Raw genomic sequence first — 72,089 nt, 5'->3', positions numbered from 1 at the left:
TCAGTTATATCCTATGAATTAACAAATTATTTAGCAAATTTACACACATTTGATTAGTATATGATGTTTTATGATATAAATTAAGTAGAATTAATTACATACAATTCCAAGCATTTTAATAGAAATTAATAAACAACAACAACAAAAAAAGCCAGGTGTGGTAGTGCACACCTGTAATTCCAGCACTTGTGAGGCAGAGGCAGGCAGATTTCTGAGTTTGAGTTTGAGGCCAGCCTGGTCTACAGAGTGAGTTCCAGGACAGCCAGGACTACAGAGAGAAACCCTGTCTTGAAAAAAACCAACCCCCCCAAAAAAGAACAAAAAAAAGAAATTAATGAGAATTACTTATTAAATTGCTTTTGAATTAGATTTTTACCTTCTGAACTCTCTACAAGCCAAGTGGCTTCTTGAAAAATTTTCTTGTCTGTGGAAGGCTTTTTCAATACTTAATTTTTCCCATTTAATTGTCCACTAGTTATAAAAATAATGATTATTTAGGGCTAGTAACTGTTTAATTCAACAATTAAGGAATATAGATAAAACACAGATTTAAACTACTTATAAGTTGTTAGTCTGGTTGACTTTTTTCCCTGGCTTCAATAGTATTTTATCCAAACATGTGCTGTCTGCAGAGAATATATCAATACAAAGTTTAATAAGATGATATTTCTAATATGTATTTTTGTCAGTTAATGATCTAGATCAATATTTTGAATACTATTTACTACAAATATTTACTACAAATGAATAAGTCTTAAACATATCAAACAACAGATTTGCATTACAAAAGGTTTTATGTGAATTCTGCTCCTTATGTACAGCAGCACTTTAATACTGAACAGTGGCTTAGCTTCTTAAATATCCATTTTCTTACTTAAAACCACGATTAAAAGAAATACAAAACTGCATGGTATTGGCACAGTGACAGGCAAGTGGACCAATGGAATAGAATTGAAGATCCAGAAATGAATCCACACACCTATGGTCACTTGATCTTTGACAAAGGAGCCAAAAACATCCAGTGGAAAAAAGATAGCCTTTTCAACAAATGGTGCTGGTTCAACTGGTGGCTAGCATGCAGAAGAATGCGAATTGATCCATTCTTATCTCCATGTACTAAACTTCACTCCAAGTGGATCAAGGACCTCCAATGTAAAACCAGACACACTGAAACTAATAGAAAAGAAACTGGGGAAGACCCTTGAGGACATGGGCACAGGGGAAAAGTTCCTGAACAGATCACCAATAGCTTATGCTCTAAGATCAAGAATTGACAAATGGGACCTCATAAAATTGCAAAGTTTCTGTAAAGCAAAGGACACTGTTAAAAGGACAAAACGGCAACCATCAAATTGGGAAAGGATATTCACCAACCCTACATCTGATAGAGGGCTAATATTCAATATATACAAAGAACTGAAGAAGTTAGACTCCAGGGAACCAAATAACCCTATTAAAATGGGGTACAGATCTAAACAAAGAATTTTCACTTGAAGAAATTTGGATGGCTGTGAGGCACCTTAAGAAGTGCTCAACATCATTAGTCATTAGGGAAATGCAAATCAAAACAACCCTGAGATTTCACCTTACACCAGTCAGAATGGCTAAGGTCAAAAACTCATTTGACAGCAGGTGTTAGCTAGGATGTGGAGAAAGAGGAACACTCCTCCACTGCTGGTAGGGCTGTAAGATGGTACAGCCACTTTGGAAATCAGTCTGGTGGTTCCTCAGAAAACTGGACATGACACTTCTGGAGGACCCTGATTACCTCTCCTGGGCATATACCCAAAGGATTCCCCGGCATGCAATAAAGACACATGCTCCATTACGTTCATAGAAGGCTTATTTATAATTGTCAGAAGCCAGAACGAACCCAGATGTCCCTCAAAGGAGGAATGGATACAGAAAATGTGGTATATTTACACAATGGAATACTACTCCGCAATTAGAAACAATGAATTCACAAAAATTTTAGGGAAATGGTTTGATTTGGAAAATATCATCCTAAGTGAGATAACCCAATCACAAAAGAATACACATGGAATGTGATCTCTGATAAGTGGATATTAATTAGTCCAGAAGCTCTGAATACCCAAGGCACAAATCACATAACAAATGACTCCTATGAAGAAGTATGGAGAGGGTCCTGACTCTGGAAAGGATTGATATAGCATTGGAAGGGATTACAAGGACAGAGAAAAAGGAGAGAGGTGATTGGAGAATTTGTGGAGAGAAGAAGGTTTATGGGACATATAGGGAGGGGGGGGACTGGGAAAAGGGAAATCATTTGGAATGTAAACAAAGACTATAGAAAATAAAAATATTAAAAAAAAAAGAAATACAAATAGTATTGTTATTTCCTGAGCATCTGAAACTTGAAGATGTGACAATGATGTTATAAACCATTTTGTATGATGTTTTGGGGGATACACAAAACACTTTTTTAGGGGAAAGCATGCTTTATTGGTTAAATAATATAGTAACATTAATATAACACTATTTTTTAATTATCTTTCAAATTTTGACAGTTAAATGTGAATTCTCTGTGTCAAGTGCTTTCCTCAATGTCTTGTGTTTGCTGCCATGCTCCCAACAGTGGTTGATGTCTAGCCTGTGGAACTTTAAGCAAAATATTCGTGTCCCTCTATCAGTTAGCTTGATAATGGTGTTTTATCAACACAGCAAAAAGTGACTTATACCGTGCTTCATTTAATTTTTTCACCTCAACCTTAATCATAATTGTAACTCACTGCTTCGTTCTGCCCTTATGTTTATGTTCTTAATGATGTTCATTCTTATTTCCTGCCCAGGCTCACTCCACATAAATAGACTAATTTGTAGTCTTTTCCAATAATTAAAAAATTAAAAAAAGTGCATACTGGTTTTGCAGAGGACCCTAATTCAGTTCCAAAGAGCCATGTTGGGCATCTCACAACCTACTGTAATCCTGCTCCAGAATGATCAGTACCCTAAAATCTCTGGCCTCCATGGACATGGATAATCAAATGTGCATGCCCTCACCTGCATGCACATAAACTTAAATCTAAAATTAATCTTTAAATAAAATTAACTTATTAAGAGCAAGTAAATAATAATTTGAAATTTAATACCTGACATAATTATTCTAAAATATTTACATTTCTTAAAACTTCATTTTTGTTGCCTAATAATTTATTGAATAAATATTATAAGTGTACACTCTATTTAATTTTCGACAGCACTTCTAAAAAATGAACAAAGTCATAATGGAACAGAGCATGTGAGAATCCCATATGTCACAAAGACCTGAACACAGAGAAGACTACCCTCAAATATTACCAATAAAAATAATAAATTAACAATAAGCAAAGATTTTTGCACACATATGGTAGTCAATGTTGATTGTTATATTAATTGGATTAATTAATATATTTCTATATATTCAACATATGTCTTGAAACAACAAAAAGGATATTTGCAAACAGAATTAACTGTAAAGGGAAGAGCCACATTGAACGTTTGAATCCCTTATGGGCTAAAAGTGATGAAGGACAGGAGTGTAGTGGTTGGCTTTCTTCTTCTATTTTCCTGACCCACCATAGCTTTCATATCACAACCACACATTGCCCTCTGCTATGGATTAAATGCTGGGAACCTGTAATCTAAAATGGATGTTCTGGGATACAAGCTTTTTGCATTTTGCATTTTCTTTGACTGTTGAGTCAATGGTTTCTATGGTATCTTCGGCATCTGAGATTCTTTCTTCCATCTCTTGTATTCTGTTGTTGATATTTGCATCTATGGCCCCTGATTTCTTCTCAAGGTTTTCTATCTCCAAAGTTGTCTCCCTTTGTGATTTCTTAGTTGTTTCTACTTCTGATTTTGGATCCTGGATGGTTTTGCTTAGCTCCTTCACTTGCTTGTTTGTGTTTTCCTGTAATTCTTTAAGAGACTTTTGTGTTTCCTCTTTCATGACTTCTGCTGTTTGACTCACTTTCTCCTGCATTTCTTTAAGTTTTTTTTCTTTTTCATGTGTTTCTTCTTTATTGGCTTCTATCTCTTGAGCCTTATTCTCCTGAATTTCTTTAAGTGATTTTTGGGTTTCCATTAATTGGGTTTCTAGTTTATTCATGTTCCCCTGTATTTCTTTAAGAGATTCATTTATGTCCTTTTTGTGTTCTTCTAGCAGCATCATGAACAGTGATTTTAAATCCAAATCTTGTTTTTCTGGTGTGTTTGCATAATCAGGACTTGCTGATATTGGAGAGTTTGGTTCAGATGCTGCTATATTGCCTAGGTTTCTGTTAGTAGGGTTGCTGCGTTTGCCCTTTGCCATCTTTTTATTCCTGGTGTTAGTTGGTCTTGTTTCTGGCTGGTATTTGTGCCTCTTGTGGCTATTTCTGCAACACTGGATGGCTGGGTTTCCCCTGTGACAGATTGCTAATGCGCTGCCCTCCTCTTGGGTGTCCTTGCAGCCCTAGCGTGCCTTGCCCCAGGTTGTCTGTGTGAACCAGGCAGAGCCCGTTTGTTCCTTCAGTGAGTGCTGATGGTGTATGCTGCTGCAGGACCTTTTCTGAGTGCTGGTAACTAGACAGGGCTGCCCCCTTTCTCCTTATCTTTTCAATATTGTACTTGAGGTACTAGCTTGGGCAATTAGACAACATAAGGAGGTCAAAGGAATACAAATTGGAAATGAAGTCAAACTATCATTATTTGTAGATGATATGATAGTCTACCTAAGTGACCCAAAAAACTCCACTAGAGAACTCCTACAGCTGATTAACAACTTCAGCAAAGTGGAAGGTTATAAAATCAACTCAAGCAAATCAGTAGCCTTCTTATACTCAAAGGATAAGCAAGCTGAGAAAGAAATTAGGGGAATGACTCCCTTCACAATAGCCACAAACAGTATAAAGTACCTTGGAGTGACTCTTACCAAACATGTGAAAGATCTGTATGACAAGAACTTCAAGACTCTGAAGAAGTAAATAGAGGAAGATCTCAAAAATTGGAGAAACCTCCCATGCTCATGGATCGGCAGGATTAATATAGTTAAAATGGTCATTTTGCCAAAAGCAATATACAGATTCAATGCAAAACCCATCAAAATCCCAACTCAATTCTTCATAGAGTTAGAAAGAGCAATTCTCAAAATCATCTGGAATAACAAAAAACCAAAGATAGCTAAAACTATTCTCAACAACAAAAGAAAGTCTGGGGGAATCAGTATCCCTGACCTCAAGCAACATTACTGAGCAATAGTGTTAAAAACTGCATGGTATTGGTACAGTGACAGGCAGGCAGATCAATGGAACAGGATTGAAGATCTAGAAATGAACCCACACACCTATGGCCACTTAATCCTCAACAAAGGGGCTAAAATAAACCTTTGTTCTTTTAATTTGTCTGTGTAAGATAGTTTTAGTATAATTATGAGAGTAATTAACATAAACATCGTTACCCCAAGAAGTGAGGCCAGTGTTCTGGTTTGATCATGATAATGTGATCCATAAGCATTTTACAGTGGTTTGAGGGACAAGATTTAGAGTTTAGAGAAATAGAATAAATAACTCACCGAAATGCAAGCAGAGTTTAAAAGGAAATGCCGATGGAGATTTAGGATACTTGGATGCTGATAGAAATATATGCAGATGAGACTGGACTCATGAGGTTTTACAGAACAAAGATTGCATCGGGACCTGGACTAGGGGCTTTGAGAGTTCAGCCTTTATGTAAGGTTGAGTTTCACTGTGATGGACTTCTTTTTTTTTTTCTCTTTTTCTTTTTTTCCCATTTCTTTATTAATCATTCCATTTTCTTAATTTGGCATAGTGTTTAATACCTTAGGACACTCAGAATATGAAAATGATTAATTTTTATTTAGCATAGATTTTAGTTGAGGTCACGAGCTAAGAGTAGAGCAAAGACATTTAAAAATTTTTGATCTGATCAGAAAATAAGAGATTGAATATTGTGGACAATGACCATATGGTTGTTATAAGATTAGTGCCATTAAGAAGCAGGCCAATTGGTACTGGAATGCTACATGGCCAGATATCACTCATCATATACCCCAAGAGTAAAATTGTAAGCTTACTCAAAGGGCTTTTCCTTGAGAAAAAGAGCACTGTCTCAGAATCATATTCACATACAATAATGCAAAGTGTTCTTTGGATTCAGCCTTTTAAGTACACAAGAGACTAATGCAACTACGGTCTAAAGAGGTTTGCCTGTTGTTTAAATTGGTGACAGAACTTGTCAATGTCCCCTTATTGTTGTTTTTGAAAATCTTCAAAATATAAGAAGCTATATTGTGCTCAAAGGGATGGTCAAGTACATATAAGAAGGTCAAGAATTGACAAATGGGACCTCATAAAATTACAAAGTTTTGGTAAGGCAAAGGACACTGTCAAAAGGACAAAATGGCAACCAACAAATTGAGAAAAGATCTTCACCAACCCGACATCCGACAGAGGGCTAATATCCAATATATACAAAGAACTCAAGAAGTTAGACTCCAGAGAGCCAAATAAGCCTATTAAAAATGGGGTACAGAGCTAAACAAAGAATTTTCATCTGAAGAACTTTGAATGACTGAGAAGCACCTTAAGAAATGTTCAGCATCATTAGTCATTTGATTTGCAGAAATGCAAATCAAAACAACCATGAGATTTCACCTTAACACTAGTCAGAATGGCTAAGGTTAAAACCTCAGGAGACAGCAGGTGTTGGCTAGGATGTAGAGAAAGGGTATACTCCTCCACTGCTGGTGGTATTGCAAGTTGGTAAAACCACTCTGGAAATCTTTCTGGCAGTTCCTCAGAAAATTGGCCATGGCACTTCCGGAGGACCTGGCTATACCACTATTGGCCATAAACCCAGAAGATACTCCAACATGTAATGACACATGCTCTAAAATGGTTACAATAAATGCTGTATTTAATAGTTTTATATATGCTGTCTTTATTTTATATCAGATGAGCATTCGTTAGTCTGAGATTTACCTAAAGCTGATTGCATTGCTCTGGTGTTGTTAATTAACTGATTTCTTCCCTTAGGGCAAAATAAATATTCTGGTAAGGATAAATTATAGGAACTTCAATGACCTCTCCACCCCTCATATTTAGGAAATAATTAAAGCTCTATAATAAAAACCTACACTCTACTGCAGTTCAAGATGATGATTGCAGTTCAAACATTATCCTAATCTCCTGGGATCACTCTATGAAGTACTAACTACTAAGTTAATTAAGGATGCAGCAAGAATTTATAGTCTGACTTATTGGCATCAGACATTTAAAGAAGACAAATAACAGAAGCTGTTGTTTGTTTAATACTTATTGTATGAAATCAACTACCAAATGTACTTTCTAAATATATGTACTTTCATTTTTAGTTCACTATGTAGGAAAACATGTTTGTTTTTAAATTACAGATGCCAACACTGTTGGTGAAGGAACATTGGGAAAATATAAGCTCCAGACTCACACTTTTATCACAACTTTAAAAAACCCTTTTATGATTCGCAAGTTTATTCTTCCCATTTGTGCATCATAAATATTAACATATAGGAAGTATTTAGACCATGAATCTTGAGAAGGCAGATGTCATTTATGCCATAGTTCATGTAGAGGACAGTCATATGAGGTCATATTTGTAAATGCAATAGGAACATGGTGTATGAAAACTAATGCTGCAAATTCATGGGTGCTTTGCTTCACTATGAATAACAAGAGAAACCAGCATCAGAAATAGCGTGTGGAAGATGAATAATTGTATATTAGGTAGGCAAAGGGGAATAGGAGAAGGTCAGATAAAAATAGGTAAAGATGTTAAAAATCTTTATGTAGAAGTTCATGCTAGAGGAAGCCATGGGCCTCACTTTGTCTGGATCATAGCAAAAATAAAATAATAACATAAAATAGATTAAAATAAAATAAAAGGAAAGGAAAGGAAAAGCAAAAAAAGGAAAGACAAGGGGAAAAGAAAAAGGAAAGGAAAGAAGAAAAGAAAAGAAGAAAAGAAAAGAAGATTATGGCTGATGTGGCAAGATAGGGCTAGAGTGTATGCTGTGATACTCATGGTATTCAGCATTTAAAATTTTGTTATAAGAAAAAAAGAACATGGAACACTACTCAAAGATCAATGAATTAACATTAAACATATGACAAATATGGCTGTATTGTAAAGAACTTTTAAAGGCAGAAGAGTTAAATAATGTTTCAGTGTTATAAATGAGAGATTATGGGTCCTGTGACTAGAAAGAAGAAAATGGGGTATGAGAGAATAAAAATTGAATAAAGATATATTTAAGGTATAAACGTTGAAAAATGAAGTTTATTAGACTAGTATAATGAAAATATGTGTTACTGATGATATCTGGCAGATTTTGCAGAAGTCCAAAGAAAGGTGGTATCATTTACATAACTAAAGAACATAATGAGAGAGATGAACTTTGTCTTACTTCAAGATAAGGTTTGGACATGTTAAGTTTAAGGCATGTTTGACACGTTCATAATGCAATGTCAAGGTGGCAATTTGGAAACTATGAATCAAATGATATATATTGAACTAGAGATATCCATATTCTTGGATGCGTATTACCATGTCTATGAAAAATAGCAAGTTCAATTTTTAAATATAAAAGTAATAGATTTTTTTTACATTCATCTTGACACTTAATAGATGGTCTTATGAGACTGAGCATGAAAACTAAAAGAAATGTGTTAAAGCAACCAAGACTTTATAGTATGTAGAGGGAGAGAGTTCTTCATAAGCTCTGCCTCAGAACTTTAAATTGCAGCTCACTTTCATAAATGTCACCCCATCATTTACCAGATGCTTGCTGCAAAACTATGCTCATATTTATAATGAAACTCTTAATTTTGTTTGAATTTGGATTTTATCCCCAAAAGGTGAAAGCTTAAATCACTATACTTCTTTTTTGTACTTTGCTGTCATCAAAGATCTTTAATTAGAATTTTTCTACATTTTTATAATAAATACTTATTTAGCTATTGGAAAGCACTTATTCATTTATTGTGTTTATGTGTGTGAATAGATACATGCACACGCATGCCTGAGCATGTGTGCATGTACCTAAGAATTGAGAGCTGCTTCTCTGCTTCCACTCTTTGGGTCCTAGTTATCAAACTCAGATTCTTAGGGTTTACTCCACAAAAAATTATCTTTTAGCTTCTAGTTTCACTGTTTATTTGTTGTGTTCATTGTCAGTTTTCTTTGCTTCATGTATTATTGTGTTTATAACTTTCACTCACAGCCATAGTCCTTATACATATAGCCTAGCACATATTATATCCCCCAAGGAAGAATAAATATTATGAATGGTGACAGATGAACAAATGGAGTGAAAGTTTGCTTCTTAGAGAATGCAAGTAGTTAAGTGAGAAAAAATACTAGTTGATGAGATTAGTGATGTTGGTGACAGTAGTAGACAAGTGGGTAAGAAGAAGAGGAGGAGGCAAGCAGATGGCTATTATGAGAATAGGGAATTCCTCTTAGAAGCACCGCTATTGATATAGAAGACATGAAGATAGTAGTAACTGGACATCGCAAAAATTTTTCTTCCATTATTTTAAAGGTGGGCAGACATTAAATGTGAATAAATGGTTATGGGCAGATGTAATTGAGGATGAGTAGTTAATTAAGAGAGTGGTATCCAAAAATAGACAGTGGAGGATGAGAAGGGGTGATTCTCCAACCAGTATTTACAGAAGTTGAGGAGGATCCAGGAAGAAGTGCTCTTCTGAAGACAAGGGTACCATAGTCTCTTCTGAGATGATGAGTGATGAGAAAACAAACCAAATAAAGTTGAAAGGGATTAGAGAGCAAAATAAGATTTGCAACAGACATAAGGCAAGGGATACTCCCTGTAGGTCTAAAAATGTCTGGGTGGAGAAAGGAAGATTTGTAAAGATCAGCTTTGGATACTGCAGAATGGGGTGAAAGATGTGCAGTGTGCACTCCTCTGCTTTGCATACCAGTATGAATACATCTGAATACACATTGCAATCAATGAATACAAGAGGGTTCCTAATAGAAAATCTAATTACAAAACAAATGATAATTGTGAAATGGAATAAAAATAGTCTCTCTCACACACAACATGAAGGTAAGTGCCTCATTTCAAATTCAAAATGATCAATTGTGATGTGTATCTGAATGTCTATACTTTTCTTCCAAGAGGAGTCCCATAATTTTCTTGTAAAGTATATATACATACATACATACATACACGCACACACGCATACACACACACACACACACACACACACACACACACACACATATATGATGTTAAATTTCAAGGATTAAATTTCTCTTTGTACTCTAGTATAGACTTGTATATTTTTAAAGGCCAATGATGCATTGATAATTTGTAATCCAATTTTGGACTGCAGTTTTGAAAATTGCATGCTTTAGCATCTTTTCCAAATTGTCTTGTGTTTGTCATTTAAATAAGCTGCTTCATCACTGGAATTTGCCTGCCATCTTTCTCTCAGATTTGATCTGTTGTTTTCCAATTAGCAAAGCCCTGCAGCTTCGCTATGGAATGGCTTTGTAATATATCTTGAGCTTTAACAGGGAACTTTTTGATGTATTTCAATTATGATGTACAAAGCAACATCTTAATTAAGGAAACATTCCATTTTGAGGCTCTTTAAAGTGCGATTAAAGTTTATGGTTGAAAGGCTCCTGTTAAGATGGGTCTCCCCTCTGTATTTAGTAGAAGTGATGTGGGTAGCTTATGCTGAAGCTTAGAGAAACAGCTCAGATGGATGCTTTGGGCTATTGCAACTGAAGACTGCAAGGAGTCCCAACTCCACCACAGTTGATACTTAAGCATGTTTCCATCAGCAATAATTTTTTAACAACAAAAACGACAACAAAAACCTGACAAGGAAAGAACATTTATTCAATTGAGGGAATTTAATGAGTGGAATTTGATGTGATATGGAAACCCTGTCAGTATGCACAAGGGAAAACTAATTCTACATAGAGCATGCAGATCTATAAAGATTTAAACATTAGTTGACATGTATTTATAAGAAATGCACATGTGTGAAATCCCCAAAGGATGCGCCATAAAGTCCACATACATTTCTAATTTAAATGAATATCATTCTATTTCCCCAAATTACTTCAATGTGTTTTGAATAAAGCTTTGTTTTTTATTCTTTGTGTTGCTATTAATATTTATTTCATACCAAAGTTAAATGTATGAAAATGACTTGGGCTAAAAAGAAAACAGTTTGCTCTGAAATTAAAAAACACCATTCTGTGGAGTTGGGCTTAGTGTTTCTTTTCTCTCAAACACTTTATCATTCTCATTCTAGTCATGTGCTATACACCCTTCAAATGATATCATAATCACAAAGTCAGCTGTGGAAAAATCCTTTTTATTGAATGGCATTCATTTAGTGCCCTTATGATAAGAACCTTAGAAATTAAAAGTGGAGATTACTCCATGTAGACATGTTTTTTTTTATTTTATATTATTTTTATTGGATATTTTCTTTATTTACATTTCAAATTTTATCCCCTTTCCTGGTTTCCCCTCTGAAAACACCCTATCCCATCCCCAACTCCCCCTGCTCACCAACCCACCCACTCCTGCTTCCCTGTCCTGGCATTCCCCTATACTGGGGCATTGAGCCTTCTCAGGACCAAGGACCTCTCCTCCATTTGATGTCCAACAAGGCCATCCTCTGCTACATGTGTGTCTGGAGCCATGGGTCCCTCTGTGTGTATGCTTTGGTTGGTAGTTTAGTCCCTGGGAGCTCTGGGGGTACTGGTTGGTTCATATTGTTGTTCCTCCTATGGGGCTGCAAACCCCTTCAGCTCCTTGGGTCCTTTCTCTAGCTTCTCTATTGGGGACCCTGTGCTTAGTCTAATGGTTGGCTGAGAGTATCCCCCTCTGTATTTGTCAGGTACTGGCAAAACCTCCCAGGTGACTGCTATATCAGGCTCCAGTCAGCAAGCACTTGTTGGCATCCACAATAGTGTCTGGGTTTTATAACTGTCTATGGGATGTAACCCCAGGTGGGTCAGGCTCTGGATGGTCTTTCCTTTTGTCTCTGCTCCACATTTTGTCTCTGTATCTCCTCCCATCGGTATTTTGTTCCCCCTTCTAAGAAGGACCAAAGTATCCATATTTTGGTCTTCCTTCTTCTTGAGCTTCCTTTGGTCTGTGATTGTATCTTGGGTATTCCAAGCTTCTGGGCTAATATCTACTTATCAGTGAGTGCATTACTGTGGGTGTTCTTTTGTGATTAGGTTACCTCACTCAGGATGATATTTTCTATTTCCATCCATTTGCCTAAAATTTCATGAATTCATTGTTTTTAATAGCTGAGTAGTATTCCATTGTGTAAATATACCACAGTTTCTGTATCCATTCCTCTGTTGAGGGACATCTGGGTTCTTTCCAGCTTCTGGCTATTATAAATAAGGCTGCTATGAACATAGTGGAGCATGTGTCCTTATTACATGTTGGAGTATCTTCTGGGTATATGCCCAGTAGTGATATAGCTCGCTCTTATAATAATGCTATGTCCAGTTTTCTGATGTTCTGCCAAACTGATTTCCTGAGAAGTTTTACCAGCTTGCAATCTCACTAGCAATGGAGAAGTGTTCCTCTTTCTCCACATCCTCTTCAGCATCTGTTGTCACATGAGTTTTTGATTTTAGCCATTCTGACTGGTATGAGTTGGAATTTCAGGGATGTTTTGATTTTCATTTCCCTGATGATTAAGGATGTTGAACATTTCTTTAGGTGCTTCTCAGCCATTCAGTATTCCTCAGTTGAGAATTCTTTGTTCTTCACAGAGTTAGAAAGAGCAATTATCAAATTCATCTGGAACAACAAAAAACCCAGGATAGCTAAAACTATTCTCAGCAACAAAAGAAAGTCTGGGAGAATCAGTATCCCTGACCTCAAGCAATACTACAGAGCAATAGTGTTAAAAACTGCATGGTATTGGTACAGTGACAGGCAGGAGGATCAATGGAACAGGATTGAAGATCCAGAAATGAACCCACACACCTATGGCCACTTGATCCTTGACAAAGAGGCTGAAAACATCCAATGGAAAAAAGATAGCCTTTTCCACAAATGGTGCTGGTTCAACTGGAAGTCAGCATGCAGAAGAATGCGAATTGATCCATCCTTGTTTCCTTGTACTAAGCTCAAATCCAAATGGATCAAGGACCTCCACATAAACCCAGACACTCTGAAGCTCATAGAAAAGAAACTTGGGAAGACCCTTGAGGACATCGGTAGAGGGAGAAAGTTTATGAACAGAACACCAATAGCATATGCTCTAAGATCAAGAATTGACAAATGGGACCTCATAAAATTACAAAGTTTCTGTAAGGCAAAGGACACCATCAAGAAGACAAATCAGCAACCAAAAAATTGGGAAAAGATCTTCACCAATCCTACATCAGATAGAGGGCTAATATCCAATATATATAAAGAACTCAAGAAGTTAGACTCCAGAAAACCAAACAACCCTATTAAAAAATGGGGTACAGAGTTAAACAAAGAATTCTCACCTGAAGAACTTCGGATGGTGGAGAAGCATCTTAAAAAATGCTCAACTTCATTAGTCATTAGGGAAATGCAAATGAAAAAAACCCTGAGATTTCACCTTACACCAGTCAGAATGGCTAAGATTAAAAAGTCAGGAGACAGCAGGTGTTGGAGAGGATGTGGAGAAAGAGGAACACTCCTCCACTGCTGGTGGGGTTGCAAATTGGTACAACCACTCTGGAAATCAGTCTGGCTGTTCCTCCGAAAACTGGGCACCTCACTTCCAGAAGATCCTGCTATACTACTCCTGGGCATATACCCAGAGGATTCCCCACCATGTAATAAGGATACATGCTCTACTATGTTCATAGCAGCCCTATTTATAATTGCCAGATGCTGGAAAGAACCCAGGTATCCCTCAACAGAAGAGTGGATGCAAAAAATGTGGTATATCTACACAATGGAGTACTATTCAGCCATTAGAAACAATGAATTCATGAAATTCTTAGGCAAATGGATGGAGCTAGAGAACATCATACTAAGTGAGGTAACCCAGACTCAAAAGGTGAATCATGGTATGCACTCACTAATAAGTGGATATTAACCTAGAAAACTGGAATACCCAAAACATAACCCACACATCAAATGAGGTACAAGAAGAAAGGAGGAGTGGCCCCTTGTTCTGGAAAGACTAAGTGAAGCAGTATTCGGCAAAACCAGAACGGGGAAGTGGGAAGGGGTGGGTGGGAGGACAGGGGAAGAGAAAGGGGCTTATGGGACTTTCGGGGATTGGGGGGCTAGAAAAGGGGAAATCATTTGAAATGTAAATAAAAAATTATATCGAATAAAAAAAAAGAGCAAGTTGCAAATTTATCTGGAATAACAAAAAACCCAGGATAGCGAAAACTATTCTCAACAATAAAAGAACTTCTCGAGGAATCACCATCCCTAACCTCAAGCAGTACTACAGAGCAATAGCAATAAAAACTGCATGGTATTGGTACAGAGACAGACAAGTAGATCAATGGAATAGGATTGAAGACCCAGAAATGAACCCACACACCTATGGTCACTTGACCTTTGACAAAGGAGCTGAAAATATCCAGTGGAAATAAAGAGTCTTTTCAATAAATGTGCTGGTTCAACTGGAGGTCAGCATGCAGAAGAATGAAAATCAATCCATTCTTATCTCCTTGTACTAAGCTCAACTACAGGTGGATCAAGGACCTCCACATAAAACCAGATACACTGTAACTAACAGAAAAGAAACTGGGGAACAGCCTCCAATGCATGGGCACAGGGAAAAGCTCCTGAACAGAACACCAGTAGCTTATGCTCTAAGATCAAGAAGTGACAAAATGGACCTCAAAAAATTGCTAAGCTTCTGTAAGGAAAAGGACACTGTCAATAGGACAAAACAGCAACCAACAGACTGGGAATCGATCTTTACCAACCCTACATCTGATAGCGGGCTAATATCCATTATGTACAAAGAACTCAAAGGAAGTTAGACTCCAGAGAACCAAATAACCCTATTAAAAATGGGGTACAGAACCATGCAGACATGTTGTGGTAATAGTCCAAGACTATTACCATATTCATTTCTTCATTTTTTTCAGATTATTAGTATCCTTAAAAATAAAACAAATGTGGTATAAGAAATATAAAAGTTTTAAGTAATCTCTGATGATTGATTGAAAAGTATGATCAAGTTTGATATTAGTAAGGGACAAAAAGTAACTATTCAATATGCATAAAGTAATTAATATGCAGAAGATAAACAAATATATGTGACACAATTTATATATTTCATATTTAATAGCTCTTAATTTGATATTTATTGCTGATATGTAATTTAGAATGTGTATTCTACTGAATTTTAAATAAGCAACTCAACAGCTACAGCAGTTTGTTAGATATCACCATCTTTGTTAGAGCAAGCTTGCATTTGCTAGATAAAGGACATTTGTCTTACAAATCAGTTATTCATTCACAACTCTGGTTCTTATAATTGTAACATTGTTGTATAAGGATAGAGTGTAAACAATCTGAAGTAATTTAGTCCTTCACCCTATGTTCCATAAGTTAAGTATATTAACATCATCAAACCGTACAACTGCTTCTTACATTGTTAATCCAAGTGATTGGGGTATTTTAATTCATGAGAAAATTTATCCTAAGACTAACAATGTTCAACATTAATTCTTGTGATAATGTACTTCAATGTTGGCTCAAGTGAATTTTTTTACTGTTACTAAATATATTTATGAAGAAAGTCAATATTTGTACAAACTTTCCTTCAAGCAGTTGAATTTTATGATTTATTGTCTACCAAGACATTGTTAACCAGCCAAAATTTTATTTTGTGTTTGCAATTTAACTATTGGTATGATATTAGACTTAACATTATTTTTAAATACAAATTTTTCCTATACAATTTTGTATAAAGGTCATTTGAAAGAAAAGGAAAGGAAAGGAAAGGAAAGGAAAGGAAAGGAAAGGAAAGGAAAGGAAAGGAAAGGAAAGGAAAGGAAAGGAAAGGAAAGGAAAGGAAAGGAAAGGAAAGGAAAGGAAAGGAAAGGAAAGGACAGTTTCTGAAAATGTCCAGGGTATCAGGAGCCTTTGCAAGGGCTTAATCTAAAAGCAAGGCACCTTCTGTGACTTGGAGAGGGCCCAGTGAACAATAGCCAACATTGCCATGGTTCTTTTCTTCAGTAAACTATTGGTCTGATTAGACAAGCCATTATTCTGAGGTATTTAATAATACTGGTAGTATACTAGTCAGCTTTCTGAAACATTAATAAGATACTGAAAATAATTAAGCTATAAGGAGAAAAGGTGACATTTTGATTATGGTTCTGGCAGATTCAATTATGTCCAAGTGGCCAATTATTTTGGAGCTATGATGATCTGTTAGGAGCATGTGGTGGTGTACCAGCAGCTATGAAGCAGAGAAGTGAAACATGCTTGAATCACTGAATCTATTTAAGGCTCTAATCACAATGACCTAAAGCCTTTAACAGTTGGGGACACCAAGGATCTCATAAAGTTGAAATGTATTTATACTTCTAAGACTCTTTGGTGACACAATGGCAGAACAATTTTTTTTTTTTAGTCATTAGAGACCTTATCAATAAGAGATGTGACACTGAACAAATAATTTAGCTAGTTCCTTGTATCTGTCTGAAGGAATTGGGATAAGTAGAAATTGATATTTTTATGTTGATGACCTTTATTAAATATCTAAGAATGTTAAATTATTACTATACTGTACCCTCTGCTAGGCAAACTTCTTGATATAAGAATTAATGTGAATGTTTTATACCTAAGGCATAGAGATCATCTCTATATAACTATGTTAGATATTCTACCATAGTTAATTTTGTCAAATGCCTCCAATTGGTAAAGGGTAATACAGGTGAAAGTTTACTAAGTTCCCTCATTATACATTTATAAACATATTGCAATGTTAGGAATGAAATGAGCAATTATATTTGATCAAATTTTAGATCTAAGGAAACATACCATATGTTCCTATGCCATTCTCTCTCTCCTCTCTCTCTCTCTCTGCCACACACACACACACACATACACACACACACACACACACACACACACACACACACACACACACACACACACATACCACCACCACCACAACCTGCTAGAATGCAAAGGTCATGTCTTCAGTCTTCAAGTTGATGTACTTCATGTTCATCTTATGCCTAGAATGTTGCAACTCACACACTTTTTTCCTTTCCTTTCTCTCTCCTCCCTTCTTTATCTTTCCATTTCTTAGACCTAAAAAATTGGCATGTCCTTGGCTTTCAGGCACTTTAAACTCTACTATAATTACTATCATTATGAAAAATTACTTGCTCCCCAAAGTTTATGTAACAGTCTATTATGGAAAAAGAAAGATACAAAAAAAGTCATTCTACATTGGTATTAGCCTGACTGTGCTCAAGGATAATCTCTGAACATTTAAAAAAAAACTACATTTAGACATTTTGAATTTGATATTTTTAACCCTCAATGCATCTTAATAATGTAGTGCAATGTATTCTTTTATGTAATACCCATCGATAAAATAAAAGAATTTTGGGAGAACGATTAACCTTTTTGTTGTTTCAGAAGCATGGTCTTCACTTACTCAGATGCTCAGCTATATCAGTTAAACACTGAAACTAATTTCTTTTCATTAGATATGCAAAGGAAATTTGAGACTCATATGCATAGACACCACTGTTTTTTGAAACTTTTACTATTTAATGCCTGTCTGTACTATTTTTGATAAAGCACATAAACTAAATATATTTATTTTATTTTCAGGTTCAGAGTTTCTATATTTCTTTCTTTAATTGTATATTTTATTTACATTTTAAATGTTTTCTCTTTTCCAGGTCTCCATGTCGGAAACCCCTTTCCCATCCCCCCTCGCCCTGCCTCTATGAGGGTGCTACCCCACCCACTCACCCACTTCTGTCTAACTACTCTGGCATTCGCCTATACTGAGGCATCGAATCCCCACAGGCCAAAGGACCACTCCTCCCACCAATGTCGAACAAGGCAATCCTCTGCCACATATTCTGCAGAGCCGTGGGTATTGTTTGGTTGGTGGTCTAGTCCATGGGAGCTCTGGGGATTGTGAGCAGTTGACACTGTTGCTCCCCTATGGAGTGGGGAACCCCCTCAGTTCCTTCAGTAACTTCTCCAACTCCTCCAACAGGGAGCCCGCACTGAGTCTAATGACTGGCTGCGAGCATCCACATTTGTAATTGTCAGGCTCTGGCAGAGCCTTTCAGTATACAGCCATATCAGGCTCCCTTCAGCAAGCACTTCCTGGTGTCTATAATAGTTGTCCGGGTTTGGTGACTGAATATGGGCTGGAACCCCAGGTGGGGCAGTCTGAATCGCCTTTCCTTCAGTCTCTGCTCCACATTCTGTCTCCATATTTCCTTCTGTGAGTATTTTGTTCCCCTGTCTAAGAAGCACTGATGCATCCACTCTTTGGTCTTCCTTCTTCTTAGGCTTTCATATGGTCTGTGAATTGTATCGTAGGTATTCTGAATTTTTGGGCTAATATCCGTTTATCAGTGAGTGTATACTGTGTGCATACTTTTGTGACTGAGTTACCTCACTCAGGAAGATATTTTCAAGTTCCATCCACTTGTGTGAGAATTTCATGAAGTCATTATTTTTAATAGCTGGATAGTAGTCCATTTAAATTTACCACATTTTCTGTATCCACTCTCCTGTTGAGGGACATCTTGGTTCTTTCCAGCTTTTGGCTAGTATAAATATGGCTGCTATGAACACAGTGGAGCATGTACTCTCCTTATTACGTGCTGGAACATCTTTTGGGTATATGGCCAGGAGTGATACGGCTGGGTCCTCAGGTATTGCTATGTCCAATTTTCCGAGGAATAACCAGACTGATTTCCAGAGGGGTTGTACCAGCTTGCAATATCAGCAGCAATGGAGGAGTGCTCCTCTTTCTCCATATCCTCACCAGCATCTTCTTTCACCTGAGATTTGATTTTAGCCATTCTGACTGATGTGAGGTGGAATCTCAGGGCCATTTTGATTTTCATTTCCCTGATGACTAAAAGTGTTGAACATTTCTTTAGGTGCTTCTCATCCATTCAAGTTTCCTCTATTCTTTATGTTCCTATTGAAAACCAGTCCTTGTCAATGATGATCTGATAGGATATATGGGATTACTTCTATCTTCTTGTGTCTGTTGAGACCTGTTGTGTGACCAATTACATCATCAGATTTGGAGAAGGTAGCATGAGGTGTCAAGAAGAAGACATATTCTTTTGTTTTAGGACAAAATATTCTACAGATATCTGTTAAATCTATTTGCTCTATAACTTCTGTTAGCTTCATTTTCTTCCTATTTAGTTGATTTTTCCATGATCTGTCCATTGATGAGAGTCAGGTGTTGAAATCTCCCACCATTATTGTATGAGGTATAATGTGTACTATGAAGTTTAGCAAAGATTCTTTTATGAATGTGGATGCCCTTGCATTTGGAGCATAGACTTTCAGAATTGAGAGTTCTTCTTGATAGATTTTCCCTTTGATGAGTATGAAGTGTCTTTCATTACCATTTCTCATAAATTTTGGCTGAAAGTTGATTTTATTCAATATTAGAATGGCTACTCAAGCTTGTTTCTTGGGACCATTTGCTTAGAAAATTGTTTTCCAGCCCTTTACTCTGAGGTAGTGTCTGTCTTTCTCACTGAGGTGCATTTCTTGTATGCAACACAAATCTGAGACCTGTTTATGTATCCAGTCAATCAGTCTATGTCTTTTTCCTAGGGATTTGTGTCATTTGATGTTAAGAGATATTGAGGAATAGTGATTGTTACTTTCTGTTAGTTTACTTGTTAGAGGTGGAATTATGTTTGTGTGGCTATCTCCTTTTTGGTTTGTTGAGAGATTACTTTTTTGCTTTTTCTAAGTTTTAGATTTCCTCCTTGTATTGGAGCTTTCCATCTTTCATCCTTTGTAGGGCTGGATTTGTGAAAATATATTGTGTAAATTTGGTTTTGTAATAGAATATCTTGGTTTCTCCTTCTTTGCTAATTGAGAGTTTTGGTGGGCATAGTAGTCTAAACTGGCATTTTTGTTCCTTTAGGGTCTGTATTACATATATATTCTAAGTTTATTTAGCTTAAGTAAAATTTTTGCAGCTATGTCAATAACTAGATTGAAAAATGCCAAGTAGTATTGGCAATATGCTATCGACAATTTTTATTTTGACAACTTCAGATTCTTCTAGCTTAGTTTTAGAATTTCTCACGTTATTGTGACTAATCCTTGTTATGAAGATTTCATAAATTTTGGGATCTTACAACTTATAATCTAAATATGTGTGCTTACCATATCATAAAATACCTCTAAAGCACCTGAAATTCCATGATGTATAGAAAATATTGTGCAATCTATGTCATATAGTAAAAGTATTAAAGAATCGAGCAAGCAAATGATGTTATAGATACTTGGAATATGCAGAGTTAGGTACATACAAATTCATTGTCTTTCTTGTCAATTGAAAAACTCTAAAACTTTGAGAATACCAATAGTATAAGCACAGAAGAGACTCTCCTTGCTTTCTGATATGGCTGTTTGGTAAAGCAGAGATCTTTAGGGAAACAGTTCATTCTAAGACTGTGATGAATGTGCAATATGCAGCCAGAACATCTTATTCTACCCCAAAGAAAGGTTCTTTGAAACAGTGCCAACACACCATAAATATACAACATCAATTGCTACATTGGTGGGTGTGTTTCACAGAGACAGAGAAGTTAACTGAAGGATAGAGATCTAGCACATGAATACCTCTATAATGATGGATACTCATGAAAGACTGGAGTTGACAGAATTTCCAATGGTCAAAGTTGGGACCACTTTTACAGGAAAATGACTTTATGAATGGCTGCTAGTGTTATTACAGAACAAATTTTGACTCCGTGCAGCATAAAGAAATTACAGTATAAAAGCAGTTAGGAAGAGAATATATGTAATCTTCATGTTGAATAATTCCAAATTTTCATGGATAATCCTCATTCTAGTGAGGTAAACTCACGGAATGTGCATATGACTGATTCCCTTGTGGATGCTATCAAATGCACACTTTGTTTCACAGATCTTCCCTGCAGCCCATAATTCTTCACTCTCTCTGTTTCACAGATGTTGTCCAAACAGAACATGAAGCTTTATCGTCAGATAAAATCTCCTGAGAATTTACTTTTCATACTTTTTCTTTTCACTAATTTATTGTCTCATATATTACACCTCATGTATTACATACATTAGAGTGTTCCTTCCTTCCTTTCCTCTTAGTGCCCCCCCATTACTCCCTCCTCTATTCACTCTCCTATGTTTTGCTTCAGAAAAGGCCTCCCCCAAATATGAACTAAATCTGGCATTTTAAGTTGCAGTAAGATTAAGTTCCTCCCCTCATGTTAAGGCTAGTCTAGGCAACTCAATAGGAGGACAAGAGTTCCGAAACAGGCTCCATCCGTCCACAAAGACACTATGCTCATAGCATCTTTGTGTGTAACAGTCAGAAAGTAAAAATTTCTGACTAGATGTCTAAGACATTTCAACCTAGGTGCCCCGCAACTAAAGATTGAATAAGGAAAATGTGACACATTTACACAATGGAGATTTTACTCAGATTTTAAAAACAATGACAACATAAAATTTGCGGGAAAATGATTGGAACTAGAAAAAAAAATGTAACCATGATTGAGGTAACCCTGACCCAGAATGACAAGCATGGTGTGTGCTCACTTATACCTGGATATTAACTGCAAAGTAAAGGATAATAATGCTACAATCGACAGCCCACAGGGAGGCTAAGTAACTGATTTTTTTCTTTGAATTATCTATGCTTCAGTTCAACCTATCAGTCAATTTAAGATTATTGGTTTCAATCATAGGCATAGATATTTTTTATGAATCATGGCAGTTATGCCTTGCTTTTAGGTATTCTTTTAAACAGCTGCTTTGTAGTGTGAAACATCTTCAGGTGAAGATGAAAGTTGCAGCAGGATTTATGCACACAGATCTATGATGTATCTTGAAGACTTTTCATGCAGTGTGCTACCTTAGCTATTGGCTTAATTTTGAGCAGAAACTGACAGAGTGGCAATCATAGTGAATTATATTCACTTCCATAGCAGTATTGTGATAATGTGGCAGCTAACCAGACGAGACATTACATCTGTGTTCACTCAAGACTGAACACAACATTCGAGTTCACTTTCCAGAGGTGAAAAATGTATCTGTAAGCCCATTTGATTCATATATCATGTGAGTTAATCTATTTTTCGTATCTGTACATTTCAGAGGAAATGAATGCAAATGACCCAATATAGTAATCATTTTTTTCATTACACTTTGCATAAATGTGTGTATATAGTAGAAGTGGAAATACAGATCTCAGTCAAAGGTCAAGTTGCTAGAGTTACTCTCTCCTTCATCAAATGGTCCATGGGGACCAGATTCAGGTCAACAGATTTTGGGCTGACCACCCTTCATTTACTGAGTCATTATTTATATAATGTATATATATTATGTATGTGTGTATGTGTGTGTGTATACACATTTCATACATTTTATATATATATAGAACACCATTGATCAAAACAACATATCAAGATGTATAGAAATCATCTGTCATTTCAAAATCTAAAGTGTTAAAATTCATTTTTTTTAATTTTTTGCTTATAACAAACACCCGAAAGTTAAATACCACAGGGGGTACGAGCCTGCATTCTAAAATAGGAGCTGTATTTATTACTACAAATAAAAATGATGGTTAATATAACCTAACATCTTATGAGAAGTGCTTACTACATATCACCACAATCTTTCTGAGAGATGACCTTCATAATGTGGCCTCTCATTCAGAGGCCTTACCTAAGGTATCCAAAATCCATCTCCAGAGTACACACAAAACTTATTTCTTAACAATTTAAATTTATTTTTTGAGATAATTTTGTGTAAAAATAGAATTTTTTCATCAGAAAAATCCTAATTCCAAAACAAACAGAACTACTAATAACTATAGTGAATTGATTGTGTGCTAGGTGTCATATGATATGTACATTTCTATCATTAACAACTTATATGAGGGGGAACTGAAGTTGAGAAATTAAATATGGTTTCTGAATATTCACCTTTACTCTCTATAGTCACAATATTTAATCAATTTATCTCTCTCCAAAGTTTATTCATTTAGCTTTGCAGCTCATGGGTTGTAGAGTAATTATTACTATTATTTACTTGGTCTTCTAATGCACATGCAGAAGGTTTAGAGGAAACAAGATAGAACCTGGATGCAATTTGAACTAGAAAGTAGAATTCCAAAGTGTGTGTGATCTCTACTAAATTATTTCATTAATGGTGTCATTACAAAAATTAGAAGCCTAGGTATATGAGGCAGAATTGTGAATTTCACTCCTGGAACACAGTGAATTCTCTTATTTTTGGCTAGTGATTCTGAAAATTGAAATTCAATTTCCACTTTTGCCAATAGTGTAGTTTTCTAATCTCATGTTTTGTCCTGTAATTTTGCTTTATATTGTTAATCATGTTTATAAAACCAAAAAAAAAATGTGACCTTGGACTGACACTATATAAAGAGATCAAATGTGCCACATATAGGATGTGTATTAATACTATATATAGGTAGATGGTAAATAATTTAAAATCTCAGATAAATGTTTTAAACTATATATAAACATACAAAAATACTTTTAGTGCTTCATTATTAGTATTTAAATATACAAATGTTCATTACAAATATGGTACATCTTTCTGTATTTGTTATCTAACTACATAAAACAATTTTATCCCACCTATATTCTTCTATGTTCAAACTGCTTATTGTTTTCATTCCTAGATTCAGTACAAGATGATTACTTATGTCATTATACCTAAAACTCAAGAATTTCCCAGTATATTGTGTCCATCACAAGAATAACTTTATTATTGTTTTTCCATCTTCTGTGTCTTTTTAAATTCAGTTTTTCACACATTATCCTTTTAAACTAATTTTGACCATTGCTGTCAAATACAGAAATACTTTTGTCATATAGACTCCTATAGATTGTAATTTTTGATGAGATTCATCTTATCAAAGGTTTCCTTCTTTTCACAATTTAAATATTAAAATATGATGATGAATTTAGGGAATGTCTTTGCATCGAATGTCCTCATAAGTAAATATCCATTTTTAAAGGTGTTTAAACAGTGTTAGTGAATATTCCCTAAAGGCAAGAACTAAGGATTTCAAATGTAAACTAGCTGGCAGAACCATGTCCCTGCCAGAGCACAAGTTAAGCAATAGCTCCTCTAGACAATCTGAAGCAGTCCCATACCTCACCCCTGGGATTAAAACAAAAGCATATTTACATAATATTTTTTTTTTATTTTTAAAGAGACCAGAATTCCCACTACTGATGTTCACATGTCTAGAAGATGAAATAAAATTCGTATGATGGAGCTTTGAAGAATATTACAGAGCTCTTATGCCTACATTACGCTCCTAAAATCTCAGCTCTAGAGATGAAGTAAAAAATACCAACACCATTACCAAAATAATTAATAAATCACATATTTTCTCATATGTGCAATTTATTAGAATTACACATCTAAGTTACAGGGTATTAGAGACTAGAATATCTTTGAGAGTACCAAATGTTTAATTGTCACAATTACTTTAAGTATTTTGCCTATTTTTCAATTTTAATTTGTTGCTATTTAAATTAAGCAAAGCACATGTATTCAAATTAAATCTGGATTATAAAATATATAATAATAACATCATATTCTGTTCCTATCTCTTTTATTTAGTTTCACCTTGCTCTTAGGAGATGGTAAGAATGTGACCAAAATATATTTAAATTTAATGTTTGTTTTAAGTCATAAAGAAACCTGCCTTAATATTAAGAGACAAGGACCCACAAAAATTCCTGAGTTCATTTTGTGTTGGCTAAAGCTTCTAGGTATTTGTCTTGCCATTGAAAATGTCAGTGACTGTTGAGAGTCACAAGTGTTATTTAGACTTTAAAAATATAGTAGAAAAGATGATTATTTTACATAGAAAATGGAAAACACCAACAAATCAATTTTTTTTTGTTCCAATCAAATTTTGTAGGTGAGGACATGTCAAGTTATTTCACCCAGTCAAAAGTATTACAGTGAGGGATAGACAAATTTGAAGCTCTATCTAGGCTGAATTATAGTTTTTATCCTTTGCAGTATTCTAAAGATCTTTTTTTGCATAATTAATTTTTATATATTTCCTTTATTTATATTTCAAATGCTATTGCCTTTCCTCATCACCCCTCTCAAAACCCCCATCCCATCCCCCCTCCTCTTGCTTACAAGACCACACACCCCAACTTTCCTGACCTGGCATTCCCCTATGGGGCATCAAGCCTTCACAGGACCAATGGCCTCTCCTCTCATTGATATCTGAAAAGGCCATCCTCTGCTACATATGAAGCTGGAGTCACGGATCCCTCCATGTGTACTCTTTGGTTTATTGTTTAGTTCCTAGAAGTTCTGGGGGTGCTGGTTGGTACATATTTTTGTTTCTCCTATAAGGCTGCAAACCTCTTCAGCTCCTTGGGTCCTTTCTCTAACTCCTCCATTGGGGATACTATGCTCAGTTTATTGGTTGGCTGTGAGCCATGAGTATTTTGATCCCCTTCTAAGAAGGACCAAAGTATCACACTTTGGTCTTCCTTCTTCTTGAGCTTCATGTGGACTGTGAATTATTGACTGGCCACGGGGTATTAAAGTAAATATTTATAGTGCAAAGTAAAAGAATGAAAATGTTAAAGTTTTGTAAAAATGCTTTGAAAGTACAAGAATTGAAGATTTATTGCTTGGGTTTCTTAAACAGTTCATGAATGAATGATGTCTTACATTAAAATTCATCTTTAGTACAAAGTGGGATTTATATGAAAAATGTTGAAATTAACAGCAAACTCCACATTGGAATCTGTTCAGTTTAAGGCATTCCCTATAGTGGGTCTGCTGGACCAACACCAACAGGCAGATTGTATCTTACCTGACTTTTAATCATAGGACTAGAACCTACGAAAAACTCTTAAATAAATGAGTGAAATGAGAGAGAGAGAGAGAGAGAGAGAGAGAGAGAGAGAGAGAGAGAGAGAGAGAAGAGACAGAAAGACAGAGAGACAGAGAGACAGAGAGAGGTACAAGGCTGGAACAAGTGCACAGAAATCTAAACAGTATTTTTGTGTTTAAGTTGTAGGAATTAGATACAAGCTTTTGCCCCAGCTCCATGCACACCATTCTTGTCCAGCCACTGTGTTGTGATTGGTATGGACAGTGAGCTTGCCTTCTGCTTTGTGTAGAATATCTGCTTTTTGTTAGAATATCCTATCATCTGCCTCTGTTTTGTCCATGCGCTCAGGCTCCCTTTACTGTATTGTTAGGTGCAAGAGAGGACTAGTGTTCTGTCTCCACTGTTTTTGTTGTAAAAGGAAGCAGAGAGAGAGGAAGTATCTTTAAGAAATGATTCTGAGTACCTTAGCTTCTAAGGAACCTGCTGAGTGGTGATTCATGTGCCACAAAGAGAAATAGAAAATGACACAAACTCTAGAAAATTTCAAAATGTTGTATAAGTGGAATATCTACTTTGCCAACAAAGAATCCAAAGACAACGATTATTGAAGCAAATTGCCTAATGTGGCAAGTAAAACTAGAGCTGATTCTTAAGACATTACAGATATAATATATATGTTACAACAAATACAATATATACTTTTAAAGATATGTATGTGATATAAATGTATAGTATATATAATATAAATATAGGAAAAATTTATATTCATATATATTATGATAGAATACATTTAATTTTAAAGCCTATTTTCCAACACTTTGTTACTTTTTATGTGTCAACTCATTGTATTGAAAACAGTTTCAGAATTGAGTAGCATACATGACAAAAATCTGAGTAGCATCTTTAAATAAAATCAATTTGAACAAACTATATATTTATTATTCTAATTATTAGCATCATGGAAGTTTTGAAAAGGGCCTTTGCATGCTTCCAATTAAAATAATCATTTTATAAACACAATGAACACAATTTTAAAAGTGATTCAGTACAAAAAGAATAAGTTAGGGTTAACTTTAGCGCACAATATTTTATGTCCTGAAATCATTAGTAGAATCTATATAAAGCTTATCACATTAACTGTGGAAAGTATATCATCTAAGTGCATGTAGGATATACAATAAATAATATTAACCTGTATATGAAATAATATGAAATAGCTAATATTTGCAAATCACTATATAGCTTTGCAGTTTATTTTCTTCTTTTACATTATCATTACTAGAAATAGAACAATAACTTTAACTTTATATATACATATGACTAAAATTATTTTTCATTTTATTACTTAAATTTTTTGTTGTAAAACATTTACAATTTCTGTTTGAAACTATGGCAAATATTCATAGTAGTAAAATTATGTATCATTTAAATGTTTCAAAATTAGAAATAGAATTCAATTTCTAGGAAAATTTGTACCAATGAAAAGCATTTTAACTCTTAGAACAGGCAGCATACGCTATTGGTATTCGGTTCAGGAACTTTCCCCCTGTACCGATGTCCTCAAGGGTCTTTCCCAGTTTTTTGTTTTGTTTTTTTTTTTTTTTTTTTGGCTTCAGAGTGTCTGGCTTTATGTAGAGGTCCTTGATCCATTTGGAGTTGAACTTAGTACAAGGAGATAAGGATGGATCAATTCCCATTCTTCTGCATGCTGATCTCCAGTTGAACCAACACCATTTGCTGAAAAGGCTATCTTTTTTCCACTGGATGTTTTCAGTTACTTTGTCAAGGATCAAGTGGCCATAGGTGTGTGGGTTCATTTCTGGATCTTAAATCCTATTCCATTGATCCACCTGCCTGTCACTGTACCAATACCATACAGTTTTTAACACTATTGCTCTGTATTATTGCTTGAAGTCAGGGACACTGATTCCCACAGAATTTCTTTTGTTGTTGAGGATAGTTTTAGCTATCCTGGGTTTTTTGTTATTCCAGATGAATTTGAGAATTGCTCTTACTAACTCTATGAAGAAATGAGTTGGGATTTTGATGGGTATTGTGTTGAATCCGTATATTGCTTTTGGTAAAATGGCCATTTTAACTGTATTAATCCTGCCAATCCATGAGCATGGGAGGTTTTTCCATTTTCTGAGGTCTTCTTCCATTTCCTTCTTCAGAATCTTGAAGTTCTTGTCAAACAGATCTTTCAGTTGTTTGGTCAGAGTCACACCAAGGTACTTTATACTGTTTGTGGCTATTATGAAGGGGGTCATTTCCCTAATTTCTTTCTCAGCCTGCTTATTCTTTGAGTATAGGAAGGCCACAGATTTGCTTGAGATGATTTTATAACCTGCCACATTGCTGAAGCTGTTTATCAGCTGTTGAAGTTCTCTAGTGGAGTTTTTTGGGTCACTTATGTAGTCTATCATGTCATCTGCAAATAATGATAGTTTGACTCCTTCCTTTCCAATTTGTATCCCTTTGACCTCCTTATGTTGTCTAATTGCTCTAGCTAGTACCTCAAGTACAATATTGAAAAGATATGGAGATAGGGGGCAGCCTTGTCTAGTCCCTGATTTTAGTGAGATTGCTTCAAGTTTCTCTCCATTTAATTTGATGTTGGCTATCGGTTTGCTGTATATTGCTTTTACTATGTTTAGGTATGGGCCTTGAATTCCTGTTATTTCCAAGACTTTAAGCATGAAAGATGCTGAATTTTATCAAATGCTTTTTCAGCATCCAATGAAATGACCATGTGTTTTTTTTTTTTTTTGAGTTTGTTTATGTAGTGGATTGCATTGATGGATTTCCATATATTGAACCATCCCTGCATCCCTGGGATAAAGCCTACTTTATCGTACTGGATGATCGTTTTTATGTGTTCTTGGATTCAGTTGGCAAGAATTTTATTGAGTATTTTTGCATCAATGATCATAAGGGAAATTGGTTTGAAGTTCTCTTTCTTTGTTTGATCTCTGTGTGGTTTTGGTATCAGTGTAATTGTGGCTTCATAGAAGGAGTTGGGTAGTGTTCCTTCTATTTCTATTTTGTGGAAGAGTTTGAAGAGTATTGGTGTTAGGTCTTCTTTGAAGGTCTGATAAAATTCTGCACTGAAACCATCTGGTCCTGTGTTCTTTTTGGTTGGGGAAAACCCTTGAGGACATCGGTACAGGGGGAAAGTTCCTGAACAGAACACCAATAGGGTATGCTCTAAGAACAAGAATAGACAAATGGGACCTCATAATATTACAAAGTTTCTATAAGGCAAAGGACACCATCAAAAGGACAAATCAGTAACCAACAAATTGGGAAAAGATCATCACCAACCCTATATCAGATAGATTGCTAATATCCAATATATACAAAGAACTCAAGAAGTTAGACCCCAGAAAGCCAAATAACCCTATTAAAATTTGGGTACAGAGCTAAACAAAGAATTTTCATCCGAAGAACTTCTGATGGCTGAGAAGCATCTTAAAAAATGCTCAACTTCATTAGTCATTAGGGCAATGCAAATCAAAACAACCCTGAGATTTCACCTTACACCAGTCAGACTGGCTAAGTTTGAAAACTCGAGATTAAAAACTCAGGAGACAGCAGGTGTTGGTGAGGATGTGAAGAAAGAGGAACACTCCTCCACTGCTGGTGGGGTTGCAAATTGGTACAACCACTCTGGAAATCAGTCTGGAGGTTCCTCAGAAAACTGGGCATGTCACTTCCGGAAGATCCTGCTATACCACTCCTAGGCATATACCCAGACCATTTCTCAGCAGGTAATAAGGATACATGTTCCACTATGTTCATAGCAGTCCTATTTATAATAGCCAGAACCTGGAAAGAACCCAGGTATCCCTCAACGGAAGAATGGATGCAAAAAATATGGTATATATACACAATGGAGTACTATTCAGCCATTAGAAACAATGAATTCATGAAATTCTTAGACAAATGAATGGAGCTGGAGAACATCATAGTAAGTGAGGTAACCCAGTCTCAAAAGGTTAATTATTGTATGTACTCACTAATAAGTGAATATTAGCCTAGAAAATTGGAATACCCAAAACATAATCCACACATCAAATGATATACAAGAAGAACGGAGGAATGGCCTGGTTCTGGAAAGACTCAGTGTAGCAGTATAGGGCAAAACTAGAACAGGGAAGTGGGAAAGGGTGGATGGGAGAACAGGGGGAAGGAAGAGTGCTTATGGTACTTTCAGGGAGTGGGAGGTAGGGCAGAAAAGGTGAAATAATTTGAAATGTAAATAAAAAATATATTGAATAGAAAATATTAAAAAAAGGTTAAAGAACATGATATAGTCTGGAGAATCTTCTCTTTGTAAATAAAGAAAATGTAGTAAAGCATAGGCTACGCATCTAAGAGGTAATCAAAAACTGGGGTATTTGGGAAGCATGGTGACATACAACTATAACTTCAGCACTGTGGAGACTAAGGCACGATTGTCATGAGTTCAAGACTAGCCTGGGTTATATTGTGAATGCTAGTCCAGCCAGAACTATATAGCATGACCCTGTCAAAACTAAATTGACAAGTCTTGGTCTCATCCCTCCTAAATGTAAAATTCTTATTAGAATCATTTCTACTAAAATAATTTTCAAAAGTCTTACTTTGATCACACTGGGTTACTGGAATTTCATGTTTTGAGTCCTGCAAGCCTTTAAAATTGATGTCTGTGATGAATAAAGGTGGTTAGGAGCACACACACACACACACACACACACACACACACACACACACACACACACACAAAATAGGACAGGCAGCGTTTACCTAAAAGTTACTTATTACAATGTCTTTGAGGGACAATCAGGGTTGTTTGAAACTCTTGAAGTGCTTAAAAGAGCTTAGGTGAAAATAAAAACAGAACTAAAAATATTCGTCGTTCGAGACAAGGATCAAAAGTACCACTGAAAGTCAACATATACCTGTCAGATGTCTTTCTAGGTCTTCTTTGGTGAAATTGTTGACTAAAGTTTGACATTCTGGAATTACTGCCATTACTTATCCTCAGGCAATAAAAATAGAATGTTCAAATTTTAAAGCTTCACTGTAGTCATTGAAGGTAATAATAGTAATAAATTGTCAAGCTTGAATTATGATCTCCTCCCCAAATAAAAGCAATCATAGCCTCAAGAGAGAATGGATCTCCCTAATCTTCAGTAACAAAGCATTTCAGGGAAATTCACATCACTTAGTTCTAAAAGCAGAGATACCTTCAAGGCAAAATGGTTTTTACACTACTCCCTGGAAAGGCTCACTTCTGGACCTCATCTAGTTGATATAATCTTCTGCGGTCTGGAGATTTAGAGTGCACTGTGGAACTGCTGTTTTTCTTGGCCTAGAAAATTGGCTAAATAGACAACATGTTCAGGTGTCAGTAATGAAGAGAGATTGGATTTTTAAAAGAGATAAACTGGTTTCTGAGAAAAAGTAATGGTTCTCTTCTCAGAGATGGAGGTGGCTGATATTGTTCTTGTCAGTGGAATAACTGAAGTAACTTCTAAGAACTAGGTTTTTTAGTGAGCTCTATTACTATGAATTTAGAACTTTTATACTTGCTTGCGGGAGTTTACCCTACTTTGTATGTAATGTAGATGGTTTATCTTTAATGAGACATTTATAAAAGAGACTCTATACTGTTAACATTTTCAAATCTTGCATTCATAAATATATGAAATAAATATATTGCACAAACAATATTCACATGTGTGTGAAAAGCACATATTGTCACATATTTCAAAAATAAATTGTTAACATATTTTAATATCTAGGCACATTAACTCAGTATTATAAAATTAGGGTCATATTGCCACCATCACAGTTTTACTATGGCACTGGCAATTTATCTATATGGAAACCAATGTTTATAGTAGCTGATTAAAATTCTGTAGTATATTTTACCATGTGTTAGGCCCCTTAATGTCCAGCATCACTTACATGGCTGATCTCAAAATAAATACCTTATGCTCTAAAATTTATTACTTAGCAAGATAAAATATTCACATGTGTAACTAGACATTGTCCTGACCAAATGACCCATGTGGTGAGATCCTCTTACTTGCTATTAAGGAACATCCATACTTTCTTATGGCTGTATATTAGTTATTAAAAACATGTCTAAATTTTCTTTCATTATATTTTAATATTTTCTCTTCTCATCCATTTATTTGTAAGTTCTTAAACTATTGCCTATGAACCAATCTTCCAAACACTGCTTCGAATGGCAGTAATTTATTGAAGAAGGTACTTTTTGGTGAGTATATGGGTTGCCTGCTTTTCAAATTTCCTTATCATATTGCTTTTAACAAGCATATGAATAAATCTTTTTAAATTTTTTCAGAGTTATCTAAAATATATTGATTGATATGGTATAATATATTGTAAATTTAGATATATTAACAGGAAATCATGTAGAAGTCTGAGGCAAGTATTTAATTTTATCTTTTAAAGGTATAATTGAAAATATGTATTCTCATTGTAAGTGCTTGATTGATTATAAAATAAGAACATATTTTACTATCTCCATTTCTGTATTCACTAATTAGTAATTTGTTATCTTTGCAAATTCTTGTATTGATTATTCACTTTTTCTCTTACTGTTTCACAAGAATTTCTAAGTGGCTAATGATAGCATCCCTTACTTAATTTTAGTTTTCAAACATTTTCTTTGATTTGTTATTTATCAACTATTTTTATCTTTGTTATAAGTTCTTCTTTCCTTTTGGAAAATTCCTACCAGCTTATTTCCACACTGTTATTACTATTACCTAAGAAAAGCAACTGTACAGATCATTGTTTTTCTACTTAATTGCAGGGTACTCATGTATTCAACTGAAAAAATAATGGACAGATATATGGGGGTCTTTCCAGGTGAACTGACTTTTTGAATTATTACGTTCAATAAATCACTCTTTTTCCCCAAAGCAATTAAGCATATGCTAACTTTCTAAGTATATAAACAGAGTAAGAAGGAAAACACTACACCCCTTCTATAATTGGCTGGGTTGAAACACTTACCAGTTATCCTTGGTCAGATAAAACTGGCCCCTTTCATTCTTGAGGTTTGATGTTACAGTGAGGTACACTACTTTGTTCCTGCTTCAATCTGTAAGAAGAAGATCAAGGGGGTTTTCATCCTCCACAAGGACAGTGTTGATTCTTCACTATATAATGACAATCTCACATTTTAAATTTCATAAGTGAATCCAGCTGACTTTGGCTTCATTTCTAATGGAGATTGCCTCCTCAGTGGAAGAGATTTCTTCATCTCCTGTAATAGATAGTTCCTTACTCCCAGTGGGAATGGTAACTCCATCTACTTATAAGAATCAGAGGTCCAGGATAATTGCTGCAAGGTATAGTTACTTCTATATATAACAGAGAAGTTGCACCATTCAGTCTCAACCATATGGCCAACCAAAACCTGCATAATAAGACAGTAACACATTTGGGAAAATCTTAAAGGACCTACCATTAAATAAGGAATTGAAAGAGAGAGAGAATCAGACTTCTTTAAGGAAATGTTCTTGATAGAATATATGACTCCATGATCTAAGGCTGCTATTGCTAACTTCTCTGCTACTTGGGATATATGATTTACAGTCTTTGACATTTAAATTTTAGAAGACAAAGAGGTTGTTTTGGAGCCATTATGATGCCTCTCAAAAAAGGATTTCAGTACAAGCATTTGAGATTTTGCAGCAAATTGCACACATCCTCCATACAGATAAAAAGAATAAAAGCAACTTACTTTTTGAAAAACAGCTGAGTTCTCAGTTCATCTTCATGGGCTGACTCCCCATTCACCTTCTTTAGTTTCTTTTGCTCATGTTAGATATTTCAGTGTAGAGTCCACACTACTGTTAGATTCATTCATAGGTATTTGATAATTTTTATTCTAATATAAATGTTCTTATTTTACTTAGTATTTTTTCTGATTTAAAAAACCACTATTGTTTTACATAAAGACATTGTAATTATTATAGCTAAAACTGATCCCATGCATCTGAGATAAAAGGCTTCATTAGACTTTCAAGCCAACTTATTTTGGGTTTTGAAAACTGGTTTGTTTCTAAAATAAGAGTCAGGTTTTCTGCATGAATAGAATATGTCAAAATACTTGCCACACAGTAGGAAACATATAAATAACTGTAGGAAAATTTTTTCTATAAAATGATCAATCATAGTAGTTGATTAAATTAGTCCAAAATCTGGGAGCTATTTGTACTTAATTTATAATTTATGTTATTGCTGAGAATGAAGCGTTAAACACAAAATGGAACACATACTGATTAGGTGATCCATGATTGCATACTGAAAAAAAATCTCACAAAATAAGATAGTAAAATAACGTTTATGGTAATACATTTTGAAGAATACAACATTTAAACATTTGAGATATAGATGTTCTAATATTTAAATATCTTTCTTTCAATATGTAAGTAGAATTAGATCTTATTATTTTAGAAAATTTTATATTATTTAATCTTCACATTTATAATGATTAAAATATTCAAATGTATTCCTGATGTTTGCATTTTGATGTATGCTTTGTCTTTGATAGCACATTTTTCCTATGGCAGTTGCTGCCCCTATTTCCTCCTCTCCTTATTCCAATGACAGACATTACCCAATATTCAAAGCAGTATATCTCTCTAATCCCAAATCTTCATTAGACATCTACGAAGTTGGTATCAATTTACCCAATTAAAAAGCTAAACAATGCTTAATTTCTCTGATTCAACTGGAATCCAACACCTTCAGTGAATCCACAGTGTTTTCAGTTCAGATTTAATTTTTTTTTATTTTTATCCTAAATGCTCCCCCTCAGGGTCCCCCATAACAGTCTGTCACCACTCCCACCTTCCCATCACCTATGAGAGGATCAGGCACCCCTGTCCACACTCTGGCACTTCAAGTCTCTTCAGAATTAATGTACATCCTCTCCCACTGAGGCAGGACAAAGGCAGCTCTCTGCTACCTATGTACCAGGGCCTTTTTCCAGACCCTATATGCTCTTTTGTTGGTTGGTGGCACAGTCTCTGAAGGCTCCCAGTGGTCTTGGTTCTTTGACATTGTTGGTCTTGTTGTGGGGCTCATATAATCTTCAGGGCATTCAATGTTTCCCCCAACTCTTCCATCCATCTGTCCAGTGTTAGACTTCAGGTATCATATGTGTTTCAGTAAAATGCTGGAAGGAGTTTCTAAGAGGACAGTTACTCTACGCATAACATCATATCATTAATAGTATCAGGGACTGGTGCTTACCTATGGGATAGGTTACATGTTGGACTGGTTATTGGTTAGCCTTTTCTTCAGTCTCTACTTAATCTATGTCACTACGTTTCTTTTAGACAGAATATTGGGTCTACAGTTTTTGAATCGGTTGGTATTCTTATCCCAACACTGGGAGTATTTCTTGGCTACAGGGGTAGTCTGTTTAGTTTCCATGTTCCCTCTGTTGGGGATCTAGGCTAAGGTCACCCTCATTGACTTCTGAAGTCTCTATCATCCCAGGTCCCTTGGATTTCCTAGAGAACTGTCGCTCCCTACAGCTGAAGATTTCCATTCATTCTACTGGCCTTCTGGGCCTCTGTTCTTTCTCTTCCCACACCTGATTGGGTCCCACTGTCTTCCCCCTTTCATTTCGCACCCAAGTCCCTTGGTCCCTCTGCCTCCCATGAATATTCTGCTTCCCTTCTAAGTGGGATACAAGCATTCTCACTCATGTGTTTCCTCCTTCTTGTTTACCTTATTTGGTTCTATGTGGTATATCATAGGTATTCTGTATTTTATGGCTAATATTCATTTACCAGTGAGTATATACTATGCATATCCTACTGAGTCTGAGTCACCTCATGATGGTGTTTTCTACTTCCAGATATTTGCCTGCAAAATGCATGATGTCCTCACTTTTTTATTCAACATTTTTAATTCAGATTTCAAATTCCACAATTTATTTACATTTCAAATGTTATCCCCTTTATTTCCCCTTGAAATCACTCTTTCCCATCCCCCTCCCCCTGTTCAACAATCCACCCACTCTTCCCTGTCCTGGCATTCCCCTACACTGGGGCATTGAGCCTTCAAAGGAGCAAGGACCCCTCCTTTCATTGATTGGGGTTCTGTTGTTATGACTCCTTTTCATTTTTAATTTTGTTAATTTGGACACCTTCTCTGTGCTTATTTGCTTTATAAGCTCTATTTGCTTTAACCTATTTGCTTATTCCAGCTAAGAGTTTATCTATCTTGTTGGTTTTCTTAAAGAAACAGCAACTCCTTTGGTTGATTCTTTGTAGTTTCCTCTTTTTTTCTACTTGGTTAATTTCTTTCCTAAGTTTTATTATTTCCTGCCTTCTACTTATCTTGGGTGTATTTGCTTCTTTTTGTTCTAGAGCTATTAGATGTATTGTCAATCTGCTAGTGTAGGCTTTCACCAGTTTCTTTTTGTATGTACTCAGAGCTATGAGTGTTCCTCTCAGCACTGCTTTCTTTGTGTCCCATAAGTTTTTACCTTCTTTCTTTATTTCTTCCTTGACTAAGTTGCCATTGAGTAGAAGGTTTTTCAGCTTCCACACATATGTGGGCTTTCTATTTTTTTTGTTGTCATTGAATGCCAGCCTTAGTTTGTGGTGATATGTTGAGTGGGATTACTTCAGTCTTCTTGCATCTGTTGAGGCCTTGCATCTGTTGGTTACCAATTATATGGTCAATTTTGGAGAAGGTACTATGACATGCTGAGAAGGTACATTCTTTTGTTTTATGATAAAATGTTCTATAGATATCTGTTAAATCCATTTGGTTCATAACTTCTGTTAGATTTACTGTGTCTCTGTTTCTGTTTCCATGATTTGCCCATTGAGAAGAATGGGCTGTTGAAGTCTCCTACTATCATTGTACAGTATAATGTGACTGCTCTTTATCTGGAGCATAGATGTTCAGAATTCAGAGTTCTTCTTTGTAGATTTTTCCTTTGATGAATATGAAGTATCCTTCCTTATCTTTTTTGTAACTTTAGGTTGGCTTCCACTTTTATTCTATGGCTATTCCAGTTTGCTTTTTTAGACCATTTGCTTGGAAAATTGTTTTCCAGCCTTTTACTCTGAGGTATTGTCTGTCTTTCTCACTGAGTTGGGTTTTTTGTATGTAGCAAAATGTTGGGTCATGAACTCATATCCAGTTTGTTAGTCTGTCTTTATTTTAGGGAATTGAGTCCATTGACATTAAGAGATATTAAGGAAAAGTAATTTTTGTTTCCTGTTATTTTTGTTGTTAGAGGTGGAATTACGTTTATGTGGCTATTTCCTTTTTGGTTCATTAAGAAAAGATCATTTTCTTGCTTTTTCTAGGGTGGAGTTTCCTTCTTTGTGTTGGAGTTTTTAATCCTTTGAAGGGCTGGATTTGTGGAAAGATAATGTATACATTTGTTTTTGTTATGGAATATCTTGGTTTCTCCATCTATGGTAATTGAGAGTTTTGCTGGGTATAGTAGCATTTTTGTTCTCCTAGACTCTGTATGACATCAGCCCGGTATCTTCTGGCTTTTATAGTCTCTGGAAAGAATTCTGGTGTAATTCTGATAGGTGTGCCTTTATATATGTTACTTGGCCTTTTCCCCTTACTGCTTTTAATATTCTTTCTTTGTTTTGTACATTTGGTGTTTTGATTATTATGTGACAGGAGGAATATCTTTTCTGGTCCAACCTTTTTGGAGTTCTGTAGGCTTCTTGTATGTCCATGGGTATCTCTTTCTTTCAGTTTGGTAAGATATCTTCTGTAATTTTGGTGAAGATATTTACTGGTTCTTTAGTTTGGAAATCTTCACTCTCTTTTATACCTATTATCCTTAGATTTGGTCTTCTGATTGTTTCCTGTATTTCCTGGAAGTTTTGAGTTAGGGGATTTTTGCATTTTGCATTTTCTTTGATTGTTGTGTCAATGTTTTCTATGGTATTTTCTACACCTGAGATTCTCTCTTCTATCTCTTGTGTTCTATTGGTGATGCTTGCATCTATGACTTCTGATTTCTTTCTTATGTTTTCTATCTCCAGAGTTGCCTCCCTTTGTGATTTCTTTATTGTTTTTGCTTCCATTTTTAAGTCCAAGATGGTTTTGCTCAATTCCTTCACTGTTTGGCTGTGTTTTCCTTTAATTCTTTTTTTTTTTTTTTTTTTTTTTTTTTAGTATAGAATAGAGTTTATTCAGGGCATGGGGAGGAGAGTTAATGGAGTAGTAGAAGCAGCGAAAGGCAGAGAGAGAAAGAGTGTCTCCTGCAATTCTTTAAAGCATTTTTGTGTTTCCTCTTTATGGGCTCCTACCTGTTTACCTGTGTTCTCCTATATTTCTTTAATGTTGTTTCTTATGTCCTTCTTAATGTCCTCTATCAGTACCATGAGATATTATATTAAATATAAATCTTGCTTTTCTGGTGTGTTTGGGTATCCAGGACATGCTGTGTTGGGAGAACTGGGTTCTGATGAGGTCAAGTAGCCTTGGTTTCTATTGGTAAGGTTATTGTGCTTGCCTTTCACCATCTGGTTATCTATGTTGTTAGTTGGTTTTGCTGTTTCTGGCTGGAGCTTGTGCCTCCTGTGGACCTATAAGCCTGTGTTAGAACTCCTGGGAGACCAGATTTCTTCTGGAGGGTCCTGTGTATAGAGGGTTGTGGAATAGCTCCAGCTTTTAGGTGCAGATGGTGCCTGGAAAGATCCTGTCTCAGCTGATCCTGTGCACTGTGAGCTCTTTGCCAGTCCTACTCTGGACAGTTATTGGAGAGAATGTTGAAAGCTCATCTCTGAGCCTGGGAGTGAGAATACTCTTGGGAGACCTACTCTCTCCTGGTGGACCTTTATATAGTAGACAGTGGAAGAGCCCCAACTCCTGGGTGCAAATGGACATTCTTTAATTGTTGAGAATTGTATTTCTACCCTGGGCTTTTTGTTGTTCCGTGTAAAATTGACAATTGTTCTTTCCATGTCTGTGAAAAGTTGTTTTGGAATTTTGATGTGGATTATACTGAATCTGTACATTGCTTTTGGTAGGATGGCCATTTATTTTATTTTATTTTATTTTATTTTATTTTATTTTATTTTATTTTTTATTATTTTATATTTTTTGTCTGCAGTGCAGACACTGCAGCTGTGTTTAGACACCAGACGATGGCATCAGATCTCATTACAGATGCCAGTGAGCCACCATGTGGTTGTTAGGATTTGAACTCAGGACCTCTGGAACAGCAGTCAGTGCTCTCAATCACTGAGCCATCTCTCCAGCCCCAAGATGGCCATTTTTACTCTGTTAATGTTACCAATCCATGAGCATGGAAGCCTTCTTCATTTTCTGAGATATTTTTCTTTTTTTCTTTTTCTTTCTTTTCATTTTTAATTTCTTTCTTGAGAGACTTGATGTTTTTGGCATACATGTCTTTCACTTGTTTGGTTAGAGTTACACCAAGCTATTTTATATTATTTATCACTCTTATAAAGGGAGTTGTTTTCTTAATTTAATTCTTAGCTCATTTGTCAATTATATAAAGGAAAACTACTGATTTATTTAAGTTAATTTTATATCCAGCCACATCACTGAATTTGTTTATTAGCTGTAAATGTTCTCTGGTAGAATATTTACATATACTTTCATATCATCTGCAAATAGTAATGTCTTGACTCTTCTTTGCCAATTTGTGTCCAACTTGATTGCCATTTGTAGTCTTATTGCTCTAGCTATAAATTAGAGTACTGTACTGAATAGGCATGGGGAGAATGATCAGCTTTGTCATGTCCCTGATTTTAGTGGAATTTAAGTATCTCTCCATTTCATTTGATATTGACTCTTGATTTTCTATATATTGCATTTATTATGTCTAGGCTTGGGCTCTGAATCCATGATCTCTCCAATATTTTTAACATGAAGGTGTGTTGTATTTTGTCAAAGGATTTTTAAGCATATATGAGATGACCATGTGATTGTTCTTTGAATTTGTTTATATAATGCATTACATTAAGGAATTTTAACATATTGAACTAAACCTGCATCCTTGCGATGCATTCTACTTGAACCTGGTGATGGTTTTGATGTATTCTTGGATTTTGTTTGCTAGAATTTTATTGAGTATTTTTGTAAGTATATTCGTAAGCAAAAAATTGTTCTGAAGCTCTTTTTCTTTGTTGAATCTTTGTGTGGTTTATGTATCAGAGTAATTGTGGCTTAATAGAATGTATTGGATGGTTTTCCTTCTATTTCTATATTATGGAATAGTTTGAGAAGTGTTGATGTTAGGTGTTCTTTGAAGATATGGTAGAATCTGCCCTAAATCCATCTGGCCCTGGGCTCCACTTTTTTCTTTTTTGTAGGGAGGATTTTAATGGCTTTTTCTATTTACTTAGGGTTTAAGTGACTGCTTAGGAAGTCTACAAGGTATCTGTCTAGAAAATCATCCATTTCATCTAGATTTTCCAGTTTTGTTGAACATAGGCTTTTATAGTAGGATCTGATTATATATATATATATATTTTAATTTCCTCAGTTGTTAAGTCTCCCATTTCATTTCTTATTTGTTGATTTGGATACTGATCCTGTGTCCTTTAGTTAGTTTCTTAAAGAACCAGCTTTTTGATTTATTGATTTTTTATCATAGTTTTTATTTCTATTTCATTGGTTTTGGCTGTGTTTGACTATTTACTGCTATCTACTCCTCTTGGGTGTATTTGCTTTTTTTGTTCTAGGGCATTTAGGTGTGCTGTTAAGTTGCTAGTGTTGGATCTCTCCTATTTCTTTATAAAAACTATTAGTTCAATGTATTTTCCACTTAGCCTCCTAGCACTGCTTTCACTGTGTCCCATAAGTGTGGGTATGCTAAATAATAATTATCATTCAATTCCAGTAAGTCTTTAATTTCTATCTTTATTTCTTCCCCGCCCAAGTTACCATTAAATAGAGTCATTCAGATTCCACTGGTATGTGGGTTTTGTGTTGTTTTGATGTTATTGAGGTTTAGCCTTAGTCTCTGGTGATTTGAGAGAATGCCTGGAATTATTTCAATCTTCTATTGGTTAAGTTTCCTTTTTGATCAATTATATGGTCAATTTTGAAGAAGATACAATGAGGTTCTAAGAAAAATATATTTTGTTTGGTTTTAGTATGAAATGTCCTGTAAAAAACCATTTGGTTCATATCCTCTATTAGTTTCACTGTGTCTCTGTTTAGTTTCTGTTTCAAAACCCATCCATTGGTAAGAGTGGGGTGTTAAAGACTCGCACTACTATTGTGTGGGGTTCAAGGTGTGTTTTGACTTTTAGAAAAGTTCCTTTTATGAATGTGGTTGTCCTTGCATTTGGGGCATAGATGATCAGAATTGAGAATTTCTTTTGGTGGATTTTTTCCTTTGATGAATGTGAAGTGACCTTCCCCATATTATTTGATAACTTTTGGTTGAAAGTCTATTTACTGAATATTAGAAAGGCAACTCCAGATTGTCTCTTGGGACTATTTGTTTTTTACTCTGAGGTATTGACTGTCTTTGTCATTGAGGTGTATTTCTTGTATGCAGCAAAATGCCGGATATTGCTTTTGTATAAAGTCTGTTAGCTTATATCTTTTTATTGGGGTACTGAATCCCTTGACACTGAGGTATACTAAAGACAGATGATTGTTAGTTCCTGTCATGTTTGCTGTTGTAAGTAGCATTATGTGTATATGATTCTTTCTTTTTGGTTTTATTGTGCAATGACTAATTTCTTGTTTTATCTTTCTTGTAGGTACCCTCCTTGTATTGGAATTTTCATTCTAATATCTTCTGTAGAGCTGGATTGGAAGATAGATATTGTTTAAATTTGGTTTTGTGCTGGAATATTAGTTTCTTCATTTATGATGATTGAGGGTTTTTCAGGGCAAAGCAGCCTCTTAGGGCTTGCATGACCTCTTTCCATGCTCTTCTCGCTTTTAGGGTCTCTGTTGAGAAGTCTGTTGTAATTTTGATAGTTATGACTTTATATGTTACTTGGCAGTTTTCCCTTACAGCTTTTATTATTCTTTCTTTGTTCTGTATTTAGTATTTGAAAATTATGTGGCAAGATGATTTTTCTTTTCTGGTCTAATCTATTTGTTGTTCTATAGGTTTCTTGTACATTTATGGCCATCTCTTTCTTTAGGTTAGGGATGTTTTCTTCTATGATTTTGATGAAGACATTTTTGGGTCCTTTGAGGTGGGAATCTTCACTCTCTTTTATTCCTCTTGTTTTAGGTTTGGTCTTTTCATTATGTCCTGGATTTCCTGCATGTTTGGATTTAGGAGGTTATATGTTTTGTATTTTCTTTGGCCATTGTTTCAGTATATTCCAAGGTATCTTCTATGCCTGAAATTCTCTCTTCTATTTCTTATATTGTGTTTTTGGAGCTTTCATTTTAAGCTTCTGATCTCTTTCTGAGGATATTACATTTCCAGGGTTGCCTCCATTTGTGATTTCTTTATTGTTGTACTTCTGTTTTTAGGACTTAGACTATGTTTTCCAGTTCCTTTACCTGTTTGATTGTGTTTTCCTATATTTCCTTAAGAGATTTATTTGTTTCTTCTTTAATGGCTACCTGCTTACTTGTGTTTTCCTGTATTCTTTCAGTGAGTTATTTATATCCTCCTTAAAGGACTCTATTACCTTATGAGATAGGATTTTATATAAGCATCAGAGTTTTCAGATGTGTTCGGGATATCCAGGGCTTGCTGTGGTGGAAAAACTGGATTCTGATAGTGCCAAGAAATATTGTCTTCTGTTGCTTATGGTCTTGTGCTTACCTCTCCACATATGGTTTTCTCTGCTGGAAACTGCCCTGGGTTTTTCTGCCTGCCTCCTGTGTACCAGGGTTGGTACAGGTCTCATGTAAGACCTGTGGCCCTGGTTGTAGCAGATTTTCTGGGAGGCCTTCAGACTGTGGGGGTCTTCTGCAAGGCAGACAAGTTGATTATATGCCCCAGCAGAAGACTCAGGCAGAAAGCTTGGTTGGTTCAAGGTAGAGTCTCATGCTTATTTTTATTTGTATTACCTTGATGACTAAGGATGTTGAACATTTCTATAAGTGCTTCTTAGACATTCTAGATTCCTGTTAAGAATATTTTATTTAGCTCTGTAACCCATTTATAATCAACATTTTTATTGGTTATTTCATTTACTTATATGTCAAATGTTATTCCCCGTCCCTGGTTTTCTGCCACAAACCCTCTACCCCTTCTCCCACAGCTGCCTCAATGAGGGTACCCTGATATTGTTGTTCTTCCTATGGGGTTGCAGACAATTTTAGCTCCTTCAGTCCTTACCATAACTCCACCATTAGAGTCCCAGTGTGCATCACAGTCCAATATTTGGATGAGTACATCCAAATCTGTATTTCTTGGGTATTGGTCCAGCATAGCCTATCAAGAGACAACAATACCAGAACTCTGTCAGCAAGATATTCTTGGCACCAGCAATAGTGTCTGGGTTTGGTGTCTGCAGATGGTATGGATCCCTAGGTGGGGCAGTCTCTAGATGGCCTTTCCTTCAGATTTTTCTCCTCTCATTTCCTTTGGACAGGAGGATTTCTGAATTATTATTTTTGGGTATATGCCCAGGTGTGGTATAGCTGGATCCTCAGGTAGAACTATGCATGACACTCTGAGGAACTGCCATAATGATTTCCAGAGTGATTACACCAGCTTACAATGCTACCAGCAATAGAGGAGTATTCCTCTTTCTCTACATCCTCTCCAGTGTCACCTGTCACCTGAGTTTTAGCCATTCTGACTGGTGTGTGTTAGAATCTCAGTGTTGATTTGATTTGCATTTCCCAGATGACTAAGAATGTTGAACATTTCTTTAATTGCTTCTCAGTCATGTGAGATTCCTCAGTTGGGAATACTCTGTTTAGCTCTGTACCTCATTGTTTAATAGGTTTATGTGGTTCTCTAGAGTCTATCTTCTTGACTTCTTTGCATATTTTCAATGTTAGCCTTCTATCAGTTATAGGCTTGGGAAAAATCTTTTCCAAGTCTATGCATTGCTGTTTGGTCCTATTGACAGTGTCCTTTGCTTTACAGAAATGTTTCAATTTTATGTGGCCCCATTTATCAATTCTTGATTTTAGAGCATGAGCCATTGCTGTTCCTTTCATGAAAATGTTTCCTGTGTCTATGTGTTTGAGGTTCTTTCCCACTGTCTCCTCTATTAGCTTCAGTTTATCTGATTTAATGTGGAGGCCTTTGATCCACTTTGACTTGAGCTTTTTAATGGATAATAATGGATCAATTTACATCTTTCTACATACTGACTGCCAGTTGAACTAGCACTATTTGTTGAAAATGTTGTCTTTTTTCCTATGTGTTTTTGCCTTCTTTACAAAGATCAAGTGAACATAGGTTTGTGGATTTATTTTTGCGTTTTTCAATTCTATTCCACTGGTCTACCTGCCTATTTCTGTACAAATACTATGATGTTTTTAACACTACTGCTCTGTAGTATGACTTGAGATCAGGAATGGTGATTCTGCCAGAAATTCTTTTATTGGTGAGAATTTTTTTTTTTTTTTTTTTTTTTTTGGTATCCTGGGTTCTATGTTATTCCAAATAAATTTGAGAATTTCTCTTTGTATCTCTGTGAATAATTGACTTGGAATTTTGATGGAGATTGTATTGACTGTGTAGATTGCTTTTGATAAGATGACAATTCTTTACTATGTTAATCCAGACAATCTTTGAGTATGGGTTATCTTTCCATCTTTTGAGGTCTTCTTCAATTTCTTTCTTGAGAGACTTTCAGTTCTTGTCATACAGATTTCTCACTTGTTTGGATAGAGTCAAACTAAGATATTTTAGATTATGTGTGATTATCATATTTTCTTTTTCAGCCCATTTATCCTCTGAGTAAAGAAAATCTACTGATTTGATTGAGTAATTTCATATCCAGCCACCTTGCTGAAGTTGTATATCAGTTGTAGGATTTATCTCGTAAATTATTTTGGATCATTTATGTATACTATCAAATCATTCTCAAAGAATGATATCTTTACTTCCTCCCATCAAATTTGAATCCCTTTGATCTTTTTTGGTGCCTAATTAATCTGGCTAGAATTTCAAGTACTAAATTGAATATGTATTAGAAGAGAGGACATCCTTGACTTGTCCCTGATTTTAGTGGGATTGATTACAGTTTCTCTTCATTTAATTTGATATTGGCTTTTGGTTTGCTGCATATTGCTTTTATTGTGTTTAGGAATGGTCTTTCATTTTCTGATCTCTCCAATATTTTTAACATGAAGTGGTAATATATTTTGTTATAGGGTTTTTAAGCATCTAATGAAATGATCATGTGGTTTATTTCTTTGAGTTTGTTTATGTAGTAAATTACATTGTTGAATTTTTCTATATTTAACCATCCCTATACATCACTGGAATGAAGCCTACTTGGTCATTGTGATTGACCATTTTGATGTATTCTTCGATTATTATTGCAAGAATTTTATTGAGCATTCTTGCATGAATATTCATGAAGAAAATTGCCTTAAAGTTCTCTTTCTGTGTTGACTCTATGTGTGGTTTAGGTATCAGTGTAACTGTGACTACATAGACTGTCTTTTGTAGTGTTTCTTCTGTTACAATTTTAATAATAGTTTGAGAAGTATTGGTATTAGGTATTCTTGGAGGGTATAATAGAATTCTGCACTAAAGCTATCTGGTTCTGGGCATTTTTTGGTGGGAGAATTTTAATGACTGCTTCTATTTCTTTAGGGGTTATGGGAATGTTTAGATCGTTTATCTGATCTTGAATTAACTTTGATGCCTGATATCTGTCTAGAAAATATTCCCTTTCTTGTAGATTTCCAAGTTTTGTTGAGTACAGTCTTTTGTACTCGGATATGACAATTTCTTGAATTTCTTCAGTGTCTCCCCTTTCATTTCTAATTTTGTTAATGTGGATACTGTCTCTATGCCCTCTGGTTAATTTTGGTAAGGGTTTATCTATCTTGTTGATTTTCTCAACGAACCAACTTCTGGTTTTGTTGATTCATTGTATAGTTCTCTTTGTTTCTACTTGTTCAATTTGAGCCTTTAGTTTGATTATTACCCGCCTTCTACTCCTCTTGGGTCTCTTTGCTTCTTTTTGATCTTGAGCTTTCAGATATGATGTTAAGCTGCTAATGTATGCTTTCTCCAATTGTTTATGGAGGCACTCAGAGAGATGAGTTTTCCTTTTGGCACTGTTTTCATTATGTTCTGTAAGTTTGGGTATGCTGTGCCTTATTTTTATTAAATTATAAAAAGGCTTTAATTTACTTCTTCATTTCTTTCCTGGCCAAGTAACCATTGAGTAGAGATTTGGTCAGCTTACATGTATGTGTTCGCTTTCTGTTAATTTTGTTGTTGTTGAAGAGCAACTTCAGTCCATGGTGATCTGATTGGATGCATGTGATTATTTCAATCTTCTTATATTGGTTGAGGCTTTTTTTGTGTCTGATTATATGGTCAATTTTGAAGAAATTACCATAAGGTGCTGATAAAAAAGGTGTATAATTTTGTTTAAGGGTGAATGTTCTATACATAGGTTAAATCCACTTGGTTCACACCTTCCGTTAGTACCTCTGTGTCTCTGTTTATTTTCTGTTTCCATCATCTGTCCATTGGTGACAGTGGTGTGTTAAAGTGTCTTACTATTAATGCGTGAAGTGCAATGTGTGCTTTGACCTTCAATAATACTTCTTTTAAAAATGTGGGTGCCCTTTCATTTGGAACATAGATGTCCAGGCTTGAGAGTTCATCTTGGTGCATTTTTCCATTGAAGAGTATGTAATATCCTTTTCCACATGTTTCGATATCTTTTGGTTGATAATCTATTTGATTGGATACTAGAATTGCTACAGCTTGTTTCTTGGGACAATTTGCTTAGAGATTTTTTTCCGAGCCTTTTACTTTGATGTAATGTCTGTCTTTGTCACTGAGGTGTGTTTCCTATGCAGCAAAATGCTGGGTCCTGTATATATATCTAGCCTATTAGTCGATTTCTTTTTGTTGGGGAAATAATTCCACTGACATTGAGGAGCTATGATTGCTGCTTATTATTATTTTTATTGTTAGATATAAAATTCTACTTGTTTGGTTCCTTTCTTTTGGGTTTATTATGAGAAGCTTAGTTGCTTACTTTTTCTTGGGTGGAATTTCCCTTCTTGTGTTGGAGTTTTCCTCTATTATCCTCTATAGAGCTAGATTTGAGATAGGATGTTCTTTAAATTTCATTTTGTCATGGAATATCTTAGTTTTTCCCTCTGTGGTACAGTATCCTGACCTAGCCTTTTTTTTTTTTTTTTTTTTTTTTGTTCTCTTAGTGTCTGTATGACATCTGCCCAAGATCTTCTAGTTTCAGAGCCTCTATTGAGAAGCCTCATGTAATACTAATAGGTCTCCCTTTATATGTCACTTGACCTTTTTACCTTACTACTTTTAATATTCTTTCTTTATTCTGTGCACTTGGTGTTTTGATTATTATGTGACAGGAGGGATTTACTTGTGTTATCCTCTATTTCTCTAAGTGAGTTATTTATGTCATCTATGATATTAATCAGATGGGATTTTATGACTGAATCTTGCTTTTCAGGTGAGTTGAGATATCAAGGGCTTGATTTGGCAGGAAGTCTGTGTTCTGATGTTGTAAAGTAGGATTGGTTTCTGTTTCTTATGGTCTTGTGATTGCCTCTTCCCATCTGGGTATCTCTAGTGCTAACTGCTTTTGCTGTCTCTGACTGGATCCTGTCCCTCCTGTGAGCCAGTTTGTGTCAGAACTCATGTGAGTCCAGCTGTCTCTGTGATCCTGTGATCCTAAGATTCTGAGATTCTGTTATCCTGTGATTTTGGGTGTGTCAGATCACCTTGGAGATGAGCTTCCTCTCCTTATAGGAGTGGATGGGAAGCCAGCATCATGGGTTCAATCTTGTCACTGGTGCTGTAGCCCAATTTTCATTGGTCTATTTGGTTTCTTAGAGTATAAGTTCTTGAGTTCTTTATATTTTCGATTTTTCGATATTATATATATATATATATATTAGATATCTGCCTTTGTCAGATACAGGGTTAGTGAAGATCATTTTCCAATCAGTAGGCAGCTGTTTTGCCTTATATAAGCTGTGCCATTACATGAGGTCCAATTTATCAATTGTTGATCGTTTTATCATGAGATATTGGTGCTCAGGTAATTGCCTCCTTTACCAATATGTTTAAGGTTATTTACCATTTTCTGTTCTATGAGATTTGCTGTATCAAGTTTTATTTTGACTTCTTTGATCCACTTGGGCTTGAATTTTGTACAGAGTGATAAATATGTATTTATTTTCATTCATATAAAGCTGCCCATTTTTCCTTATCCATTCAATATAGAACTGATCAGAACAAAAAAACAACAAAAAAATGAAGAAGATATGAATTGCAAAGGAAGGAGTCAAGGTATTAATATTTGTAAATGATGTGAAACTGCACATTATCAACCACCAATGTAGTAGTTCCACATTCTAACAGGGAGCTACTACAATTAATAAACAACTTCAGCACTGTGACTAGATATAAATTTAACCCAAAGAAATTAGTAGCCCTCCTTTATAGAATAAAAAATTGTGCACAAAAAAGTATGGGAACAACAACTGTCAAAAAAGCTACAATTAATATAAAATATTTTGGTCTAAGTCCTAAAAAGCAAGTGATATATTTGCATGACAAGAACATCAAGTCCCTGCAGAAAGAAATTGAAGTAGATATTAAAAGATTGAACGATCTCCCATGCTCATGTATAGGTAAGATTATCATAGTAAAAATGGTCATTTTACCAAAAGCAATCTAAAAGATATATTGCAAATACCAACAAAAAGTCAGCACAACTTTTATCAGACATTAAAGAAGCAATTCTTTATTTCGTGTGCAAAAAACAATCAATCAAACAAACAAACAAACATCTTGAAGAATCACCATCCATGACCTCAAGCTGTTCTTTTTTTTCTTTTTTTTCCTTCGATACATTTTTTATTTACATTTCAAATGATTTCCCCTTTTCTAGCCCCCCACTCCCCGAAAGTCCCATAAGCCCCCTTCTCTCCCCCTGTCCTCCCACCCACCCCTTCCCACTTCCCCATTCTGGTTTTGCCCTATACTTCTTCACTGAGTCTTTCTAGAACAAGGGGCCACTCCTCCTTTCTTCTTGTACCTCATTTGATGTATGGATTATGTTTGGGGTATTCCAGTTTTCTAGGTTAATATCCACTTATTAGTGAGTGCATACCATGAGTCACCTTTTGAGTCTGGGATACCTCACTTAGTATGATGTTTTCTAGCTCCATCCATTTGCCTAAGAATTTCATGAATTCATTGTTTCTAATGGCTGAATAGTACTCCATTGTGTAGATATACCACATTTTTCGCATCCACTCTTCTGTTGAGGGATACCTGGGTTCTTTCCAGCATCTGGCAATTATAAATAGGGCTGCTATGAACATAGTAGAGCATGTATCCTTATTACATGGTGGGGAATCTTCTGGGTATATGCCCAGGAGTGGTATAGCAGGATCTTCTGGAAGTGAGGTGCCCAGTTTTCAGAGGAACCGCCAGACTGATTTCCAAAATGGTTGTACCAATTTGCAACCCCACCAGCAGTGGAGGAGTGTTCCTCTTTCTCCACATCCTCTCCAACACCTGCTGTCTCCTGAATTTTTAATCTTAGCCATTCTGACTGGTATAAGGTGAAATCTCAAGGTTGTTTTGATTTGCATTTCCCTAATGACTAATGAAGTTGAGCATTTTTTTAAGATGCTTCTCCACCATCCGAAGTTCTCCAGGTGAGAATTCCCTGTTTAACTCTGTACCCCATTTTTTAATAGGGTTGTTTGGTTTTCTGGAGTCTAACTTCTTGAGTTCTTTATATATATTGGATATTAGCACTCTATCTGATGTAGGATTGGTAAAGATCTTTTCCCAATTTGTTGGTTGCCGATTTGTCCTTTTGATGGCGTCCTTTGCCTTACAGAAACTTTGTAATTTTATGAGGTCCCATTTGTCAATTCTTGATCTTAGAGCATATGCTATTGGTGTTCTATTCAGAAATTTTCTCCCTGTACCAATGTCCTCAAGGGTCTTCCCCAGTTTCTTTTCTATTAGCTTCAGAGTGTCTGGCTCTATGTGGAGGTCCTTGATCCATTTGGATTTGAGCTTAGTACAAGGTGATAAAGATGGATCAATTCGCATTCTTCTGCATGCTGACCTCCAGTTGAACCAGCGCCATTTGTTGAAAAGGCTATGTTTTTCCCATTGGATGTTTTCTGCCCCTTTGTCGAGGATCAAGTGGCCATAGGTGTGTGGGTTCATTTCTGGATCTTCAATCCTGTTCCATTGATCTGCCTGCCTGTCACTGTACCAATACCATGCAGTTTTTAACACTATTCTCTGTAGTATTGCTTGAGGTCAGGGCTACTGATTCCCCCAGAATTTCTTTTGTTGCTGAGAATAGTTTTAGCTATCCTGGGTTTTTTGTTATTCCAGATGAATTTGTTAATTGCTTTTTCTAACTCTGTGAAGAATTGAGTTGGGATTTTGATGGGTATTGCATTGAATCTGTATATTGCTTTTGGCAAAATGGCCATTTTAACTATATTGATTCTGGCGATCTATGAGCATGGAAGGTTTTCCCATTTTTTGAGGTCTTCTTCCATTTCCTTCTTCAGAGTCTTGAAGTTCTTGTCGTAAAGATCTTTCACATGTTTGGTAAGAGTCACCCCAAGATACTTTATACTGTTTGTGGCTATTGTGAAGGGGGTCATTTCCCTAATTTCTTTCTCAGCCTGCTTATCCTTTGAGTATAGGAAGGCCACTGATTTGCTTGTGTTTATTTTATAACCTGCCACTTTGCTGAAGTTGTTTTTCAGCTGTAGGCGTTCTCTAGTGGAGTTTTTTGGGTCACTTAGGTAGACTATCATGTCATCTGCAAATAATGATAGTTTGACGTCTTCCTTTCCAATTTGTATCCGTTTGACCTCCTTATGTTGTCGAATTGCCTGAGCTAGTACCTCAAGTACAATATTGAAAAGATAAGGAGAGAGGGGGCAGCCCTGTCTAGTCCCTGATTTTAGTGGGATTGCTTCAAGTTTCTCTCCATTTAGTTTGATGCTGGCTACCGGTTTGCTGTATATTGCTTTTACTATGTTTAGGTATGGGCCATGAATTCCTGTTCTTTCCAAGACTTTAAGCATGAAAGGATGCTTAATTTTGTCAAATGCTTTTTCAGCATCCAATGAAATGTCCATGTGTTTTTTTTCTTTGAGTTTGTTTATGTAGTGGATTGCATTAATGGATTTCCGTATATTAAACCAACCCTGCATTCCCTGGATAAAGCCTACTTGATCATGGTGGATGATCGTTTTGATGTGTTCTTGGATTCGGTAGGCAAGAATTTTATTGAGTATTTTTGCATCGATGTCCATAAGGGAAATTGGTCTGAAGTTCTCTTTCTTTGTTGGATCTTTGTGTGGCTTTGGTATCAGCGTAATTGTGGCTTCGTAGAAGGAATTGGGTAGTGTTCCTTCTGTTTCTATTTTGTGGAATAGTTTGAAGAGTATTGGTGTTAACTCTTCTTTGAAGGTCTGATAGAATTCTGCATTGAAACCATCTGGTCCTGTGCTTTTTTTGGTTGGAAGACTTTCTATGACTCCTTCTATTTCTTTAGGAGTTATGGGACTGTTTAGATGATCTATTTGGTCTTGATTTAATTTTGGTATTTGGTATCTGTCAAGGAAATTGTCCATTTCCTCCAGATTCTCCAGTTGTGTTTAGTACAGGCTCTTGTAGTAGGATCTGATGATTTTTTGGATTTCCTCAGTTTCCATTGTTATATCTCCCTTTTCATTTCTAAGTTTGTTAATTTGGATACTTTCTCTGTGCCCTTTGGTCAGTCTGGCTAAGGGTTTATATCTCTTGTTGATTTTCTCAAAGAACCAGCTCCTGGATTCATTAGTTCTTTGTACGGTTCGCTTTGTTTCCAATTGATTGATTTCAGCCCTGAGTTTGATGATTTTCTGCCTTCTACTCTTCCTGGGTGAATTGGCTTTTTGTTCCAGGACTTTCAGGTGTGTCATTAAGCTGCTAGTGTATGCTCTCTCCATTTTCTTTTTGGAGGCACTCAGGGCTATGAGTTTACCTCTTAGCACTGCTTTCATCGTGTCCCAAAGATTTGGGTATGTTGTGCCTTGATTTTCATTAAATTCTAAAAAGTCTCTGATTTCTTTCTTTATTTCTTCTTTGGTCAAGGTGTCATTGAGTAGAGTATTATTCAGCCTCCATGTGTATGTGAGATTTCTGTTGTTTTTGTTGCTATTGAAAATCACTCTTACACCATAGTGATCTGATAGGAGGCATGGGATTAGTTCGATCATCTTTTATTTGTTGAGGTCTGCCTTGTGTCCAATTATATGGTCGATTTTGGAGAAGGTACCATGAGGTGCTGAGAAAAAGGTATATTCTTTTGCTTTAGGGTGAAATGTTCTATAAATATCAGTCAAATCCAATTGGTCCAAAGCTTCAATTAGTTTTACTGTGTCTCTGTTTAGTTTCTGTTTTCCCGATCGGTCCATTGAGGAAAGTGGAGTGTTGAAGTCCCCCACAATTATTGTGTTAGGTGCAATGTGTGCTTTGAGCTTTAGTAAAGTTTCTTTTACGAATGAGGGTGCCTTTGCATTTGGCACATAGATGTTCAGATTTGAAAGTTCTTCTTGGTGGATTTTTCCTTTGACCAGCAAGAAGTGTCCTTCTGTGTCTCTTTTGATGACTTTAGGTTGAAAGTCAATTTTATCTGATATTAGAATGGCTACTCCTGCTCGTTTCCTGTGACCATTGGCTTGTAAGATTGTCTTCCAGACTTTTACTCTAAGGTAGCTTTTATCTTTGACACTGAGGTGTGTCTCCTGTATACAGCAAATTGTAGGGTCCTGTTTCCTTATCCAGTCTGTTAGTCTATGTCTTTTTATTGGGGAATTGAGACCATTGATGTTAAGAGATATTAGGAAATAGTGATTATTACTTCCTGTCATTTTTGATGTTCTTTTTATATTTGAGTGGTTATCTTCTTTTGGGTTTGATGAAGGAAGGTAACTATCTTGCTTTTTCCAGGGTGTAGTTTCCCTCCTTGTATTGGAGTTTTCCTCCTATTATTCTTTGCAGAGCTGGGTTTGTGGAAAGATATTGTGTAAAATTGGTTTTGTCATGGAATATCTTGGTTTCTCCATCTATGGTGAATGAGAGTTTTGCTGGGTATAGTAGTCTTGGCTGACATTTGTGTTCTCTTAGAGTCTGCATGAGATCTGCCCAGGATCTTCTAGCTTTCATGGTCTCTGGTGAGAAGTCTGGTGTGATTCTGGTAGGTCTTCCTTTATATGTTACTTGGCCTTTCTCTCTTACTGCCTTTAATATTCTTTCTTTGTTTAGTGCATTTGGGGTTTTGATTATTATGTGACGGGAGGTATTTCTGCTCAGGTCCAGTCTGTTTGGAGTTCTGTAGGCTTCTTGTATATTCATAGGCATCTCTCTCTTTAAGTTAGGAAATTTTCTTCCATAATTTTGTTAAAGATATTTGCTGGCCCTTTCTGTTGTAAATCTTCACTCTCATCTATACCTATAATCCTTAGGTTTGGTCTTCTCATTGTATCCTGGATTTCCTGGATGTTCTGGGATACAAGCTTTTTGCATTTTGTACTTTCTTGAGAAACTGTATTTCTCAAACAGTTGAGTCAATGGTTTCTATGGTATCTTCGGCATCTGAGATTCTTTCTTCCATCTCTTGTATTCTGCTGTTTATATTTGCATCTCTGGGCCCTGATTTCTTCTCAAGGTTTTCTATCTCCAAAGTTGTCTCCCTTTGTGATTTCTTAGTTGTTTCTACTTCTGTTTTTAGGTCCAGGATGGTTTTGCTCAGTTCCATCATTTTTTAGTCTGTGTTTTCCTGTAATTCTTTAAGAGATTTTTGTGTTTCCTCTTTCATGACTTCTGCCTGTTGACTCAAGTTCTCCTGCATTTCTTTAAGTTTTTTTTTGCCTTTCTTCTTTATTGGCTTCTATCTCTTGGGCCTTATTCTCCTGCATTTCTTTAAGTGTTTTTTGTGTTTCCATTATACGGGTTTCTAGCTTATTCACGTTCCTCTGTATTTCTTTAAGAGATTCATTCATGTCCTTTTTGTGTTCTTCTAGCAGCATCATGAACAGTGATTTTAAATCCAAATCTTGTTTCTCTGGTGTGTTGGCATAACCAGGACTTGCTGATGTTGGAGAGTTTGGTTCAGATGCTGCCATATTGCCTAGATTTCTGTTAGTAGCATTCCTGCGTTTGCCCTTTGCCATCTTGTTCTCTGGAGCTAATTGGTCTTGTCTCTGGCTGGTGTTTCAGCCTCCTGAGAGGCTCTAGGGCTATTTCTGCACCACTGGAGGGCAGGGTTTCCCCTGTTGCAGATTGCTAATGTGCTTTCCTCCTCTTGGGTGCCCTTGCAGCCCTAGTGTTCTTTGCCCCAGATTGTGTCTGTGAGCCAGAAGGTGCCCGTTTGCTCCTTCAGGGAGTGCTGAGGCTGTATGCTGCAGGGATCTTTTCTGCATGCTGATCTCTCTGCTGGGCAGCGGAACTCCCAACCGGGTTGGTGCACACAAGGCTAGCCTAGCTGCTCAGGCCCTGAGTCTAGGCAAAAGCCTGGCAGGCCAATGTCTGAGCAAAGTTCCCCTCAGCTGTGAGTGTTAATTGGGTCTGTCAGGTGACTAGGATGGTGGCATGTGCGCGCTCCCTGAGAGTTCTGGGAGAGTCTGCTGGGCTAACAACCTCCTGGCCGGGTCGGCACACAGATGGCCCACCGAGCAGCCCAGGGCCTGGGGGCAGTCCAGGGCCTGACCGTCTGAGACCCCTGCTATGTCCGCCTCGGGATATGCCTGTTAGCTGGTTTGCTTTTGCCTGCTAGGTCTCTCTGGCTTCCCTTAGGCAAAATGGTGGTGGTGCGTGCGTGCCGGCCGGGGGAGGGGGGAACCTTCTGGCCGGGTTTGCACCCTGGTGGCCCCCCGAACAGCCCAGGGCCTGGGTGCAGGCCAACGCTTAGACCCCCGCGATGTTGGTCTCGGATTATATTTGCGTACCTCAGTCTGATTTCTCTGGCGACCAAGAACCAATATGGAGGCCTCGTATCTGACTGGCGGGAGGCAGAGTCCCTCAAGCTGTTCTATAGAGCCAAAGTGGTGAAAATTGCACGGTATTAATAGAGAGACATACAGGGTGATCTCTTAGAATTGAAGACCCAGAAATAAAGCCACATATCTATGGAAGATTGATTTTTGACAAAGCAGCCCAAACCATACAATAGAAAAAAGAAAGCATGTTCAACAGTTTTATCTTTTATACTTCCAGAGTTTTAAAGAATTGTTTTTCAAGGCTTCACTTGGTGGTAAGAGGTCATCAGAATGTAGTAGTTCAAAGACATTCAGACCTAAGTTTTATTCAAATTGTCAATATATGACGATGGCTAACACAGAAGACCTGGTCTAAAACATGATTACAACTTGTTGTACTCAGGTAGTGGTGACATCCTTACACAGCATTTTAAACATACCATTTTTATATAAAAATGTTATTTGATTGCTCTGTGACTGCTCTTTCTGTGAAGTTTGTGCATCAAGGAACATGTCAAAATAAATAAAACCACAAGCATGATAAATTCTGATGAGGATGATTTCCTATGGATGTAAAACTATTTTTTTTTGCTACTGCTAGTCAAGTAACATCAAAATCAATCAAGAAAAAATGTTTTAGCAGAAGGACTATTAGACTTGAAGCTAGAAAATAATGATTACAAAATACTTATATTTTTAAAACCATATACAAATATTTAGAGTAAAATATCTTGCCTTAAACTATATTATTTATTCTATATTGGGAACATTAACATTAATCGATTATGTATGTCCCATAGGCTTATTTCTTTAGTTTACTAGATAAACTCCTACATATTAGTCCTATTAGATTTTTCTTCCTTGTCATTTCCTGCCTCATATGTTGATAAATGTTTTATCCTGATACTGATTGTCTTCCTTTGTTCTAATCAGTTAATCAGCATAGAAAATAACTTGTAATTTTTTAAACTTTAAGAATATATATATATATATACATATCATTTGCATATATTGCATATATCTAATTTTTGACTTGGATTATGAAAACAATCATCATGGCATGCTGGTCATTCTTTAATTAAACTTTATAATATGGCATATTAGGTATTTTAGTTTAAGGGTTAAATGTGTACTTGATAGAGTTATTATTTTCTTTCTAAGAAATTACTCAAAACATCAGAATCTTAAAAGTAATGATTTATCTACACCCCATGTGGATCAGCAACCAAGGAAGTGCTTAAGATAGACTCTAATTCAAATCTCTTATGTTGTTATATGTATCTCAAATTAGGTTTAACTGTGGAAGAATGGTCGTCAATGTTTTGTAGACTTCTCACCATATATTTCAATTTTTTTTATAGAAATAGTCTCTTCTGAGATAAAAAACACAAATTTTGGCAGAGAGCTAGCAGAAAGCAAGATGGTAGAAGAAAGAAAGAGCAGGAGGAACTAAAAGGGAAGTGGGAAAGGAAGAAGAGAGAATCTTGAATGTAATTTACTTTTACTCCTGTGACGGCCTGCTTCTCTGTTCCATTGTTCTGACTTGTATAGCTGTAAGTAATTATTCCACTAAATATTAGACAGCAGGAGATGTGTTTCACTGGTTTCTTAGAGGGTACATATCTGTCAGAAAATGGGATAAGATGTTATTTTATTTTAATTAATTTGTATTGATTTATCAAACAAAAGAAATGGTTTCACCATGACACACACACACAGTATCTGTCACTATAGGTCTGTGATTTTATTTACTTTCCACCAATCTAGTCTTAGACAACCTGTTAAACATAGGCCTTCCACAGCTAAAAATCATTATTTTAAATACGTTTGTCTCATAAACAAATTGTTAAATGTAAATATTATTTATTAATATATTCACTTATGATAAATGAAAAATTACTGGTTTTCTCACATTTTTTAGTCCTGAATCCAAAGTCTCTAACTGCTTAATTAGTGCATGTGTCTACATTCCTACTGTTGCTTGATACCTATAAAATAGTAGCTCTCATTGTGTTATTTCAATTATATAAATATCTAATGCAATAAAAAAGTTCAAATACAATTCAGAAAAGGATTCAGAATCCTATTAAAAGATAATGAAGGCATGTTTTTTACATGCCAAATATAAGCCAAAAAATTAATCAAATTATTTCTAAATGACATTTGATTACTAAATCATTCTACACATGAGTTTTCATGTTTAATTTTTTCTTCTTCTTTTCTTTTTTAACCAAATACTGCAGGACTGATTTAATCAGCAGATTTTGTAATAAAAATCCAAATTTGATGAAGGGCAAACTTTAAAACAGCAGCCAAGTCTTAAAGGAAGGGTGGGTGAGTGCAAGCACTCTGGACTATGGGGCTGGGACATGACCACTGTCAAACCAGTTGCTTAGTTTCTCATGAAAAATATTTTATACACCAAAATCAATCAGTGTCCAAGTGTCTGTTCCATTGGTAATATGACAACATACTACATTTACACAAAATTATGTCCCATGTGGGAAAATCAGATGATTTCAAATACTTTCTTCATCTCCACAATAAGCTGCCAGTCACCCTTCTGCATTTTGTCTCTGAAACAGTCTTTTAGTGCATCAATGGACTGCTGGATGATCTTGCTGACAAGTATGTTCATAGCTTTGAAATGTCTTCCAAACATTTTGGGAGATTTCCAGTGATAGATTCTATTTTGACACAGGCCCCTTGTCCTTTTTAGGCAACATCCACCTGCTTATCATTTATTTCAATGCTTGTTACTATCCCAATGTCAACAAAAGTTTCGCTTGGAGCACACATAAGTGTTCCTTGTTTCACTTGACTAGCTTCCACAGTGACCCCTATTACTATTGGATCTCGTGAATTGAAAATGCACTGAACAAGGATTTTCATCTTGCAGGGAAATACTGCTATATGCTAAAATTCTTCTTGTTTTTGTTTCTTGTAGTTTTGACTGTGTTTTATAAAAGCATCAAATAAGTGATAATAAGCATCAAATAATTTCTTCACTAAAAACTCTAACTTCCAAACGATCAGCCATCTTGTGTGCATCCTATTCAGTTCTTACCTCGGTGGCCAAAATTACTGTGTACTGGGGATCATGTTTCAACACCACTGAAGCTTTCATAATGTCCTTTTTATGGACTGGGACAATCTTAATTCATGCATATGCACCTATGATGTTTTCAGAAACTCAAGAAGAGCTTCCAAAGGGCCCAGTGTAGATGCCTGTACATAAACTCCTTTTTCTTCTAGTTTGATAGCATCTAGTGTCTGCTTTAACTCATGGATCAATTCCTCTTTGAGTACTGGGATTTCATTATTCTTTTAGGCCACTAGGAGAGATAAACCAACCAGTGATTTCTCAAAGCCTTTCTTAAGAATCTTCACTCCCTCGGTTGCTTCCACTTCTTTATGCTTTTCATATTGGTTCTTCACAGGTAATTCCTTCGTAAGAGGAGGTAAAAGGAGGCTTCAGATCTTAATGACAATGTGCCTGGCTACTCCAGGGACAATGATTGCATCCCCTTCCTTCAAATATCCATTGATTAATATGACATTTATTGTGGTGTTCATTCCTGGGAGAGCTTCAACCTCCATGACTTGTGATCTTAGCTCTTCATAGCATGCAAGCCTCTTGCTCAACACAGTTTGAGTTAACTCTACAAGAGGTTAGAAGAGACTTCCTATGCCATGGCCATTTTATGCAGAGATAGATACCAAGCACACAAAAGTATGGGGATCTTTATTCTTATAAAACAAAGCAGCTTGCAAACCCAGGTATGCAAATTCTACAGTGATGGCCATTGCATGCTTCTCAAATTCATCCTTTGTATTCTTCTTCTGCTTTTTTAGAATCATAGCCACATCAGAATAAAGACTTCTTTCAATCATGTTACCTGCCAATCTTACTAAGTGCAACAATGAAGGGACACTTTTTTAGATTTGAGAATGTTGATTAATTCAATTGTCTGGGGGCTCCAACCCATGCAACAATTAAAATGGTAATGTCACAAAGAGATTTTCCTGTTTCTCAGGTTACTGAAAGACTCTTGTCTGGGAGTATCAGTAATCAGCATCCCTGGAATACAGAATTCTCTCTGTCAAAATTTGTAATCATCTTAGTTTGTTTATTAATATCTTCAAGAGGAACATTTGTCAATTCTCCATTTTGCTTTGTTGTATGCCCACTCTTCTTTAGTTCAATCTTCAGTGGAGTCATCCCTGTAGTCTTAGCTGATGTCTTTGCTAGTCCAACAGCTTGTAGTCCTCCTAATCCCCATCGTTGGCCTCACTGTCTCCTTCCTCTTCCTCATCTTCACTCTCTTCTTCCTCTTCCCCTTCTTTTCCTCCTCCTTGTCCTCAGGGCTTTCTTCTACTTCCATCTGAATCATGTTTCCTTCTCTTTCTCTCTCCTCATCACTGTCTATAGCTTTCCAGTCATCTAACCCAGCATCTTCACTATCTTCTTTCTCTAGCTCCACAGAAAATGGTGTCTCTTCATTTTCCAGTACTCCATGGTCCACACCTTCCAGAGGAGCACATATTTCCAAAGTTCAGATACGTCTTTATTCTCTAGCTGTTGTGGTGTTTTCTTCTTTTTATCTACGTCTTTATTCTCTAGCTGTTGTGGTGTTTTCTTCTTTTTATCTACGTCTTTATTCTCTAACTGTTGTGGTGTTTTTTTCTTTTTATCTTCATAAATTGGCCTTTTCTTTGGCAACAAGTCTTTGGATGGCACCTCAACACCCTAAGCTTGGAGGTGTCTACTGTCACTTCAGCTCTGGCTCTGGCTTCTCTCTGGGACTTAGTTAACAGTTTTCCTTCTTTTTTTATGTGTTCTTTTCTTTCTTTTTGTTTTTGCTTTTTACTTTATATTTTTCTTGTTCTAATTGTTCCTTTTAATTTTGTTTGGCTTCTCGCTCTTCCACTTAATCCTTTCTTCTTCCTCTCTCTTCTGTCTCTCCTCCTCTCTGAAGCTTAGCCAAAGCTTCCTGGATAGCTTTAACAGTGGATTTTCTAGGGCCTTTCTTCTCTTTTTCTTTTTCATTTTTGTGTTTTCTTTTTCTTCTTATCTTTTTTCTTTTTGTTTCCTTCATTGTCATCTTCCAGAGGTGTAGCAGTGCCTTCATTCTTTTCTGAGGCAGCTCCTATATCAGTAGTCCCTTCTGAGTGCCAATGCCTCCTTGTCAGGTCTGTTCTGGGGCTCCCACTGTTACTCTGCTCCATCTTGCCCTTCTCTTGGTCTTCTTTCTCTTTCATCTTCTGCAACTTCACTTTCTCTCACGCTCTTTCTTTTTTGCCTTCTTCTGGGCATTGTCTTAATTTTGAATGAAGAGTCACTATCCTCATTCCCACTGTCTTGGTAGGAACTGACTTCTAGTCTTATATTTTTCTGTCCTTTTCTGGACTGCAAATTTCCTCAGACTCACTAATGATCCATTCTACTTTTAGTTGATTTCTCGGATTTTTAACCTTTTTTAGAAAGTTTATTGGAATCATCAGCATCCTCATTCCCAGAGAGGAGTACCTATGACTTAGGTCTGGCAATTTTTGTTTTTAATCCTCATCTTCCAATTCATCATTCTCATTCTCATCAAAACTTTTTTCTTGCCTTTTTGTCCCTTCTTTTTTATCTTATTTGGAAGCAGATTCTTCATTGTTTTCTGTAGGCTTGACTGCAGATGCATCTCCGTCTACTGAGATGCCTTGAGCTTCCAGAGACAAGTTCTCCAGCTCTCTCAGAATGTCATTCTCATCAAAGTATTGCTTCCTCTTTTCCTTTGACTTCTGACCTCCAGCTCTGTGGCAGCACCATCTTCCTTCTATTTCTGAAGCAAAGGCACCCAAATCAGTATCATGCTTGGTACTGTTTTAGCTCATTGTTTCTTCTGTTTCTTCCCCATTGCTTATCAGCAGTGTTCATGGCCCGGCCCCTCATTCATTGTCTCATAGTCCCACTGTCTCAAGGCTGACTCCAGCGTTCTGTCCCCCTTGCACTGTTGCCTCTCTCACCTGGCTTTTCTAATTTTTTCTTTTAGTAAAAATAAATTGTTATTACTTATTTTATTAATCAGATTAGATATCATGATTAAAGTATCCCCTCCTCTACTTCTTCCCTTTTCTTTCCAATTCCCCCTCCCATCCTGGGCCATCACCTTTCTCTCTCGTTAGAAAACGAATAGGCTTCTAATACATTATAATAAAAGAAAATCATATTAAACAAAAAAAAGTTAGATAAAACAATCAGAAGGATAAGAGCCCAAGATTAGGCAAAAGAAACAGACATAGCTACAGAGACACAATTGTTTGAACACTGAAGAATCTCATGAAAACATCAAATTGGAAGCTATAATACATACACAAAGAATCTGGAGGACAAAATAAGAAAATAATAAACTATTTAATGAAAATAAAATAAATATAAATATAAGATAAAAATGTTAAAATACCTTACATAACATTATGAGACAAGAAACTTTCAAGGATCTGGTTGAATTCATTTTCTTTTGGTCATCTACTTCTAAGCAGGCAGCCTACACTTATGAGCAGTGAGATTCTACTCCCTCACTACTGGTGGGATTACAAGCTGGTAAAACCACTCTGAAAATCAGTCTGCTAGTTCATCAGAAAATTGGATATAGTACTACCTGAAGACCCAGCTATACCACTCCTTGGCACATACCCAGAAGATGGTACAACACGTAATAAGGACACACAGTCTGCTATGTTCATAGAAATCTTATTTATAATAGCTAGAAGCTGGAAAGAACCCAGATGTCCCTGAACAGAGGAATGGATACAGAAAATGTGGTACAGTTATAAAATGAAGTACTACTTAGTTATTAAAAACAATGACTTTGTGAAATTAACAGACAAATGGATAGAACTTGGATATGTCATCATGAGTGAGATAACCCAGTCACAAAAGCACATGCTTGGTATGTACTCACTGATAAGTGGATATTAGCCCAAAAGCTTGCAATAACCATGATACGACTCATAGAACAAATGAAGCTCAAGATGAAGGAAAACCAAAGTGTGGATATTTCACTCTTTCTTAGAAGGCAGAACAAAATACAGGAGAGAGAGGTTGGGAGGCACTTGGGAGAAATAGAGGAGTGGGAGGGGAAAAGCAGTGCAGAATTAGGGATGGGAGGAGAAAGGAATGATAGACAGAGGGTCAGGGAATTGAACAGAGGTTTGTTGAAATGAGGGAAGGAAAAATAGGTGTAGCCTCCAGAAATTTCCAGATGCCAGGAAAGCAAGAGGCTCCCAGGACCCAACGGTGATGACATTAGCTACAATACCCAAGAAAGGGGAAGTAAAACCTGTAGAGACTATATCCAGAATTTAGACAGGATCCCTAGTTGAAGGATGGGGCCACCACCCACTAATCTCCAGAATTGCTACTGTCTAAAGGGAATATAGAGACAAAGTGTAGAACAAAGAAAGACTGAAGGAAAAGACCATCCAGAGACTGCTCCTCCTGAGGATCCATCCAATATAAAGACACCAAATCCAGAAACTATTGTTGATGCCAAGACGTGCTTGCTTTCAGGTGTATGATATAGCTGTCTCCTGAAAGGCTCTGCCAGATCCTGACAAATATAGATGTGGATGCTTGCACTTAACCATTGGACTGAGCACAGGTTGACAATGAAGGAGCTAGAGAAAGGACTCAAGGAGCTGAAGGGGTTTGCAACACCATAGGAAGAACTACAATATCTAACAACCAGACCTCCCTTCAGAGCTCCCAGAGACTAAACAACCAAGCAAAATGTACACATGGAGGGACCTATGGCTCCAGCTAAATATTTAGCAGAGGATAGCCTTATCTGGCATCAATGGCAAGACAGGCCCTTGGTCCTCTGAAGGCTAGATGCTCCAGTGTAGGGGAATGCCAGGGTGCTAAAGTGGGAGTGGGGGCTGCGTGGAGTAGCACACTCATAGAAAAAGAGGAATGGGGGATTGGATAGGGGGTTTGCAGAGGACAAACCAGAAAAGGGGATAACAATTGAAATGTAAATAAGTCTCAGGTTATTTACATTTAAATAAGTCACTTAAGAAGTGTTTGGTATAAGTATTATATCAAAGAGTGAGCCATAAGTCGCATCATATATTTGTTGTGTACCCTTATAAACTTCCTTCCTTCTTGCACTAGCATATCTTGCAGTCAGGATACCATTGTATATCAGTAAGTTTATAGCTGTGTTGGTGTTTTTGATTATCATTTCACAGCATAAAAATGTTCTTGTCATTTACGGGTGCAGGTTTTGTATGAGCAGCACCTCGATTTGTCCATATTCAACGAGTTGGATAGGTTTTTTCTTCAGTGATGGTGCTTTGATGTCAGTTTGTGGAGAGCAATATATAATAGTATTGACCTCAGCTTGGGTTCTTTGGGTTTTCTCATGAGACCCTTTTGGCCAATAACTCAATTGAGTGTTAAGTCATTCCAAGTGATGGAAGCTTAATTTGCTGACAAGAACCCCAGCTGGGGTTCTCTCTCCTCCATTATTTAACAATTTAATTTAGATGGTCTTCATATATGTACATATTTAAGAAGCTTCTACTGTATTAGGTCTTCCTCTTACCCCTCAAATAGTTTTTAATTTTAATTTTAATTTTAGCTGCTTCTTACAACTCCCATTCCTTCCCTCGCACCTGTACAATATTCTTATGTATCAGTTAAATACCATTTTATCTAATACCAGAAAAATGCTTTAACTGTGTGGTCTTGGTCTGTGCATCAAATCACATTTGTAAATGCTTCACTGAACAATATTTTTCAAATATAACCCACACATAGTAATCATATTTAAAAATAATTTCTTCATAGTTATGAACCATCTGTTCAATACTGATAAGAAATTTAATAAAGTAGGCAGTAAAAATCAACAGTATTTGTTAATTATCTAGCACATTGCTTAGCTTACTGAGTGCATTAATACTCCAATACTTGTTTCCAGGTATACGGAAAAATTTCACACCTACATTTAAAAACACATTTTAAGAATTCTTTCAGCTGTGTTCTTTTAATCCAAATTTACAAGCAAGGCATTTATTACATGAAGTTTGGGCTTTCATTGTGAATACAATTTCTGTAAAAGTAAGGCAGACAATTTCTATCTGAAAAGAAATCTTAAAAGTACATTGAACATTAAAAAATCACTGAAGCATTCTGGGCTAAGCTGTTCATGAACTAGGTTTCAATGGTTTCCAAAATTATCAGTAAATTTAAAAGTAATTCTAATTTTCTCAGCCATTATTTTAAACTTCAGTAGGACAGGGAACAAATCTAATTGGTCGGTGAGGCATAAAACATTCAGGTCAAGTAGATCAGAACAAAAACGTCCCCTGATTCTTTGTGTCCTCACTTCATAGGTGCCCTGTTCCATGACCACTCACTCTGCTTCACTTCTAACAATTTTTTTTGTAAAAAATAGCTTTTATTCGCCTGATAAAATTGTCATCTTGGAGGCTTATGGCCTCAGTCCGCTAACCTAGGCCTAGTCCTTGAAGCTTCAAGCATCAACAAAATCTAATCTAGGTGTCTAGACCTAGAATGTTTTCAGCCTCTGAGATTTGCAGCTGAAAAAGCTCATCCTTTCTAGTTCTTTCTGAAGTCTATCCGATTCAACTCAGACTTTTTCTCAAACTTCTCTCCAAACTGATTGATTCAATCTAGCCCCTCTCTTAGCTTGTTTGTTTGCTTTTTCTCCACAAACTGTGTGAATATCTTCTAATCTTCTGACTCCTGCCCTTTCCCTGGCTTGTTCTGTCTTCACTTGTGTCTAGCTTGTTCTCTTTCTGCATATCCCTGTAAAATACTCCCAGTAAATCTGCCTCCATTCTTTCTCTGCACTGCTCTCTCTTAAGTAGCCCCCTGTTCTTATCTCTTCTTTTTGGGCATGCCTAACTCTGTCAGATCTTCCTCTGATTCATTACTTTGTCTGTCACTCAATTAGCCATCACTTTCTAACATGGCTGCTTCCTTCTAGAAACTGATTTGATCTTCATTGTTTGGATTAAAGGTGTGTGTTAAGGACTGGAACAACAACAGAACTAGAAACAAGTTTCTTTCAGTAAATAACACAATGTTGGGATTCACAGTTTGATCATACAACCTGCAACATATTTAGCCTTTTCAACTGTATAAACCTGCTTTAAAATAGTATAATAAATAATACTAATAATATAATAAACTAACATAAAAATAAATAAATAAGCAAAAATAATAAAAAGGAAAGTCAAAGAAATAATGGGAGAATATAACCAAAATAATTGATAGGTATCTGTTTATTCCTAATTTAATTTTTATTTTATAATTCTCATTTTTATTTCTCTGAATTTAAAATACCTTGACACAAACATAAATAATAGAATTAATTGACATCTAACAATATGCATTAAACATGGGAACATTCAGAAGTGCACATTTTGAAACCATTTTTTCATGAATTTTTTGGTCTTAATGTTAAACTCAGATAAAAAGCAAACAAGCTTTATTGTATGGAAATATGTGTGATTCGAACTTACTGTTTGCTTTGTGAATATAATATCAATAACATTATAAGTTGTGATATATACCATTAGGTACAATTTTATATAATAGCACTCCAAATTTTAAGGTCTAAAATTCTGTATGTATCCAGGTATTGATTCCCTTGAATATTAAACTTTATAAAACTGTAACACTTTTGTTTTCCAGAATGATTGAGGTTGCCTATCTGCATCTCATTTCTGGGCTATATTGCAAATTTAAAGTGTCTTTAATTTATAAATTGGAACATTTCTCGGAATAACGCTGTTTTGTCATGGTTCCATTGCTTAGAGAGTAAAATAAAAATCCTTATAAAGGACTGGAGAGATGACTCAGCTGTTAGGAGAACTTCCTGTTCTCACAGAAGCACTCAGGTTTGAAACCTAGTACATACATGGAAGCTTAAAGTTATCTCTAACTCCATTTCTAGTGGATCCAATGCCTTTTCTGGCCTCTGTTTGCAGGCACACACATTATGAGCATCATACATATTGGCAAAATGCTCATGCACATAAAATACAGTTTTTTATACTCTTATAAAATCTGCATGGTGTTCATATTCTTTCTCCAACTTCTTTTGATGGGTTCACCTCCATGTATCCTCTACTGTCCCCCATTTATCCATGCACTACGTATTTGTTACTTATTCACTCATGTCCTTAGTACTTGCCATAAATGTCATAAATTTTGACTAGTTGTCCAGAGGCTGCTGTCCTAATATATTTTAGTCTCTTTTCACTGATGAGATCTGCTCATTCAACCATTCCAGTACTAAAATGGATCATTTATGAGCTCAAAAATATGAAATTTCAGTCAAAGCTACTTATACTTAATTGAACATTTCTTAGGTATTTCTACTTGTGCATACATATTTATATGTGTAGCTTCATGAATGTTAGGCATGTATATTTCAAACTTGTCAATATTAGTTAATGATGAAATCTCATAAAATTTGATATTTAAAAATCTGTCCATTTTTACAAGTAATTTAAAACAAAATACAACCTCATTTTTTGAAGACAGAAATACTACTATAAAAATAAAATTGTATTTCTAAACTAAATATTAAGTGTTGAAAGAGAATTTATCTTGACAAGTTAAAGCAAGCAAAACCAAAAAAGAAATTTAAGGAGTTATTTTGTGAAAATATTTTCTATTTAATTTTAATAAAATTAAATGAAGCACAAAATATAATATATTTACATAGTTACTGTAAAAACACTTAAATTTGTAACAGGAAGCTTAAAGCTTGGGGTGATGTACTACTGATGGATGAGTAGGCTAAAATGATAAATGAATCTCATTCTATAGTCTGTCGATGAAATAAATCACTAATGCCATCAATGTCATTAGAATATTAACATTCCACTCAACCAATATACTCCCCTCTTGTCTTTCACAGAAAGCCTTTCATTTTAGTCATACATGTCTTAAGCTTTAGGAGACTGGAAAATGATTATTAATTGTGGTCACTTTACCTATGAAAGCTCTTTGGAAGCATCACTTAATGCAACAGGCATTTATTATGAACTGGATAAGGACAACAAAAGACATCCCAAAGTGAATGAAGGAGTACCCAGGTGGTCTCAAGCGTACATGGAATGCTACAAGCAACTAAGAAATGGTGAGAATAGAAGACATAATCTTCTCCAGAGCAGAGCATCCCAACTGGCTGCATCCATTTCTAATACAAAGTGGACATCTCTGAAAATATAGATACAAGTAATGTTATACAGATTGAGTAGGTTTATTTCAGGAATAAAAATATAAACACATATAAATATCTGCCCATAAAAAGAGTAAAAGAATATGAAGCCAGGAATTTTAGAGAGAGAAATAAGGATTTTATTGGAGGATGTGAGAAGGGAAGGAAAATAATGATATTCTATTTTAATCTCAACAATGATCAAAAGTTAATTTTGAGCTTCAAAAATGTCATGATAGTACTTAAAGAAATAATAACATCATCTTCAATGTCTGATGATTTGACAAGACTGGAAAACTACTAACAACAAAATTCCTTACTAAAGATCAGTGGCCTAGAAGAAAATAGAACATTTTCCTCTTAAAATTATGATTTACCACTATCCATGAAAGTACTGAAAATATTTTTTTCTTGAAATGTTCAGATGTCAATAGGACTGAATCAAAGCTCCAGTAAGGGAAATTCAATGCTACTGGAGAAGGAGTTTTAAATTTTCTGTCACAAATAGTTTTTCCCTTGAATATTTTTTCTACAACTATGCAAGAAAATGATTTAATGATTAAAATCTGCATCTATATTAGCCCCAAGTATATTATGCTAAATTGGAAATACTGATTGTATTACAATATGTTTTCAATAATCGTATAAGCTATCTACTGGCTTGCAGGAAAGTCAGAAATTAGAGTTCAGTCTTTAGACAGTGCTGGAATACACTCTTTCATATAGTTATGGCCAAGTCACTTGGACTTCCATTCATCTGAAATTTTGACTCCAGTAAAATGGCTCTTTCTTGGTAATACACTCATATGTCCTGACACTTGTATATAACTTTTAGCAAGAGAAATCAATTCCTTCTATATTAAGTTCGCAAAGTCTTTGCAATGTGTGATGGCAGCTACTTGCCTTCATGAAATGTTCTAGCTACTGATTTATGGCCATTTTGGCATTAATTGATAGTCATTTAGTCTATTCAAGAGACTCTGTGATTTTCATGAGAATGGATCCCATCAGCTCATATACTTAAATGGTTGGTCTCCAATAGGTAGAAATGTTTGCAAATGGTTAGGTGTTCTGCCTGATCTTGGAGTTGTGTCAACTGGGGCTGGTGCTGAAGTTTGTTTCAAAAGATATTTGACATACCCATTGTCTCAGAATTTTGATTATGCCTCAAGATGTGAACTCTCAGCTACTGCTCCACCATGATGCCTACCTGCCTTTTGCTATTGTCCTAAAACCATGATGGTCTTGGACTTTCATTCTTTGAATTCACTGAATCAAGACAGTGAATGACAAACAAATGGATTAATAACTATTTTTGGAACAGTCATTTTGAAGTCATGACACTGGCAGATTATAATAAGTTGAACAAAGTAAAACTGTCTAAGCATGTTTCTGACATAGAAATGATATAGAAAAATATAGATGCTCCATAATGCCCAAATATTATGTTTCAACTTAACTATCTTAACTGTATAGAACCTCTTTTATATATTTATAATTTATCTATCATCTATCTGTCTATCTTTCTACCTACCTACCTAGCTCTATCTGTGTCTTTCTTTCTTTCTTAATTTCTTCCTTCCTTTCTTTCTTTCTTTCTTTCTTTCTTTCTTTCTTTCTTTCTTTCTTTCTTTCTTTCTTTCTTTCTTTCTATCAGTCTATCTATCATCCATCTATCTATCTATCTATCTACCTACTTATCTCTCTATCTCTATCTATCATCTATTTTCTACAGTGCTTGGGGAGATGCAAGTGGAGACAAGAAGACTATTTGATTAAGTTGATTATCTCTTTCCATAGGAGTTTCAACTCAGATTTTCAGGCACAGTGGCAGCAGTCATCTCCTTGATGATCTTGAAAGGTTTTCTTTCTAACTTATTTCTGTTTAATTTTCTATGCATATTAGTTTACGAAGGCCCTAAGGCATAGCACACAATATATAAGATTATAGTGGGCAAAATGCCTGTTTTCCAAGTTTCTTTTTAAAAGTACATCTAATAACTAAGAATAAAGTCAAACAAATATTTTTTAAGTTGTTAATTAGTGTTAGCTCTTTCTATTCTTTTTATCTTTTGATAAGATAAATTTAAAAACCCTATTTCTAATGAACTTTAAATTTTGTGTGAAAGTTAAAAACAACAAAAACAAAAACAAACAAATGAGAAAAGAAGCTCAGCATTTTCTAAACGCCTATAGCCACTTTGCCAAACAGAAATTCCAGTAGTAGGTCTGGCTAACTTCTTTATGAGTTGCAGTCAGTGAAGACCCACAAGCTCCTGAAACAATTCTAGCTCTAAGCATCCACTTTCTGCACAGTGTAAATGTAAACAATAAGACCCTGGTGTCAAGGACACCACATCCTCTAGTGGAATACATAGAGAAGTATGGTGATTAGTTATTATAGTGCTAGATAGCAAGATTCAGCCAGCAGTCTCAGTGTGCCAATTTGTCTTGGGAGACAGTGATTTGTGCAAAATGTTATCAGTAGTAATATCAGAGTCTGTTTATTAAAGGTCACATTTGTCTCATGTCTTTGATGTTGAGTAAGAGCAACTTAAAAGAAGCTACATGGAACACACACAAGCATACACATGAGAACACACCGAATCAAGGAAGTATATTGGGTACATAAAAGTTAAAAATTGAGATTAGAGCTCCTATTACATATTCCTTTATTGATGGTATTTGTTGCTCTATAATATGCTTGCAAGGAATACTAATTTTGTGGTTTTTTTATTTTCAGCTATGGATAAAATACGTATTTTGACTTTCCTTTGATTTTTTATAGTTCTAAAACTTATATTTTTATTATTATATAAGATTTTTATTTTTAAGGAAATTATGCTCACTGCATTTGTCAAACGGAAGTTAACACTCCTACATAATTACTTTAATAAAATCCAAGTATCTGGGTCTTGTGAATTTTGAAGTACTCAAACCACTGTTTATTAAACCTGCCAAGCAAGAAATGCTATTAAAAGACATAGCATTCGATGACGCACAAAGGCTAATGGCTGAATTTTCTTAGTTCCTGTTCATTTACTATGTTGTAAAATCTGGAGCTACAAAAATAAACATTTATTTGGAGCCACAACTGACAGATTCTTCCATGGTGTCTAGTCGACTATATAATTAACTAAAATAACAAGCCCACAAATATGTAATTGTAGCACAATATTTGCTATTTGAAGCTGTTAAAGTAGAGTGTGCCCTGCTGTTACAAATATTATTAATATTAAGTATATTCTGGCACTTTTAACCTCTATTAAGAAAACCAAATAAAAATGAAATTTTTCACTCACTCATAGAGCTTTTCTATTTCGAAGGGCAGGTTTTTTGTATTCTTTTATGGAAAGGTAGAATATACAATTTAATTAATCGTTTTTCTTTTAACCTAAGAACACTTTAGATTATAGATACCTGTCAAAAAATTCAATAGATGTGATGTTAATGTTAACTTTGAAATAATGGTGTGAATGGCTCAAAATATTTTAATGAAACAAGTAGGGTCATTGGGACAAGTCAGCAAAAACAGAAAAAGTGTTGTTGGTGTCTATTTGTGTGGGAGACAAGGAAAAATTCATGGGAGCTTTTTGGGAGTTTCTCTGTGGATGGCCTTCACAGATTACTAAATACAAGAGTTCAATGTTCAGAGATATCTGTTCTGTTAATGTGTTTGATATTATTTGAATGAACATGGCATCTAATGGATGAGATTCAACAATATCACCAAAGAGATGCTAAAGAGACCAGCAATTAATTACTATAGCAAAGAGGTAAGAAAAATACCTCTTAAATAAGAAAAATCAAGGCAAGATTGTTATTTTAAGTTTAAACTGAAGCAACTCAAATGAACATGTAGTGAAAAGTGTTGCCAGCATTTTGTTTTACTAAATAAAAGAAAAAAAAATACATCATCATTTTTATTTAAATCATGTTTATTGCTGTGAATTTTTTTTACTATTTTTAAAAGAAGGCAAAGTATATATATAATCTTAGACTTTTAAGAGTATGCCATATTCTTATTTATGGGTACAATGTTGTGACAAATCTCTAAAAATCGCATAACTTATTTAATAATATACTTCTATTCCTCAGTTCATCCCATTCAAGAGTTAAGCCAGTCAATGTCAATCATTATCTAACTCCACTTGGCTGTAGAAATATAATAAATTTACATATTTGAAATAAGTTAAACTTAACAGTATTTGATTGTATAATGTACTCATTTCACTGGTAGAAGGATTTTAAATTCATCTGTAGTGTTATGTGTTACACATTTTCAAATATTTAATATTTTTGCAATTTAGCTATATGAAAGACTTGTTAACTATGTTATTTCCACACTTTGTTTATTATAAACAGGGTTTTAATAAAATGTGTAAATTTGTATCTATTTAAAATCTGTTTGGCTTTTAACTTTTATTGGTTATTTTATTTAATTACATTTCTTTTTTTTGTATTTCTGCTCCTTTTTTATTATTCA

At 35.6% G+C, this 72,089-nt stretch overlaps 1 pseudogene; it reads right to left on the bottom strand.

Annotated features, from left to right (window-relative positions):
• Positions 1–57,861: 57,861 nt before the first annotated feature.
• LOC127677344 (eukaryotic translation initiation factor 5B-like) lies at positions 57,862–61,258 on the bottom strand (annotated as a pseudogene).
• Between the last annotated feature and the right edge of the window lie 10,831 nt (positions 61,259–72,089).

The sequence above is a fragment of the Apodemus sylvaticus genome, chromosome 2 (assembly GCF_947179515.1).
Source record: "Apodemus sylvaticus chromosome 2, mApoSyl1.1, whole genome shotgun sequence".
Lineage (NCBI taxonomy): Eukaryota > Metazoa > Chordata > Mammalia > Rodentia > Muridae > Apodemus > Apodemus sylvaticus.
The sequence above is the reverse complement of the archived record's forward strand: the minus strand, read 5'-3'. Positions and strand labels throughout refer to the sequence as shown.